Genomic DNA, 69973 nt, shown 5'->3' on the forward strand with positions numbered 1-69973 from the left:
TTGTAAATAAAAAGTTTTAATAAAAAATGAAACATTGAAGAAATGCATGGGATAAAATCAATTACATGTGTAAAATTGGGAATTTAAAGAAATTCTCTGCTTTGAGTGGATTTCCATTCCAGTTTGGTTATTTGCCCAAATCCAATGGCAGCACCAATAATTCCAAATAACAAATAGTTTGAGAGTGAGGCATCCAAGAACATTAAATAAGATTTATTTTTCCACTCCAATAACCAGAACCTAATAAATTCAGGCCCTCTTCTCATCTAGACTAGGGCAACAACCTTCCCTCTGGTCTCCCTGCCTCCAACCTCACACCATTCCCATCTATCGTCCACATATTTGATAAAGTGATTTCCCAAAAGCATGGCCTACTCATGTCAAACTCTACCCCCTCAATAAACTCCAGTGGTTCCCTATTGTTTCAAGAATCAAATAAAAATTCTTTTGCTCGACAATATAGAACTGTACAATTCAGCCTCAGCTCCTTACTACCTTATTCCCATTTCTTTGCTCTTCAATAATCAAGACTAACCTACTTGCTCCATTTCCTATCTCCATACCTTTATACTCTCTCTCACTCCCAGAATTCACTTCTTTCTCATCTCCATATACTTCCTGATTTCCTTTAAGGCTCAGTCCAAACACCATCTTCATGAGGTCTTTCCTGATCCCTCCAGCAGTTTATCACAGCCTCTCTAAAACTGCCTTGTATTCATTATGTATTTCGTGTGTGTGTATGTAGGTATGTGTATATGCATACATCCCTTGAGGGTTAAGGATTTGTTTCAATTTTTGTCTTTGTATTTCCATTAAGTTTAGTAGTGAATGCTTAATAAATGCATACTGATTAACTGTTCCAAAGAATAAAGAGTACCAATACTCTTCATCCTGTATGCTGTACCCCAACACTCCTTATTCCAAACTGGCCCTTTATCCACTTGCCACATTGCTTCTCAACACATTTCTAAAAATTAAAAAAAAAAAATCTTTTTTTTTTTTTTGGCTGAGGCAATTGGGGACTTACCCAGGGTCACATAGTTATAAGTGTTAAGTGTCTGAGGTCACATTTGAACTCAGATTCTCCTGACTTCAGGGCTGGTGCTCTACCCACTGCACCATCTAGAGTGCTTACAACAAAAAATAAATGGGAATGTAAAGCTACACTAAGAAATGGACTAATCCAGGACTAGCAACACGATAGTCCCACCATCTAGAGCATTGCATTCATGTACAGGTACCACATTTTAGAAAGCAGGAGAGCATTCAGAAATGGGCAAGTCAAATAATGAAGAGCCTCAAAATTATACCATATAAGAAACAACATATATTTAGCCTGTAAAAGCCTTAAGGGGATTAAGATAGCCTTCCTATGGAAGAATAAAACCAGTTGCTGTTTTTTGACCACGGAGGACAAAGCTAGAAGCAAGAGGTGAAAATTTTCAGCTAGACTTAGGAACAACATTATCAGGAAAAACTTCCTAACAAATAGATCCAAAAGTGAAAGGGTGTATGGGGCGTTAAGGGAGGGAAAATATGATCTGGGGTCATCTTCAGTAGTGCAGACCCATGTATAGCCACTAGACTCAAATGACCCTGGAAAAAAGAATAAAGCTGATGACTTTGCACAACCCTGCTTCATTTAAATCCTATTCACTTCCATCGTGGGTTCTCTTTGAGAACAATGGCCAGTCTTTCTGATTATATTTGCTTAAAGATATATTAAAACAATTTGGACTTCCTGAGGACACTATAAATTAAAGAGTCCTTCTAATTGTATACTTCTGGCTGCAAATCAAAGTTTAACTGGAGTAGAGGTAGGAAATAGCAATCATTTTTAAAGTTCTCATTTAAATTTCCCTTAACAATTTAAACAAGTAATAAAGCCACAAAGCTTTTTCCAATCCCTCATATACCCTGCATCTTCAAAAGAAAATTAAGATAAATCTTAAATATTCTTCAGTGGGGGCATTAGAGGCCAAATGCTTTCCCTATTTAGAATACTTAGGAATCTGTGGAATTCCAGGGATTGCTTTCTCTCAAATCTTACCTAAAGTAAACACTTAAGCCCGTCCGCAAGATTAAAAAAAAAAAAAATTTGGTTTCCTTTCCCATCCATGATACAAATACCGCAAATTAAATAGATCTGAGCAGAAAAGCAACAGGTTGGAGAGAAAGTGCTAACTTTCCCTCCATAACAATATATATACTGATCTCTAACACAGAATGACAAAGCTAAAGTCAAATAAAAGTCCCTTCTTTCCACCCACACCTATTTCCTCTCGCTCTCTTCTTTGAACTCTACATAAGCCCTCCTTTCCCTTTTCTGGAGGAAAGCCGGACAGGTGCGGCGAGAAGAAAAGATTGGGGGCAGGGAGGAGGGGATAGAAGAGCTAGAAGGTAAGGAGAAAGGGAGTAAAACAAGACAACAGAGAAGTGGAGGGCGAATAGGAGAAAATATGGGAAAGAATAGGAAAAAAAAGAAAAAAATGGGGGAAAGAGGTGAAATGGGGAAAAGGCGGGAAATGGAGAAAAGAAAGGGAGAAACAGGAAGAGGAGTAAAAGAGAAGGAGGTTAAAAGGAATGAAAAAAGGAGTGAGGCACGGGGGCGCCCAGCTATCCGCTCACTCCCCATTCCCCCCTTTTCCCCAGCCGAGATCTAACGGCGAGCCTGATCAGGCACCACGGCATTAGTAGCCCCGAGCGTCCTCCGGTTCCTCAGGGGGTTCGGATACAAGTGTCTGTAGGGAGGCTGAGGAGTCTAGCTGAGAAACCTCGGGGATCCGACGCCGCCGCCTCCTTCACCTTCACGAAAAGCAGTCCTCGAACCAAAACGGCCCCGTTGCCCAGCCATCCCACCGCGGCAGTGCCCCGAGCGTTCGGCATCAGCGTTGGGACTGTAAGGCCTCCGGTCCTCCTCTCCTCCGCCCGCGGCAAGCCCGGTGGGTCTGCCATCAGAAAAGGTGGGCGGGTAGGAGAGAGAGAAAGGGTCTCCCTTTTCTGGGAGGCCCCGCTTCGCTTTCCTTTATGATTGCCTGGGGAAATTGCCCCATACCTGCCTGAAAACCTTTTAAATGTTAATGTTGCAAGGTGGGCAGCCCCCGGGGCTGTTGAGAGTTGTAGGAGACAGTGTGCATGGAAGCGATACCTTCTCTTCAGTTTCTCAACGGCTCTAAAAGTACAACGGCGTCTACTGGGAAATGTGGTGCAGCCTCCCTGGAGATTATTCCTCTTTCCGTTCCAAAGGGGAAAAGCTCCAATAAAACTTTCCTTCTAGAGTGTTTGCGGCAAAGGACATTCCAAACCGTTTAAGCTGGGAAGAAGAGGGTAAAAGATGTTGAAGCAGATATAAAGAAAATAAGATGTTAACTGCTAAATCAGTGTTATCATTGCATTACCCACCTGGTTCCATGTTGAGGTTCTTTATGGTTAACTCTTTTGAGAATTAGAGGGTAGAAATACGTCAAGCCCACGTCACCTTTAATTTTGTTTCCGTTGTAAGCAAATGTCCATTCTAGACGATTATCAAACTATAGGTATTAAGTGAAATCGAATAGTTTTAAAATTGCAATCAAATAAAACAGAATCAATTCAATTCACATTTAATGATATACATTGTTACCTTTACATAGATACATAATGTCTCCCTCTTATCTTAGTTCCTCTATATCGTTTCATATCATAGACTGTCTGAACTGAAAGAGATCTTAGTCCACCTAAGGAGCAAAAAAGAGGAAGTAGTTTGCTTAAAGTCATGTTGTTATTTAGTCATTGAAGTCGTTGTATCCTTCAGCCTTGCCCCTATCCCCGGCCATAGTTCTTTCCTCTGCACAGCACTAAAATCCCAAGATGATAATGTGACTTTTCCTAATAGGGAAGGGCTGGCCAGATTTGAAGTCAGGAAAACTTGGATTCAAGTCCTACCACTGGCACATACTAGCTGGGTAATCCTGAGGGAAGCACTTTAACCTCTGAAGTTTTGTTTTTCTGAGGTGGGAGAAAGTTGAAAAAGCAATGAAATAGACAAAAAGGGGAAATGTCATTCCTTCCACTTCCACACCACCCTGCAAATATAACTGCCATCAACAGCTAGTCAGACATGAAGCTCGTAAAACTGAGGTCAGTGGAAGAAGACTGATGCTGAGCAAAATGTCTCCCATTTTAAATTTAGTCCGTTTCTTCAGGAGTGAGACCAAACCAGTGGGTAGTCACAAATGGATAATAATCCCCAATCCTGGAAACCTGTTATGATTATTACAAAATCAACAGCAACAGGACAGAATTATGAAAGAAAAGCTTAGTGGAGAGGGCAATATATCCATCTACCTATCAAGAAACCATTAACTGCCTATACTCACCAGATTCCATGCTAAGCACCAAAGGTATTAAGACAGTCTGGGACTTTAGGTAGTTTACATTCCAATTGGAGGAAAAATGTGATTTTATAGGTATATAAAAGGTACAGACAAATCAAAGGTAAAGTACTTTGGAGAAGAAACTGAGGAGACCAGGAAAGTATAATCTAAGTGGTCAGGCAAGACCCAGGAAAATCATCAAAGCAACACACTGGAATATGACTACTTATGCTAGAACTGGGACTGGTTGTCTTCTGCCCTGTTAGTAACAGGATCTTAAAGAGTGCCTGTGGCTAGCAGAGACAAAGTCTTCAAGTGAACAGCTGCTCAGTTGAAACATCATTGTCCTTATATTATCAAAGGATGAAAAAGAGAGACTCTTTTCTTTTCAATGTGTAGAAGGTATGTTGAAGTTATTCTCTTGGATTCATTGTGGAGAATCAAGTTATGTAAAAAAAATAGTTCCTATTTGGAGGATACTAAATAAATCTTAAACAGCATATCAAATGTAATCATGAAGATAACTTTGTTCAGGTAGGGCATTTATATAATACATATTATATGCCATGCACTGTGCTAATATTACAAATATTCATTAAATACTTACAACATATAGTTGAAGAAACTGAGGTAAAATAGTAAGTAGGTGATTTGTCCAGGGTCACACAGTTTGAGATCAAATTGGAATTCAAATGTTGCTGACTCTAGACTTAATTCTCTTATCTACTGAACTGCCTTACTCTCCTCCAAACATTGTTATAGTCCTATAAGGACCTCAAGATTAAGCTTCCCATAAGCAATAAACTGGGAAAACATTTTTACAATCAAAGGTTCTGATAAAGGCCTCATTTCTAAAATATATAGAGAATTAACTCAAATTTATAAGAATTCAAGTCATTCTCCAATTGATAAATGGTCAAAGGATATGAACAATTTTCAGATGAAGAAATTGAAACTATTTCTAGTCATATGAAAAGGTGCTCTAAATCACTATTGATCAGAGATTGATCAGAGATCACAGAATTCTGAGAGGTCATTAAGACAACTGAGAGATAACACACCTCTCAGATTGGCTAAGATGAGAGGAAAAGATGACAAATGGTGGAGGGGATGTGGGAAAACTGAGACACTGATACATTGTTGATGGAGTTATGAACGGATCCAGCCATTCTGGAGGGCAATTTGGAACTATGCTCAAAGGGCTATCAAACTGTGCATACCCTTTGATCCAGCAGTGTTTCTACTAGGCCTATATCCCAGAGAGATCTTAAAGGAGGGAAAGGGACCCACATGTGCAAAAATGTTTGTGGCAGTTCTTTTTATAGTGTCAAGGAACTGGAAGCTGAGTAGATGCCCATCAGTTGGAGAATGGCTGAATAAATTGTGTATAAGAATGTTATAGAATATTATTGTTCTGTAGAAATGACCAATAGGATGATTTCAGAGACACCTGGAGAGACTTACATGAACTGATGCTAAGTGAAATGAGCAGAACCAGTAGATCATTGTACATGGCAATAGCAATATTATACAATGATCAATTCTGATGGACATGGCTCTCTTCAATAGTGAGATGATTCAAACCAGTTCCAATAGTTCAGTGATGAAGAGAGCCATCTACACCCAGAGAGCGGACTGTGGGAACTGAATGTGGACCACAACATAGCATTATCACGCTTTCTGTTATTGTTTGCTTGCCTTTTGTTTTCCTTCTCAGGTTTTTTTTTTTTCTCTAGATCCTATTTTTCTTGTGCAGCAAGATAACTATGCAAATATGTATACATATATTGGATTTAACATATATTTTAAAGATATTTAACATGTATTGGACTACCTGCCATCTAGGGGAAGGAATGGGGAAAGAGGGAAAAATTTGGAACAGAAAGTTTTGCAAGGCTCAGTGTTGAAAAATTAACCATGCATATGTTTTGTAAATAAAAAGCTTAATAAAAAAATTAATATAAAAAAGAATAATATTCAAGGTACTCTCTGGGTGCCAATCCATTCAAAATCATTACTCACAAGCACTCACTGATGCATTTATTTACTTCTCAAGTGAGCCAGAAAACACAATGAGGATGCAAATATATTTAATGAAATAGCATAGTAGAAAGTTTTCAAGAGAAATTCCTCCCACAAACCTATGGCACATTCTCCCCAAACTACATATGACAGAATCTGGCAACTTCTGCTGGGAGCAATATCTGGCAATACTTGCTGGAAGCAAGTGGAAACTGAGAGGAAGAACCTGACTGTCTTTTGCCTTGAATATAGGGAGACCTTTCAGGGATGTATTACACATCCATTTATCTAGATTTCCTGGGTGAGACTTGTGAAGCTGAGACAGTGAGACCTCAAATTTTACTGGGTCTTTCATGTTACGGCAATTTCTGAAGATAAGGGTAAAAGATGGTAGGTCAAATATATGTAATGACACTTTCCTGTTCCCATTCATGTTTTATTTATTTATGTTTTTGACTTGCTCAGGACCACATAGCTAGGAAGTATTAAGTATCTGAAGCTGGATTTGAACTCAGGTTCTTCTGATTCCAGAGCCAGTACTCTATCCACTGCACTATCTAGCCGTCCCTTGGTATTTCTTTTGTGGGAAAAAGTAATAAAGTTAACATATATTTTTTGATAATTTCATCATAAGATTTCCATATCTGTGACTGATTTCATATATATATAAAACATATACACATATATGTATACATATATATGTATTGACACACACACATTACAGAATTGTTGTCCTAGAGACTCCATTATTACTTCCAAAATCAGATACTAGCACATTATTTGACATTTTTCAATTTTGTCATGTCTGACTGAAGAGAATCAGTTCTCAAAAGGCACAATAACATCAATGACAATGGCAGTTTTTACCATCTAGAACTGGTAGGAGTAGGCGCAGCTAGATGGTACGAGGGTTAGAACATTGGCTTGGCCTTAGGAGGACCTGAGTTCAAATCTGGCCTCAGACATTCAATACTTCCTAGCTGTGTGACCCTGGGCAAGTCACTTAACCCCAATTGCCTCTAAATAAAAAGGCAAAAAATAAAAAAAATTATTAGGTCTAGTTCTTGTGTCTCTCAATATGGAAGTCAAATTCATGCAAATCTTGGTGGTTTCTAGCATTTTGTCCTTTATTAATCTATTTAGAATCTTGGTGGTTTCTGGCATTTTGTTGTCTTTTATTAATCTATTTAGGATAGGACTGTGCCGCCAGGTAAAGGTCCAGCTCAAATAAAAATTGTAGTGGAAGGAAGAGTATTTAATTCAGTTTTAGTAATGACAGTGCTAGTCTCTAGAGTCAAATCTCCCAGTCCATCATTTATCCCTCACTGTTAGCTATGAATGAATTTATTGGTATACCACTCACCACAAAATATTTTGCAGATCTTTTCATCCCTCTTCAAATTTTCCATGGCTTCCCTTCCTTCACTCTCTTATCTGAAGATTTTGCCTCATATTTCAATGAAAAAATTAAGGTCACTTGCTGAAAACTTCCTCTTCTATACTTATCTCACATCATTAATATGCCTTCAACCACTACCTCCTCCTTCACCTGTTTGCACGAAGATGTGGCACCCATGATACCATTACATCCTGCTTTTTCTAAACAGATTGTCCTTAATTTTTTTAATCATCCAAAACTGTCACTCATCTTAAAATTCTCTTTGTCAACTGACTGCTTTCCTGTTGTCTACAAATATACCTTCAATGTTCACAAAAATCCTTACTTTATCCCTCCATTTCCAGTAAATATCTTTATCTCTACTCTCTTTCATTAATTTTGAGAAGGGTATCTAAAAGTCACTGGGTCCATTTCTAGTCCTCTTACTCTTCTTAATGATTTGCATTCTTCAATTAAGTAAAACTTTCTCCAAAAAGTTACCATAGATGTAATGACAAAATCTAATGACCTTATCTCAAGTTGCATCTTTATGAAGTTATCTGAACCTTTTGACATTGACATTGTTGATTACTCTTCTTTTTTAGGCTTTTGTGACTTCTCTTTCTGGTTCTCCTATCTGACTGGTTGCTCCTCAGTTTCCTTTGCTGTGTCTTCAAGATTGTGCTAACTCTTATTTCCTAAGGTTCTGTCCCAAGCCTCTTCTCTTTTTCCTCTGTATTATTTTGTTTGGTGAGCTCATTACCTCTATGCAGATATCCAGCCCTACCCTTTTTCCTGTTCTCCAGTCTTATATCAGTGACTACCAGACTATCAGTTGGATATCTGACAGACATCTTCAACAACGGAACTTATTCTTTTCCCCAAACCTCAATTTCTTCCAGAGCTTTGTCCAATGAAAGGTCCCATATCCTATGGATGGTTTTACCCTTTTCTAGAGATATTATTCCAAAGCAACATGGGCCAAGAATCTTGTAAATAAATCCATACCATGGGCCAGAGATTGATAAACTATAGCCTGAAGGCCAAATTTTGCTAGGCTTAAAAGTTAAGAATATTTTTTTACATTTTTAACTTCAATAAAAATACTTTAAAATATAAAAACTCACAAAAACTAGGCCACAGACTAGATTTAACATTGCCTTAGGTTACAAAGGTAACCAATTAAAAAAGCATATTTCTACCCATTCAAGTTGACAAATCTCCATCAATATAAGAAAAATAAAATCAGACAATTGAACTAATGATGATTAATACAGTTAGATGGTACATAGATATAAGAGTCCTGAGCTTAAGGTAAAGAAAACTTGATTAAAATCCTGCCACAGATACTTGCTATGTAAACTAAGCTAGTTAACCCTCCTTCAGAATCACTTTCTTCATTTATAAAATGAAAGTTTTGGATTCAATAATCTCTCAGTCTGTGCTTCTCTGATCTTAATATGTGTGCCATCCTTCTATAATATCCATCACCCTCTCTTCACTCAGTGGTCCCAGGTATTTCCCTCAGGTTCTAATACTTCATGATTCAGAATCCTCTTCAAACTACTGCTCACACCAATGCATTTAATTTTTTTTTCCCACTCAACAAACATTTATTAAAAGTTCTAAGAGCATTTACATAGTATAAATCAAGAATACTGAGAAAATGGTATACAATTTCAAATTTTCTCTAATATTACTTCACACATTTTAATAGCACCATCAGTAACATGACTTAATCACAATATAATCATTTGCTTACAGGACTCTGGATAGCTTGTTAGTGACAACAAAAGCAGAAGCTAGGTCCACATTAGCTTTATTCTAGATCCTACTTTTGCCAACAATAATAACTATAAAGATTTAACTCTTCACACTTTAGATATGGATGCACAAAGACAAGGGTATAAGTCCTTTAAAAATTATAAAAAGAACAATTTCCTACAATTTAAATAAAAAGTGAATATAATTAGATTGAGAAGAGTAAGTTTACAAATAAAGATGAGGTTGATGATTGCTTACGTTTCTATAGTTACAAAGCACTTTATTTATTTATAGCTACAAAGCACTTAAGTTCACCATTTCATTTTATTCTCACAATATTATGAGGTAGCTAATGTAAGTATTATTGGTCTCATTTATAAAGGAGGAAACAGAGAGTTTTAGACTGCTTTACCGCAAAACATGTCAAAAAATAAATGGAAAAATCAGGACATAAATTCAAATACCAGAGTTGGTGAACAAAAAGCAGTTTCATCAAGTTATAAAAATCATTAATGCCTAAAAGAATCAAAAGCAGTAATAAATCTTAAACTAAATTATAAGGTTGTAATTATCAAAATTATCTGGTACTAAGAAATAGAAAAGTAGATCAGTGGAATGAAGTAAAAATACATGTTGGACAAGCAAATTAATATAATAACTGAAATAGAAAAGTAGATCAGTGGAATGAAGTAAAAAAACATGTTGCACAAGCAAATTAATATAGTAACCTTATATTTAATAAGTGTAAAGGCAGTTCTGGGGATAAAAATTCACTATTTGGTAAAAATTGTTGGGAAAATTGGAAAACAGTCTGGCAGAAATTGGGCATAGACCAAAATCTTACACTATTTACTGAGACAAGATCAAAGTGGATACATGACCTAAATATAAAGAGATATTACAAGAAAATTTGAAGAACATGGAATGTATTACCTATCAGACTTATGGATAGGCAAAAAATTTATGAATAAACAAGAGAGAGAATAATGTAAAGTACAAAATGAATAATTTTGATTACATAAAATTAAAAAGATTTTGCACAAAAAAATTTTATGGACAGATTCTCAGATGGAAGTTTCATATCTCAAATGTATAAAGAACTTTGTCAAATCTATAATACAAGTCATTCCCCAATTTAGAAATGATCAAAGGATATGAACAGGAAATTTTGTGATGAAGAAATCAAAACAATTTTTATTCATATGAAAAAATGCTCCAAATCATTATTGGTTAGAAAAACGCAAATGAAAACAACCTTAAGATATCATTTTACACTTATCTGATTGTCTAAAATGATTGAAGGGGAAAACAACAAATGTTTGAGGAAATGTGGAAAAATTAGAAGACTAATTCACTGTTGGTAGAACAATTTGGAATTATGTCCAAGGAGCTATTAAACTACCTACATCCTATGACTTGTTTCCCAAAATGATTAGGGAAAAAGGGAAAGAACCTATACGTTCTAAAATATTTATAGTAGATATCTTTGTGGTGTCAAAGAACTGGAAATTTTAGGGATGCTCATCAATTGGGGAATGGCTGTACAAGTTTTACTAATGATTGTGATGGAATACTACTGTATTCTAAGAAATGATGAGTTCAGTTAACTTGGAAAAAACATGGATAGACTTGCACAAAATAATGAATTGTAAAAGGAGCAGATCCAAGAGAACATTGTATACAGTAACAGCAATATTATTTTAAGAACAACTTTGAGTGACCAAGTCATTTTGACTATTATAAATATCCAAATTAACTACAAAGGACACATATCTGCATCTATATAAAGAATTGATAAATAGATATACAGAATGGTTTTACATACATATATATATAGCCATATTTGTATCTAACGGTAGCCACTTGGGAAGGAAAAGAGAAAAAAAAGAATAATAAGTTACATGTTAACCTTATTACATGTTTAAAAAGAATGGCAAGTTACATATAATAGATTTGCAGTTTCATGTACAATTACCTCCCCCCCCTCCCCCATTCTACTATGTTATGGAATTCTTGTTTTTTTAAGTTCAAAATAAAAGAAAAGAACTAACCAATAATGAGTTACCCAATCACTTTTGCAAGGTCCATTAAACTAGGACTATCTCAGTTAATTTCACAGTATCTGGTTTGTGATTTCCATGATCATTGGCACTATGTATATAAAGACAAGTTTGTTTCTTAGAATTTTGTAACTGAGAATTCCATCCTTTCTCTGGACATGTAAGTAAATTTATAATACATAATACATGTCTATATAGAATTATACATAGCTATATTAATTACTGGGGACTTTTCCATGTGTTAGGATCTTTATATATTAAAAGTATATTTCCTACCCCTTAATAGAATCTGAAGTAGCATTTACATATAGACAGACTCCTAAGAGAACATGCTTTAAACACCTCTCTCTCCATTAGGTAACATTTGATCTTCCCTTGAGAGAAGAATCCTAATCACCTATACCACAAGGATTGGCAATTTATAAGAACTCTTAAGACTCATGTCCTTATTAATTGGCTATTGCCCTGTATACTTGAGTAATTTTAATAGTTTCTTGACTTTTGCTTTTAGTCACCCCCAGATCCAAGGCTATGTTTCACATTCTATCTGACTGCTGGAAAACGTCCTTGCCATCAGCTTTGCCAAAGTACATAGCCTTTCTCCCCTCTGTCTCTTACTCTGGAAAGAGTAATCAAAGTAATACTACCATTGCTTCTTGAGTTGTTGATTTCCCTCCACTCATCTTCCCTGTGGATTCCCAAATGAAAATGTTCTTCCCTTCATTTCTCTACCGTTTACTGACACTGTGCACTTACAGTTCTTTTCCTCAGAAATATCCTCCCTTTGAAACTCATTCTGCACCTGGACTACTCATTCTCCACTTTTGTAGGGGTTTCTTCTGATTGAATGGTTCCTCCTAGAAACTCCATTTTGGGGAAAATGCTCAGACCACCATCCCACTTCCTTTCTTTCCAGAATGCATACCTAACCATACTTTCTTTACCATTCCTCTGTATGGTATTCTTTAAAATACAAGTTTTTTTTTTTTTAAAGGACAAACTTTTTCTGATTGAGCTTGTATTCAGATTTCCAACATATACTCTTCAGTCTGTGATACACACCTCCTTGATGTTTCATGACTAAGTCATCCCATCTCTGGAATGCTCTTTCTCCCTCCTTCCTTCTTGACTGTTTTTAAATCAAAGTCAGGAAGGCTCCTCTTCCTGATTTCAAATTGGGCCTCTGACATTTACATTTATGATCCTGGACAAGTCACTTAACCCTGTCTGCTTCAGTTTTCTCATCTATTAAATGAGCCAGAGAAGGAAATGGCAAACCACTCCAGCATCTTTACTCCATCCAAATGGTCACAAATAGTTGGATGTGACTGAAATGACTGAACAAGGGCTTAATAATGGCACTTCATTCAGTTTTTCATGGGAAAGTGTCCATCTGGGACCAAATCTCATAGACATAGCACCATAGAACCTTATGGAGGTTCTTAAGAACCAACCTCAAATAAATTGGGAAACACTCCATTCCCTTATTCTTATCCCCCTTAACAAATTATTATCATTGAAAGTTATGTTGATTCAGTGACTCAATGTTCCCAGATCTACCTGTTAATCAGTATTGGAGTAGAGACTCTGTTTGGAGAAGATGACATCAAGTCTGCAGCTTTTTGCTGCATCTACCTGAAAACTGTCAGGTACTTACTCCCCTGCATCTCGCAGGGGTCCATCATTTCTGACATTTGACCTAACCAATAAAAGTTTGAAACCATAGATGATCTCCAATGATCAGCCTGTCATCAACATGTTGCTTAAATTCTCTTTGTTCTGAGTTTTGCCTCATTAATCATTATAAAGTCCAAAAAAAAATTTTTCCCTCTCCATGTTTCCAGTTATCAGGGACAATAAAATATTTCTTGGAAAATAGAAATGGAGCTTCAATGGGGAAAAAAGTTGTAAAAGGAAAAATTAACCCTTGTTAAGAAGTTGTAAAGTAGAGGAACAAGAACAACCATATATATGAAAGGAGTTTTAAAAAACACACGCACATACAACTGAGACTCTTCATGTTGATGAGGGATTTAGATGTCCTGATGAATGAGAAGTTGCTTATCCTCTAGGAAAAGATAATGTAGAGTCACAGAAGCTACCCAGTGAGAGAAAAAACAATAAAGATCACAGAGAGAAAAGTAATGATGTTTGATAATTCTCTGCTCAAAGATAGCAAGGCAGTGATGAGTATAATAAAGAAGAGCCAGCTTCTGCTGCCCAAAGTAATATATCATGACTTGAGAATAAATAAAATATTCTTTTAATTGAAAAAAAAATTCAGAATGTTTTTGAAATTCTTTTAAAATAATTTTCATTTAATCAATTTACATTATGAGAAAGCATGGAATCCATATGACATTTATTTATAAATTTTATGTTAATGCCAAAAGTGAAACCACTCACAAGTACTTTTTATTATTAACAAAGTGTCTTATTGAGAAATTTTACAGAAGTATGAATTTTTAAGAGCCATTACAACAAACAGGTTCAAATGCAATGTTTCAAAAATGAAAGAATAATGATGAAATGTAGAAAATAAACAATAAACACTGAAAAGCTTTAATTTTGTGACCAAATTTTGGTCCCCAAATAGACTAATCAAATCAGTTTTGTGAAGGTAAGCAAAAAAGTAGTCAATTTTTAACATTTCAATTGTATACATGTAAGAAGACAGCAAATCTATGTTTATGATTTTGTTCTTATATAGGTAGATTAACAACCAATCCTTGAATCCTAAACTTTGGAAAGTAGACCAGATTCTGGTGCACTTGCTTTAATTAGGTTCTGTATTTCCTTGAATTTTGGGTGGTCTTTGTCAGCTACCAACTGTAACAGCACCGCCTCACTTGTAGTAACTATTATTCCAGTACGAGCAAGACGCTAAAAAAGGAAACAAATAAAATCAGTACAAGTAATAAAATTGTTTCCAAATAGCAAAGACATATCAGGTTATAATAATTTAGTACGTTGTATATCGAAGCCAAAGCTTCTAAATACTATACTTAAAATCAATGATGAGAACTGACCTCATCTTTGCTTTAATCCTAAAACAGACCTGAAATTTAGTAACAGATGCTTTGTAGCAGACTTGCTGTAGACATTGGGAAGAGAGTTAGATAGTGTGAAATACAGTATACAAGAAGAGAGTTAGATAGTGTGAAATACAGTATACAAGTGAGACATGAATTAAATCTCTACTGAAACATAATAAACCAAAATTAAAGAGCATGAAATAGAGAACACTCTCTTTAGACCTCGGAGCAGGCTAGGATCAGGACTATACACATTAAAAAGGATTCTTTAAGAAGCAGGCCGGAGGAAGAAGTCAGGACTTTAAATGGGAAGTTTCCCAGCTATGGTATAGATTTAATTTTCTTTCTTTCTTTCTTTTTTTTTTAATTATAGCTTTTTATTTACGAGTTATATACTTGAGTAATTTTACAGCATTGACAATTGCCAAACCTTTTGTTCCAATTTTTCCCCTCCCCCCCATCCTCTCCCCCGGATGACATGTTGACCAATACATGCTAAGTATGTTAAAATATAAATTAAATACAATATAAGCATACATATCCTAACAGTTATTTTGCTGTACAAAAAGACAGATTTAATTTTCTAGAGGACCCTAGCATATAGAACAGATAGGATTGTCAATAACTAGATGGTAGACAGTAATCGTCTTTCCCTACATAGGAAGATCAAACATAAATATTTGTTTTATATTTAACTTAAGGCTTTTTCTTGAATATCTGATGCCTGCTGGTAGTGATGGGGTTCAGTAGCTTTAGTCATGTCTATGTTTTGGGGACCCCCTATGGGGTTTTCTTGGAAAATATATCGGAGGACTTTGCCATTTCCTCCTCCAACTCACTTTGGGGATGGGGGAAATGAATCTAATAAGATTGTCCAGGGTCACACAGCTAAGTAGTCGAGGCCAGATTTAGACTCAGACAGATGAGGCAGACCTGGCCCTCTATAACTGAGGCAAGTCATAGCTGGTATCCTCCTCTTAACTCCCAATCCAAGACATAAAACCACGCAAACAAAAGGCCAAGGGCCTTCAGCCATTATTTCCATGGAGGAAAAGAAGATAGGGGGAGTTTTGCTAATAAACTCTAAAGAACCAAAACTAATAAGAAATGTCCTTCTCTATTCAGTACTTGTATCTTTATAAGGTAGATAAAACAATTCTTTTATGTTCACTTACTTGTGCTAGACCCCTCATTTATGCCATGTGGTTATCTAAATTTAGCACAGCTTGTTGAGCTGTCTTGCAAATTAGGAAGTCAAAATGGCAGATATTTCTCATTTGAAGGACAAAGCAGAGTTTCAACATCCTGCATGATACTAGCCCATAACAGCTGGTAGCAAAGAGCTCTGGGATGATATTGAAAAAATGACAATACTGGGATGGGATAAGCCTAGATATGCTTCTAAATCTGAGAAAAGTATTACATGAAAGAAAAAAAAAAAGAGGTAGAGTAAAGGAAGCTGAAGTAATGGGAAAACTTCCTAATCCTCTAAAACTTGAGATCAATGTCTTCATCCTTAGGAGAAACTCAAGCTACTGCTCTAAATCTTTAAGTAAAGTTTTTCTATTCCAATTTTTCTTTATTTAAAATAATTTTTATTAATCTGCTTTTTTAAAATATCATTTCTTTTTTCCTCTTCCCATTCTAATAAAAGTTATATATATATATATATATTTAAAGCATCACTTTGGAAAACAATGAAATAAGAAAATAGATTTTCCAACTCTACTAAGTGGGAACATCTGCTCATAACTCTTCTTTCAAGTCATTCTTGTTCTTTACAATTTGATTTTGTGCATGTTTTCTTTCTGTTTATAGATTTGAAGTCAGCGAGTACACTATTTTCTTGTATCTGATGAACTATGTATGTTTTCTATGTTTCTATATCATGTTATCTATGATGCATATCACATGCATCACTTCCTAAAGCACAGTAATATTCTATTACAGTCATATATCTCAATTTGTTCAGTCATTCCCCAACTGACAATCCCTTAATTCCCAATTCTTTGCCACCACACACACATAAAAGAAAACAACACAACTACTATTATAATATTTTTGTATATCTGGCCCTTTTCCCTTTTCTTTGATCTCTCTAAGATATAGATATAGTAGTGGTATTCTTAGTTCAAAGAGCAGACACATTTTTAATGGTGAATTTTATTATATAAAAATGCTATTAATTTTTGAGGGCTTATTTTATAGTCTATAACTTTACTAAAGATATTATCTTCATTAGTATCTTTGCTGATTTTCCAAGATTTTCTAAGTAAACCATCATATTACCAGCAAATAAAGTTTATCTTTTCTTTACCTATCTTTACACATTTAATTTTGAGCCTCTTGTATTATTGTTACTGATAGAACTCTATCAAATAAAAGTAGGGAGAGTAGGCATCTTTGCTTTACACCTATTTTTATTAGGAAGGGTTCTGTTTATACCTCCTTGAATAAATCATTTGCTTTTATTTAAATATTTTCCTTGATATTAAAATTTTTTTCTCAGTTCCTATATAGGCATATCTCATTTCATTGCACTTTACTTTATTAAGTGAATATTGTGGGGGGTTTTTTCTTCACAAATTTAAGGTTTGTGGAAACACTGCATCAAACAAGTCTGTTGGAGCCATTTTTCCAACAGCATGTATTCAAATCATGTCTCTTAGATCACATTTTAATAATTCTTATAATATCTCAAACTTATTCATTGTTGTTATATTGATCTTTTATGTTACTACTGTAACTGTTTTAGGGCACCACAAGCACCACATATAAGATAACAAACTTAATCAATAAGTGATTTATGTGTTCTGACTCCCTGAAGTTTGATACCAAAGTAAAAGTTTTCCACAATGACTATCAATTAAATAAGAATTCTGTTCTCAATATATTCATACAAAATTATCATCACTTCCCGAAAGGTTTGTAGGGTTGTCTTGAGAAGCTAGGACTATTTGACTTTGTCCCATCGTTAACAATTAAAGTAGTCTTTAACTAATTCCCTAGTTACTAGTAAGTTTTCCTTTATCAGTAACCTCAAGATTCAGCCAGGACCAAAAAATTCAAAAAAGCATTTCTTAGACATAGAGGGTGGTTGTCATCCCCCCGGGAGGAATGCCTCCTTTCTTTGATGTAACTAATTATAGCCTCTCACCTATGTAATGCTGAACCAATTATATATTGTTCTTTTTATGTTGTTCTTGTTGTTCTATGCTTATAAAAATGTATTACACTCTCAATCCAAGGTCTTTTGGCCAGAGGCAGGGCCATTTAATCAGCTTTTATTATTAGGGGGCACCTCTCTTAATAGATGGTATCTTGCCTGGAGAAATGACTCAGTGTATCCTATTAAATTTCATTCACGAAAGATAAACTCATCTCAAATTCCATTATTAACTCTCTATTTGAGTCTATGTCCTTTGTTTTTTGTTTTGAATTTATTTAGTATTTTGTTTCCCCCCAGTTACACATATAATGAATTTTAACATTCATTTTGAAAACTTTTGAGTGTCAAATTCTCTACCTTCCTCTCTTTCTACTTCTCCAATGAGAAGGCAGACAATTTGATATAGGTTATACATATGTACTCATGAAAAACATTTCTCTACTAGTTATGTTGTGAAAGAAAGCATAGATCCAAAAAAACCCAAAACCCTCAATAAAATTAAAATTTAAAAAAGTATGCTTCAGTTTGTATTCAGATATCATTAGTTCTTTCTCTGGGGATGGGCAGCATTTCTCATCATAATTCCTCCAGAGCTGTCTTGGATCATTGTACTGCTAAGAATAACCAAGTCATTCACAGCTGATCATCTTACAACATTGTTACTTTATACACAGTACATTTCACTTTGAATCAGCTAATGTAAGTCTTTACAGGTTTGTCTGAGAGCATCCTTCTCATCATTTCTTTTATGACAAGAGTATTCTATCATAATTACATATCACAATATATTCAGTCATTCCCCAATTGATGAGCGTCCCCTCAATTTCCAATTCTTTGCCACCAGAAAAAACCCACTATAAATATTTTTGAACAAATAGGTTTGATGTTTTTTCTTTACTCTTTGGTAATATTTCTACTGGTAATATTTCTAGGTCAAAGGATATACTCTACTGAATAGTCGAATTAGTCCACAACTATACCAACAATGCATTAATATCTCTTTTTCTCACATATCCTTCAATATTTGTTATTTTTTTCTGTCCTATTAGCCAATGTAATAGGTATGACATAGTACCTCAGAATTGTTTTAATATGTATTTCTCCAATTAATATAATTAGAGCATTTTAAAAAATATGCTCTAATATTTTAGAGCATAAAATATTATATATATAATATGTATATATTATATAATCAAAGTTATAAATACATAACTTTGAATACATCATCGGAAAACTGTTCAAATCTTTTGATCATTTATCAATTAGGGAATGACTCTTATTTTTATCAATTTGACTCAATTCTCTATATTTGAGAAATGAGGACTTTATCAGAGAAACTTGCTTCAATTTTTTTTTAAATTATTCTTGCTAATTGTATCTCTCCACTATTTATTCTATTCTTTCTCCTTTTACCTTGTCCCTCCTTGAAAGTGTTTTGCTTTTAACTATACCTTTCCCCAATTTTCTCTCTCTTCCATCTCCTTCCCCTTCTACTATCCTATAGGGTAAGACAGATTTCTATACCCAAATGAGTATGTATGTCATGTCCTATCTGAGCCAATTCCTATGACAGTAAGATTCACTCCCTCTTATCTTCCACTCTTTTCCTCTGCTGTAAAAAATTTTACTGCCTCTTTTATGTGAGAGAATTATTTCATTCTACCTCTCCCTTTCCCTTTCTCTCAGTATATTCCTTTCTCAGATAAACACTCCTTCTCCCTACCCTAATAAAGGCAAAGTGCATATGAGTTACCATTATCATCTTTCCATATAGGAATGCAAACAGTTTAATTTTATCATTTTCCCTTTCCTCATTATTTTGTGCTGCTCTTAAGTTTTATATTTGAAAGTAAATTATTTATTTAGCTCTGTTCTTTTCATCAAAAATGCTTAAATGTTCTCTGTTTCACTGAATGTTCTTTCTCCCATCCCCTTTCTGGAGGATTATACTCAGTTTTGCTGGATAGGTGATTTTGGGTTGCAATTTTAGTTCCTTTGCTTTCTTGAATATCATATCATAAACCCTTCGGATCATTTAATATAGAAGCTGCTAAATCTTGTGTTATCCTGATTATGAATGCATAACACTTGAATTGTTTCTTTCTGGCCATTTGCAGTATTTTCTACTTGAAATGGGAGCTTTGGAATTTGGCTATATTTGGAAGTTTTTATTTGGGGATTTCTTTCAGGTGGTAATTGGTGGATTCTTTCAATTTCTATTTTACCTTCTGGTTTTCAAATATCTGGATGATTTTCCTTAATCATTTTTTGAAAGATGATGTCTAGGCTCTTTTTTTAAAATCACTGCTTTCAAGTAGTCTAATAAATTTTAAATCATCTCTCCTAGATCTATTTTCCAGATCAATTTTTTTAACTGAGATATTTCATAGTCTTCTATTTCTTCATTTCTCTGGTTTTGTTTTATTGTTTATTTCTCATAAAGCCATTAGAGCTTTCTGTTGTTCAATTCTAATTTTTAAGGAATTATTTTCTTGAGTGAGCTTTTGTACCTCCTCCCTTTTCCATTTGGCCAATTATACTTTTTAAGGAATTTTTTTCTTCAGTAAATGTTTGTGGCTCTTTTCTTCTTTGATAAATTCTGCTTTTTAAGGCATTCTTTTCCTTATTGGCTTTTTGTACCTCTTTTTATCATTTGGCCTATTCTGCTTTTTAGAGATTTATCTTCTTAAGTAATTTTTTTGGTTCCTTCTTCACCAAGCTGTTGATTCATTTTTCATGATTTTCGTGTATCACTCTCATTTCTCTTCTCATTTTTTCCTCTATTTCTCTTAGTTGGTTTTCAAAACCTTTTTTGAGCTTTTCCATGGCCGGAGACCAATTCATATTTTTCTTAGCCTTGGATGTTGGAGTTTTGATTTTACTATTTTCTTCTGAGTGTGTATTTTGATCTTCCTTGTCACCTTACACTTTATGGACATAGTTTTTTTTTTTTTTTTTTTTGCTGCACATTTTTCCAGTCTATTTCTTGACTTTTAATTCTTTCTTAAAGTAGGACTGTTTCCACAGTAGAGGGCACACTATTCTATGCCTCAGAGGTTTTCTGCAGCTATCTTCAGAGATACTTTTAAGGACCTATAAATTTAAATTCTGTGTATGTCTTTTAAAATGTGTTCCTTGTAAGCAACTGATTATGAGGTTTTGTTTTCTTAACCCGTCACTTTTTTGCTTTTATTAGATTAATCTATTCATATTTTTAAAAAATTTTAAGAATTAGATTTATATTTTTCTCAAGTTCTAATATTCTTTTTTGTTCCAAATTAAATTCTCTTTTTGTCCTACTACCTTTTCTCCTGTACTCTTATCTTTTTCCAGAGACTCTACAAGATTTTTCTTCCTTTTTATTTTTAGCCTTCAATGTGATTAAGGAACATTACATATTCCCCTCAATCTTCTTCCTCTACTTCCCTTCTCAAATCTCTTATTCCATAATTTAGTTTACAAAAATCCCTTGATTTAATTATAGGCAGAGTATTGTAACAATTTAGCACTTAATGTTCAGCCTTGTTTTTCCACCATCATTTCCAATTGACTTCTGTTTTCTAACATTGTCTCCACTGTCTTATTCAGAAAGAAATCTCTTTGTGTTATCTCTCTTGTTATTTTGTTATTGTTGTATGGGGTTGATGTATTTTGTTTACTCTTATATTTCAATTCTTAGGTATTTGAAAAGGAACTATTATATTCAGAACTTGTTTTCTTTCTAGGAATGTTTTAAATATATCTTTTGTTGAACAGCCATCTTTTTTCAATCTTAAATCCAGATGATTATTGTATAATATGACTGGTATTATGAACACTATTGCCTGTTTCTATTCACTGTATTTTGTATCAATTCATCTAAGTCTTTCCAGATATTCCTGAAATCATCCCTTTTCTCATTTGTTTTAGCATAATAATACTCTATCAAAATCATAAGCCACAACTTGAAAAAAGTATGCTTTGACCTATATTCAGACTCCATCAGTTCTTTAACTAGATGTGGATAGCATTTTCCTTATTGAATCCTTTACATTTGTCTTGGATCACTGTTGCTGAGAAGACCTAGGTCATTCATAATTGATCATCACACACTGTTGCTAATACTGTGTACAATATTTTCCTGTTTCTGTTCATTTCACTTTATATTATTTTTTACAACTCTTTTCAGGTTTTTCTGAGTTTGTTTATCATTTCTTATTGAGCAATCATATTCCATTATCTTCATATACCATGGTTGTTCATCCATACCTAAATTGATGTATATTCCCTCAATTTTCAATATTTTGCCATCATCAAAAGAGCTGCTGTAAATATTTTTGTACACACAGGTCCTTTTCCTCTTTTGATCTCTTTGGGATATAGTCCGAAGAATGTTATTGCTGCATCAAAGAGTATGCATAGTTTTATACCCTTTGGACATAGTTCCATATTGTTCTCCAAAAGGGTTGGATTAGTCTACAACTACAATAATGCGATACTATCCAAATTTTTCTACAATCCCTCCAACATTTGTCATCTTCCTTCTTTTTAGAGTGCTTGAATATAATTTTCTGAAAAGCAAAGGAGTTAAGACTACAACTATGAACAATCTATGTAGCAAAACTGAGTATAAGATTTTAGTGGGGATATAATGGACATTTAATGAAACAGAGGACTTCCAAGCTTTTCTGATGAAAAGACCAGAACTGAATAGAAAGACTCAAGAGAAAAATAATAAAATAAACAGGGAAGAGAAATCATAAGGGTTTTAGTAAGGCTATATGGGAAGATCATAGCTGTTAATTCTAATATTCTAAGAATTTAAGAATTTTATCATTATTAGGGCAGTTAGAAGAACAGTATATAGAGGATATGAGTGTATGCTGAGTTTATGATAGGGTGATTTCAAAAATATAATATTAAAAGGTGAGAAAGAGGAATGTACTGGGAGAGGGGAGAATTAGAAAGGGGAAATTATTTCTCATAAAGGAAACATGAAACAGAGCAAAAGAGAAGTAAAAGAGAAAATAAGAGGTGGTGGTGATAGACAATGCTTGAATCTTACTCCCATCAGATTTGTTTTAAAGCGGATATAATATACACACTCAACTGAGTAAAGAAAATTATCTTATCCTGTAGGGAAGGAGGAAGAGAGAGGGTTAAGAAAAGAGGTAGGGGGTCTGATAGAAGGAAGGACAAATTAAGGGAGGCAGTGGTCAGAAGCAAAACAGATTCCTGAGGAGGGACAGGGTTAATAAAGAGGGGGAAAGTTAGAGAGACAGAAAGACAGAGACAGAGAAAGAGTTGGGCAAACAGGAAAAATAGGATGCAGGGAAATACATAATTAGTATTCATAACTATGAATATGATGACTCACCTATAAAATAGAAGCGGATAGCAGAATGGATTGAAAACCAGAATCCAACAATAAGTTGCTTATAAAAAGCACACTTGAAACAGCGAGACACACTAAGTAAAAATGAAGGGTTGGAAAAAAATTTATTATGCTTCAGCCAAGGTTAAAAAAAAGAAAAGCAAGAGTAGCAATCATGATCTCTGACAAAGCAAAAATAAAAAAATTTCTACTTAAAAGAGATAATCAGGGAAAATAAATTTTGCTAAAAGGTACTATAGGTGATGGTATAACATCAATATTAAACATATATCTACCAAGCAGCATAGCATCCAAAATCTTAAAGCAAAAGGAATGAGGTATAGGAGGGAATTAGGCTGTTAAATTATGCAATTGAGGAAATATAACTTTCTCCTCTTGGAACTAAAAACAATTTAACAATAATATAAAAAGTTGAGATGAACAGAATTTTATAAAAGTTAGTTACAACAACTAAAGACATAAAAAGCAGATAAGTGAATTGGGCATGCAATAAAAAAAATAATAAAATAGATAAATCACTGCTTAATTTAACTTCTAAAAAAACCCAAAGAATAGAAAATTACAGTATCAAAGATGAAAAGGGTAAATTCACCACCAATGAAGAGGAAATTAAAGCAATTGTTAGGAGCTATTTTGTCCAATTATATGCCAATATATCTAACATTCTTAGTGAAATGGATGAATATTTACCAAGATACATATTATCCATGTTACCAGAAGAAGAAATAGAATACTTTAAAAACTCTATCTTAGGAAAAGAAATTGAATAAAACATCAATAAACTTAAGAAAAAATTCTTAGGATCAGATGAATTCACAAGTGAATTCTATCAAACATTTAAAGAACAATTAATTCCATGATTATATAAACTTTTTGGGAAAATAGGCAAAGAAAGAATCCTACCAAATTCCTTTCATAATACAAATATTATGCTGATACCTAAACTAGGAAGAGCAAAAACAGAAAGAAAACTATAGACCTTAGTGGAATTTCTTAGTGAATACTGATGAAAAAATTTTAAATAAAAATATTAGCAATGAGATTACAGAAATATATCACAAAAATTACAAGCTATGAGAAGGTGGGATTTATACCAGAAAAGCAGAGTTGATTCAACATTAGGGAAAATGTCATCATAATTGATCATAGCAATAATAAAAACGGCAAAAAAATCATGATAATATCAATAGATGCTTTTGACAAACCACAATACTCATTTCTATTAAACAAAACAAAGCAACAAAAACTAGAAAGCACAGCAATAAGTGGAACTTTCCTTAAAATAAGTAATATCTATCTAAAACCAATAGCAAGTATTGTCTGTAACTGAGGGTAAGTTAGAAGTCTTCCCAGTGAGATCAGGAGTGAAATATGGATGACCATTATCACTATTATTTAATATTGCACTAGAAATGCTAGCAATGTCAATAAGAGGAGGGAAAAAAAGAAATTTAAGGAGTTAGAATATAATTGAAGAAGCAAAACTATCATTCTTTGCAGATGATATGATTGTATACATAGAGAATTACAGAAAAAAACTAGTTGAAATAATTAGCAACTTTAGCAAAGTTGGCACGATATAAAATAAACCCACAAAAATTATCATCATTTCTACATATTACTAAAAAGTTCAGCAACAAAAAATATAAAGAGAAATTCCATTTAAAATATGTGCAGATAATATAAAATACTTGGAATCCTACATGCCAAGGGAAATCTAGGCACTATATGAACACAATTACAAAACACTTTTCCCACAAAATCAGATATAAACAAGTGGAAAAATATTAACTGCTCAAAGAGAAGCAATATTAAAAAAAGAAAATTCTACCTAATTTAACACCCTGAATTAAGTGCCATCAATCAAAGCACCAAAAAATTATTTTGTAGAGCTATAACAAATAATAATATAAAATTCATCTAGGAAAAAGAAAAAGTCAAGAATACTTCTAAAATGTGAGGAAAGGTGGCTTAGTCATACCAGATCTCAAAGTGTATTACAAAGCAGTAACCACCAAAACAATCTGGTATTGGCAGAGTGGTGGACTAGTGAAATAGATTAGGTCTGATAAACTCCAAGATCCAAGCCTTTGGGACAAGAACACACTATTTGACAAAAACTAGTGGGGAAATTGGATATCAATTTGGCAGAAACTTGGTATTTAAACCAACTTCTCAAACCCTATACCAAGAGAAGATCAAAATGAGTATGTGATTTAGACATAAATAAGCAAATTAGGAGAGCATGTAAACTTTGTGACCAAAGAAAAGACAGAGAATACAGAATGTAAATGGATAATTTTGATTACATTAAACTAAAAAGCATTTACACAAACAAAAGCAATGTAACTAAGATTAGAAGGAAAGCAGAAAACTGGTAGGGGGAGGGGTGGAGGGAGGAATTTAAATCAAGTTTTTCTGATAAAAGTTTCACTTCTCAGATATATAGAGAACTGAGTCAAATTTATAAGAATACTAATCATTCACTAATTGACAAATGATGAAAGGATATAAACAGGCAGTTTTCAGAAACAGAAATTAAAGCAATCTCTAATTATATTAAAAAAATGTCCTATATCACTACTGATTAGAGAAATGAAAGTTAAAACAATTGTGTGGTACCACTTCATATCTATTAGATTGGTCAATAAGACAGAAAAGGAAAATAATAAATACTGGAGGAGATATGGGAATATTGGGATACTAATGCATTCTCTGCAGAGTTCACTATTATTGAACTGATGCAACTATTCTGGAAAGCAATTTGGAACTATGCCCAAAGGGAAATCATATTGTATATACCTTTGATCCAGTAACAGCAGAACTAGTTCTGTAACCCAAAGAAATTTTAGAAGGGGGGAGGGAAGAACTTACTTATATAAAAATACTTGTAGTAGCTGTTTTTGTGGTGATAAAGATCTGGAAACTGAGGGGTGCCTATCAATTGGGAAATGGCTGAACAAGTTGATATACATGAATTTAATAAAATGCTATTATTCAATAAGAAATTATGAATTAGAAAAGTTCAGAAAATCCTTGAAAGACAAGGCAAAAAAAAATTAAGAATTAAATTGATTTCTGATGAACATATAAGAACTGATGGGCCTGGGGAGTATGAACTAGTTATCATATTAGGTGACATCTAGTGACCAAACTGAGAATAGCGACAATTTTAGATGATACAGGTATATAGAGGTATATGAGAGAGAGAACAAAGGAAGGGAAAATCTAAACCATCATCTCCACCCCACTTCCCAGGGGTAATATCCTTCTGAAATCCTCCTACCTAGCCACCTATTCTCTGTATCAACTATACCTCTACAAATCCCAACTATAATCCAACTTCCCCCAGTTATTCTCCAATAGAGATTTTTAAACTTTTTCCTTTAGCAATCCCTTTTTGCCCAAGAAATTTTTACATGATCTCTGATATGATAGGTAATAAGAAGTAAGTATTCAAATCAAACATTTACTGAAAATAAATCATAATTTTGCAACCCCCACATTTAGTTATAAGACCCTACATGGAGTTGCAATCTACAGTTTAAGAAGCTTTGTTTTACATAATCACAGGTTAAAAGAAGGTTTTTATTATCACAAGAAGGGACACAAAGCTTGAAACTATACAACTGAAAATAAAATATTAAAAGTACCTACTTTGCAAGGTTGTGTGAGAATCAAAAACATGATATACTAATTATGAAGTGTTCAACAAAAGATCTGGCATATAGTAAACACTATATGCTTATTATTTCTTTGATTGTAATTATTACATGATTTTATAGTGGGTTTTAAATGCGATTGGTGCAAAATGTTAAAGGTAATAAACTATATGATTTTCTATATAAGATGACTTGGAAATGTATTTGACTGAATTGATGTCGCAGTAAGTCATGTTTCATACTTCCCATTCATTAAACTATAAATGTTATAACTATTTCTAAATTTTCTTGTTTTTTTGAATCCTGAGAAACCAGTGTTTAATACTGTTAAAAGGATATATTTCCTTTTGATTCTGATACTGTGAAATTTTGTTATTATTGTCATAATGTTAGGATCTGTGAATCATTTAATTGGGTATATTTCAAAAGGGGAAAATAAAAATTTCTTATATTATAGAAAAGAATAAAAAAGAGGAAAAAAATCTTATAGAAATCTCCTTTTTGGGGATCATTTGCTTGAACAAGGTCCTACAAACTTAGCCCTATGATAGCATTTATGAATTTTACTTTACATAGAAGAATGAGCTCTTCTATACTCCTTGGCAAATGGAGAAGAATTTAAAAGTCTTGTTTATACGATAGAAGTGTCTTCTGTGATGATTTTTGATTATGAAAATTATGAAGTTATATCTGAGCAAGAATATTTCTAAGTTACATTTTGGAATTAACAGGGTCTTAATAAACTCCAATCATAGGTAATTATTTTTGTTTTCAGGGTTAATATACAATATCTTAGGAGATAAATGTTAGAAGACTGTTTTCTGAAAGATTCTTTTTAAGTAAACATTCACTATGTGAGATTATAACATGCAATTATTTTATTAATTTCTAATGACTGATTTTATTATAAGATAAGTTCAAACTGGAGATGTAGCTGGGAAAAAGAAAACTTAGTGATTTCTGGAAGGCCTGGTAACGTTTTATTGCTATAATTAATTCATCACTATAACAGAGTAATTATGTAAGCATGTCTAATTATGTCTAATCCTAAATCTGATAAGTCAAACTTGCTATTTGAGATAAAATCTGTGGTACTGTAATCTGCTATTACCCTAAATTTTGATTTCAAGTATGATTGTCTGATTAATCATTAAAGACAGTAATCCACCATTTAAGGGAAATGCCACATGCTGATCAAAGAGAGGGCAATATGAGAATACCTACAGATAGATTTGTCTCCAGATTGAGGGGAATGATCTTAGCATAGCTGAAAGTAGGATCTTCTCAACTCAGTCTCCCCATTGTGTACTTACTTTAAAAAAAAAAAGTTTCCCACCTGGTTGATTCTGAGCTTGAATTATACCCTGTAAATGAGGTTGAACGTTACTATTAATCAGCTACCTGATTAATCAAACAGAAATCAAACAGAACTAACGATACTTTATCTTATATATATATTTTGAGTCATTCTGTGCCTTTGGCTTAGACCTGGAGGATCAGAATTGATGCTATTCTAATAATTTCCCTGCTTCTTCCTTTTGGAACAAATATCTCTAATAAGGACAAGTAATTTTTTTTAACATAATGAATTTTGTTGTTGTAGTACTTTAGTACCTATGCACAGCTATGTGAAGGAAGTATATGTGATTTTACTGTTTTCAGTCTGAAATTATACTGGTTTACATATCCTAAACAACTTAGTAAATAGGTATTTGAGTCTGTCATCTGCCTGTTAATGGTTAAATATTCCTATATAAGTTAAGATCCCTAATTCAAGGGTAATATTAAATTATCAATCAGATAATACATCTCAGACTCTTTTGAGGATGATAGACAATAAAGAAGTTTGGAAACATGATATAAATCTACTATTAAGTATGGTTTAAATCAGAATCATTGTTAAATTTGTTTTAAGGATATGGATTTTATTTTAATCAATTATCTTTAAGGAGTGAAACTTAAGAACTATCTTGTGTTAACCCAAATGGAAATCCAAATTTACTTAGGTTTATTATTTGATTTGGGATTGACACCTTTATATAGAACAAGTAATTTAAATGTACACTGCTTTCTGGGAATATACATTGTTCTCTGTGCATCTGAACTGATTACTTAGCATATTTACATATCCCATGCTTGGATTTTTATTACAATCGAGGCAGATTACAACATTTAAGTAAATTTATTTATGTAATGAAGGTTATCATCTTACAAAGAGTATTGTTACCTATGTTTTTATGTGAAGATTAGATCCTTATTAGTTTTTAATCATTAATTGAAGTTCTAAATAATTAAAGTGGAAAATTAGTTGGAACGATTGAAGGAAAAACTTTTTTTTGAGATAGCAACAAGGTCAGATTATTATATATGACAAATATTATTGATTCTAATGGTTATGCATACCTTGAGAATGTTTTTAATAACAGGTTGTAGGAGAATTCTTGGATGATGGTGGAGTAGGTTAGAAAATTTCAAGCTCTATTGAGAGCAAGAACTATAATTTTGTCTTTCTTTGTAATCTCAGAATTTGATAAAGTAATTGACATAATAGGAGCTCAATATATAAGAAAAAGATACCCAGAACAGGGGACAATAACAGAAAAGTCCTATTGTAGAAAGTAGGATCTACATGGAATCTTGACAAGTCAGGAAAACTAAGAGTCAAAGGTGAGGGAGCAAAGTACTTCAGATTTGGGGCATTTACTGCTAAGGCATAGAATTGAGTGATGCAATGTCATGTGTAAAGGACAAGTGGATAGGTTTGATTGGAATATACAGTGTGTAAAGGGGAATAAAGTGATATAATGGGTGGAACTAAATGATTTCTAAGGTCTCATTCTATTCCCACTCCAATGATTCTGAAGCACTGAATTTTCTCCTTTTTTAGATCCAATTAGAACTGGGACATAATGGGTTGTTGCAAGAACTATTTCCCAAGATTATTTTTAAGTAAATACAATCCACTTGATCACATCTATTCAAACTGATGATTGACATGATCAGATTCTCCTCTATTAGGCAAGTTTGGATTTTTGGAAACTACCTACTATGAAACAAAAACAAAATAAAACAAAGCAAAGCAAGCAAAAAAAAGAAAAAGAAAATTTCAAGCTCTCTAGATTTCTTCCACAAAGACAACAAATTTGAGTCAGGGTGAACATATTCCGGTGAAAAACAAAGAAAATGTGAGGCAAAATAGGATTCTCTGGGAACAACATGAGAAGGACTGAAGAAAGAACCCAGAATTGGGTTTAACCAGTGTGAAGTATAAACACCTCCAGGCTACTTCCACAGAAACAACCAGCAAGAGCCCAGAGGTTAGCTGCATTTGTCTGGAACTTAAGCCCAAACTATAGAAACTTTAACCTCCAGGATAGCATGGGAAGTTAGTCAGAGATCTAAAGTCTGGGAAGACTGAGGGAATCTTTGCTGATTAAGAACATCAGGCTCAGCTGTGTTACTGAGACACTGCCCTGGGCAAGAAGGAATCAGCATACCTTATGAGTGCAGAAGCAGTGGGGCAGGAAAGTTTCTGGCTGTGAGCACTTGAAAGAGGTTGGAGATTTTGGTTTGGGATTCCAGGTTTGAGAGAAGAGCTAATCTGAAACTAGAGGCACAATCCCCCTTCACCCCAAGATTAAAAAAATATTTTCTTACAAGAAAGACAACAGATCTGGAGAACAAATCAAGAAAAAGAAAATATAAGAATAATTGGACTACCTGAAAGAACCTTAATACAATAATACAAGAAATAATCCAAGAAAATTATCCAGGAGTGACAGAACATGAAGGGAAAATAAATAATAAATTAATAAATAAAATCCACCAATCACCATCTCAAAGAGATCCTTTGTAGAAAACAAATAGAAATATTATTGCTAAATTTCAAAGAGAAAATTTTTCAAGAAGCAAGAAAAACAATTCAAATATGCTGGAGTTACAATTAGAATTGTGCAGTATTTATCAGCAGTTACAATAAAAGACCACACATCCTATAATAATATATACTGGCAATAAAAAGAACTAGGCCTGTGGTCAAAAATATCATGTCCAGCAAAATTATCCATAATATTGAATGAAAAAGAAAAAGAACATTCAATGAACTTTCAGATTTTCTGGACTTTGTCTCAACCAAACTCAAATGTAATAGAAAATTTAACATATAAGACAGCCAATAACAATTTTAAAGAAATTTATTTCAAATTTAATTTGAATTAAATTAATTTCAAAGAACTTAACACGGACAAATCATTTATGTTTTTTACATGGAAATATATACCATATGTTTAAAATTGACATTAGTAATTAGGTAGTTTAAGTAGCAGAAGAACAACAGACACAGAGGCATTGGTGGGGAAGGAGGGCTCATAGTTCTGAAACCTACTCACATTGGGAATGGATCAAATAGGTAATTATACACACAGACACACACACACACACAGACACACACACACACACACACACATACACACACCATGGAGGGTATGATACCCATTTATAAAGATATAAGGGGGGGAAGGAATAAAATAAGATGGGGTATAGAAAGGTGTATAGATTTATGGGAGTGGGACAAGGTGCATAGATTAATGGACAAAGGGTGAGGAGGAAAGGGTGGTATGGGGTAAGGTGAAAAATATATAAAATAATAGCAATAGAGGATCAGTGATGAAACATGCTACTCAGCACATGGATGGATTCAACATCCAAAATGAAATATATATAGATATATAGATATGATCAGTGGGATAATATTTTGTTGGATTATGAATATTTGTTTACAGAGGTTTTGGTTCTCTCTGTTTTTCTTTTCCCAACTGGGGTATGGCAGATGAAAGGGAGAGGAAATGATTGCCTATTAACTGAAAAAAAATTAATTAAAATGGAATACTATTATTTGATAATAAATTACAAAAAAGACAGATTCAAAGAGATTTTTGGAAGTTTTCTGTGAACTGATACTGAGTCAAACTAGTAAGGTTAAAAAACCTATTATGTAACATATAACATTACATATTATAATGCACAAGAAAATAACATTGAAAGGACAAAAAACTATAAGCTATACAAAGACAAAATAGGATTCTAAAAGACTACAATTATATATATATATATATATTCAAGGAGTAATAGGAATACCAAAGCAGTACCTCAGAGGGACTGCATGTTATATGCCATGTTGTAATGGCCTGGAAAGGAGGTGGAGTGACAAACAGAAAAAGGGCTGCTGGATATTGGCAGTAAAGCTACTGTTATATGAAGGAATACTAATGGATACATCAATTCCCTGATCCAAAAGAAATTTCCCTAGGCAAACTATGAGGAAAGAAGCATTCTTGTTCAGACAGAAGTTTTGGGGGATCGTAGTTGTGGCAGCTAATCAGAGGGAATTATATATGTCCACCATATGGGTGAAGAAAATTAAATGACCATTTCATTTCTAAAGACAAAAGGCTTCCTGAAGCTGTCACTTACTGTACCACTTAAAACAAGCAGGTATCGTTATTCAGTCTTTTCAGTCATGTCCAACTCTTCATGACCTCATTTGGGTTTTTGGGGGGAAACGACACTATAATTTCCACTTGCATCTCCAGCTCATTTTAGAAATGAGGAAACGAAGGCAAAAAGGCTTAATTGACTTGCCCAGAGTCACACAGGTAGTGCCTAAGGCCAGATTTAAACTCAGGTCTTCCTGACTCTAAACTCAATACTCTTTTCACTATCATCTAGTTTCACCAAAAATGTAGTTACTTTCCCTCTATTGGATGCTAGTTGTTACTAAGCAGATGATGTTTATTGTCATTACAGAGTGACCTACTGTGGGTTTAATGATCAAAGGTGATCCCTCTTTTAGAGATCAATAGAGCAGAAAAGGCCTACTATTGATAAATGGAAAGTGGAAAATGGAAAATTGACATTTAAGATTGAGCCTCACCTTTCTTCTAATTTTATTTATAGCAAGACTATTAAGATTGATATGATTTTTAAAAATACAAAAAAAAAGATTGATATGATTCAGTTCTTCTAATACTATGTCAACTCATCAGTCTTTGGATAAAGATCTCACATTTAGAGTATGAATAGTAAAATTAAAGTTTGTTGATGGGTTAAAAACTGCACCCTCTGCCACTTTTTGCACTACTCTGCCACTGTCACAGGAAAAGGTGAAAGAAGCCAGGTAGATAAAAAGACCATTTAAAATTTTTTCTTTGTTTTACTGGCTGCCATGGTAAAAAAAAGAAATATTAATTACCATCCTACTTGTGATATATTTTTCTATGATTAGTTAAGTTAATCATCAGAAAACAGAGCTGTATTGTTTCTGGGGTCAAACATAAAAATTTTTTAAGCATGTAAAAGCTCTCAGATAGACTTCATTATCTTAGCCTTCAAAAATCCAGGCTTACTCCTCACCTGACAATGAACGTCCTAACTCTGTCTTAAAGATAAGAGTAAGAGAATCAAAAGTTTCTGTGAGAGGAGCTATTGAAATTAATATTATGTTAGCAATAAGTAAAATGCAAAAAATAGCTAATCAGCGGGCAAATAGGTTTTATCCTATTTTGATAGCTTAGGTATTAAAGTTATTATTTTAGGCAAAAACTAAAATTTCCTCTACCAATTAGATGACTAACGGGGAAAGAAAGGAAGCGAAATATTAAATTGAGTAGATAACATAAAGGAACATTCAATTTCTTCATGTTCAGAGGGAGAGGAAGTGTATGTCCTCTTTCGCTCTTTCCCAGCTTAATCATCCATGGAGATAATGCTCACTTTATAGTCAAACCCATTACTTCATTAACACTGATAAGATCCTTCCAGCAATTCCTAATGTTCCTTTCTGGTGTCTGACCTATTTGTGATGACTGGCATTCTCTTCACATAATTCCTCTTGATTCCAAAGTCAAGATCAAAGGGAAACCTAGCAGTCAAGGTGACCTTCTGTAATCCAGGGAGGAGAGGCTTGTGTTTAGATCACAGGATCACCAAGAGAATAAGAACCACTGTGTTAGCAAAAAAATAAATAAATAAATAAAAAGCACTTTTATTGAATATGGATAAGCTTGCATTTCCAGCAGCATAGACACAATATGGACCCTGCAAGCAGTATAGACAGCTTGTAAGGGAAAGTCCTTTTATAGAGACCAGCAACATGAAAAGTCACATTTTGTCCAAAAAAGCTTTTTTTTTTTTTTTTAAATCAAAGAATGGAAATCTGGAGACATCCTTTCAGTGATAAGACTAACTGCCAAATGTGGTCCTTCCCTAAACTTTCCTCTCTCTTTCTATTGATGAGACCACCAGTTACAAAACTTGAATCCTCAGAATTGTCAATAGAACACTGAGGGGGATTAGCAATGAATAAATATAAGATAAGAAAGTGAAGGAACATTGCAAGAGAGAATATTGGCAAATCTTTCAAATTGTCAAAGCAAGTTATGTTCCTTTGCAAACTAATTTTCAGTCGTCTTTTTAAAAATAACTAGCTAGTAGACTTATATGAACTGATACAAAGTGAAGTGAGCATAACCAGAACATTGTAGATAGTTACAGCAATACTATAGGATGATCAACTGTGAGTGATTTAGCTATTCTCAGCAATATAAAGACCCCAGACAATTCTGAAGGACTTATAATGAAAAAATATCATTCACTTCCAGAGAAAGAAATGATGGAGTCTGAATGCAAATCAAAGCATACTATTTTTTCCTTTTTTTGGGTGGTTTTTTTTTTTTTTTAGTCCATGTTTTCTTCCATAATATGACTAATATGGAAATATGTTTTGTATGACTGCACATGTATAGCCTATATAAAGTTGCTTGCCTTCGGAACAGAGAGAATTTGGAACTCAAAATTTTTTTGAATAATTGTTAAAAATTGTTTTTACATGTAATTGGAAAAAATAAAATATATATATATTTTAAAAGTTACTTAAATGTCTCAGCTACTGAATCTCATTTGTATTCAAATCATTTCCAATAAGATATATGTGTAAAAAATGTTCACTCTTTTGGATTACTACATTACTAGTTAATAGTTTTAATAGCAACTTTAAACACAAATGGGATAGGAACTTTATTTCATAAATAGGCATTCTATTCTCTTTCTCTTAATAGTAGTCTAGAGTTCGAGGGAAAAAAAAGACCATGCTACTTATTTTTATTTTGGTCCATCAATAATTGTTTCTCTCTATAGTGACATAGCTTAAACCTCATAATTCTTCTCTACTCCTTCAGTATTTCCTATTCTATATTATCATGGTTTAATAAAACATTAAATGAATAATCCTATTGCCTCTACTTTTTAAAAAAAACTTATTTTATAATTTCTCAAAGACCAAAGATTATATCAGTGTTTATTTTTGTTATGTGCAGCCCTGCATTAAAACTGAAATTATTATTTATCTTTGAAGCCTTCAATCCCAGCATATCATATGAAGGTCAGTTATCTGTTATATATTATACATTATGTATTATTTTGGAGAACTATAAGGAGTACAGTGAATATCTCTACCCTGGAGTTTTCCATCACTGACCTATATATCTCTACTTTTCCCGTTAGTTTCTTTGCCTCTAACCTTCTTCCCTTAAGATGAAATGAAAATACAATGAAAAGAATCAACTTCTTTAAAAGTTACTTCATCATAATTTTTCCCTTTATTTACTCATTTATTTTTAATTATATGGTCACATTTAGACTGGTCAAAGATTGAAGAACTATATTTAATTTCCAGATATCAAAAAAGTATAGTCTTTGTTTAGAGATGAAGGCTCTTTTTCATATTCCTAATGCCCTCTAAAAAGAGTACATACTTGCATGCAATTATCTCAGCTTCTGGTTTCAGACTTGAAGAATATGGCATAGAATATTCAAGAATATTCAATATGGTGGTAAAATCATAAGGTCAGCCAATTTTTTCAGATATCAGCAAACAGTTACTTAATACGATTACATTGAGAATAGTGATGAAGTCCTAAATGAATTAATATGAATTTTTAGTTTCTCCATAATTCTGAATTCAAATACAATAAACATAGAGTTGTTATTTATTAGGTTATTAAACATTGTTTTAAAAGTAGAATTATGTGGAAAATTTTATAGGATCTACTACAAGAGATACATCAATTAAATACAGATATTAAAGAGGTCATGTTACCTCAAGAGCAAACATCCTGTCCATCATGCTTCTTGATGAAGTAGCATCAGCTACAATATGAACTTCAACACCTCGGCCAACCAATTCCAGAGCTGTTTGCTGAATGCAGACGTGAGTCTAATAGAAAAGTGTCGAGATGATTACAGAACAATAAAACACATCATATTAAATTCAGAAAGTTGTTCTGATTCCCCTCTATTCTCAAAAATTATGAAAAACTGAATATAAATAGGCTTAAAAACACAAACTAAAATTTCTGTTTGTCAAGATGACATTTTAAAGGGATAAATACAAATCAATACAATAACATTTAATATGAAAAATACCTACTTCTACTCCAAACAAGACAACACTACGGACTCCAGGAATTTCTGCTAATGCTGCTTCTACTTCTGGTATTACCATTGAAAATTTAGTCTTCGGAAGTACAAGTTTAACACCTGTTAAATCAAGTTCTTGTACAGTACTACCAAGACCTTTGGGGTATTGTTCTGTTACAATAACTGGAATTCCTAAAATCCGTGCTCCTTGCAACTGAAAAAAAAAGAGAGAAAAAGAACAATTGTTTTTCCCCAAGAAAGGTATACAAAAACAACAAAAAGAACAACAAAAAGAGAATAGAAATTTAATTAAAAAAATTTTTTTGACCTACCAATCTTTGTCCTACACTAATGATATCACCAAAATACTTGATAGCTGGTCTGAATCTTTCTTGCATATCACAGCAAAAAAATACAGTGCTTGAAGGTGTAAGATTTCCCAGTGTGGTGAGCTGAAAAAAGAGAAACAAGTTTCGCAATTGATTTTAGAATTCTAATTCTTGAATATATTCATTAACAAATTTTTAATGTTTAAGACTTAAAGCACATAATAAGGTAACTTAAAAATGGAAGACAAAAACAGAAAACTGGCAATTTGAAATAAAATGTGACAGATCAAGAAGTGCTTAGAAAAGCGAGGGGAAAAAAAGCAGAAAAACATTGCTTTGTCAATGAACACAAGTAGAATTATAAAAACCAGAAACTTTTTAATATTGAAATTTGTGCCCTAAGTGACTCCATTGTTTTCAGTCTGGCTTGTCTTCAGGTACTAACCTGCTACTCAGTATCTAATGTTAATCAATCTATTTGGATAGGCTAGACTGCAGACATAAACTTTGATCCAACTGCTTACCAGAGAATCAGCATATATAGCAACATGAGCTTTCATCCCATCCCCCTTGCCTCTAGTCTCATTTCCCTACGATGTAGCAATGCAGGAGGTCATTTAATAGTGATTAAATGTTTCTTTCAAAAGTGAAGGTCATTGATTAAAAACCTCCTTTTCTCCCATTTTTGCAGTGTTCCTAAAAGTTGCATTTTTTTAATGTTAAAGAAAATCTTTGTTCACCCTGATTATAGAAGCAAAACTCACCTAGAAAAAAAAAAAAAAAGGCGTTTATTTAAAAATATCAAGGTCAAAACACCTTGGTGGGATGGCCACAAGGGCCAGCATAGACCTCAAACTGTCATCTGCTTTTTAAAAATAACTTTTAAGTTATTTAAAAATAACTTTCCTGATACTGGCAAGACAAGTCCTGATAGATACAAGTTTTTAAATGGGGGATGGGTTAGTTAGTGTTCTCTCACAGACAAATATACTATCCAGGAAGATGCATGTTCATGAGTTAAAGAGTATACAAACATGGAGGAAGGTGTGGGAGGTCTAGGCATTCCATGATGAACCTCGTTTCCATTTGAAGCAGAAAAAGGGAAGGCTGAAAACCGTGAATTGTCATAAGCAAAACAAACTCATGGCATATAGCTGTGAAAGGAGGGTGTAAAGAAAATAAACAGTGAAAACCTGAGAGGAGATGGCAAAGTGAAAAGAAAAGAGACAGTAAGGAAAAACAAGTAGCTTTAATTAGAACTCACTAATGTTAAACAAAGTTTTCTCTTTCAACACTTTGGGAATAGGAGTTAGGGTAGAAGCAAAGAAGAAAAAGTAGAAGAGAACTAGATGGAGAGAAATACTTAATTAACTATCATTACTATGAATATGAATGGGAAGAATTTATTATAAAATGGAAAGGAAATGAAATGGATTAAAAGACAGAATCAAAAAAAATGTTACATACAGGAAACACAGGTTCGTGTAGAATTTGAAAAGGAACTAGAGTAAAATGAAATATCTTTAAAATTAACTTTAAAAAAAGAGACAGAAATCAAGATTTCAGATGATACAAAGCAAAAAAGAATAGATAAAGAAGCAATAAATATATTATTGGCACGATAAAAAATATCAATACTTAATAAATATCCACACCTAATCTCTTAACATGCAAATACTTAAAGGAAAAATGAATCAAAAGCTAACCAAATTGCAGTGAGAAACAGCAAACTATGATAGGAGGGAAACTTTAAAATTTAACAAAAAGATAAAAAAGAAAAAAGTTAAGAACCCAAATAGATTAAGTTAGATGTTAGATCTCTGATTATTACTAAATAATATTAGAATTTAATCTCCTTACAAGTATTATTTCATTCTTTGTACTCCAGTGCATACCATAATTCATAACAGATTTGAACACATAACATATAGTTCCTAACACAGGGGCTTAAAAGATTGTTAGTTTACTCACGGAGACAAAAGGAGTTTACGTTTCTTTTTTTTTAGTTGGGTGTACTAATTTACATTTTACAATTTATGTTAGAAATAAGTTAATTTTTTTTACTTAGTGCTTCATTTTGTCTCAACATTAAACTTAAAATAAAAAAAGTACTGCTGATAAGACTACCACTAAAATTTAGTGTATTTGGTAACTGGAATGAGATGAGATATCACTGTCATACAAATCATGATTGAATTGGAAGAAGGGACTGAATCTGGAGGGTGAGAATATCAGAAGAATGGCAAGAACCCTTCTAAGATATTTATGGAGAATTCTCTTATATCATTGAGAGATCCTGCTAATATCAAGCTATTAGCTCAGAAGGTGTTGGGAGAAGTTGCTTGAGAGGATAAAACATGAAGTTCAGAATAACCTTCTTGTTAACCATCCTACAGGACGGACTGCTAGGATAATAAGACTGAAAGTGAACTCAATCACCACATTGAGAAACTAGAGCCAGAGTTTTCTGATCAATGAAAGTTGAAGGGCATCTAATACAAGTTAGCAGCTGTAAAAAGTCTTTCTTGATGAGGGTAAGAACTAGCAAGCCACAGATAAAAGACTACATAGAATACATTCTTCACCCCAGGAGTTTCAGTTTTGATGCATCATGCTAAGAGCAAAGAAGTCAGAAGAAATGAGAATGAAAATGAGTAAGAAATTTAAGAACTTCAAATAACAGGGTTTTTTTTTTGTTTTTTTTTTTAAAGGCATTACTTTTCCTAGGAGGAGGACAATTTCCTCCACTGAGGAAATACGAGGTCAATAGGCCTTTACCAATAAGGAGCTAAGTAAATTGCAAGACAACAAACCTGATAAATCACTGGAGCCAATAGTGAGACTTTCTCTGAAGCTGAATTCCAGAGATTTAGTGAGCTCTCTGAGGAGTTATTATTATGACCAAAAAAATCAGATAGATTCTCTAAATGAGCCATCTTCCCCCCCCCCTTTCTCATTTTTAAATGAAGAATTATTCACATCTGCTACCATAAAGGTGAATATCTATTGGAGTTATAGGACCTCCTGATGAAGATCTTTAAGAGAGGGTATGGAGTACCTAAAGGGAACGAGATTGATAGATTAGATCTATACACACATTCATACCTTCACAAATTGTATGACTGGGCTGCCTTAGGTATTTAGAACCAATCTTCTGGGTGCAGCCTCCTGAAGAATGCCTTCAAATCCCATTTACCAATTGGGAAATGACTTGTATTCTTATAAGTTTATTTCAGTTCTCTATATATTTGAGAAATGAGGCCTTTAACAGAAACACTTGGCTCTAGGTGTACCCTAGCATATATACAGGTAACTAGTGAAACAGTAAACTGAAGCAGCTGTTGACGTGCAAATATTGCTATCAGTATTAACAGGCATTGTAGGAATGAGGGGAAGAATCATTAAGCCTATTCCTCTGCTGGAAAAATGAACAGAGAATAATAAATCCCCTCCTGGAGGAAGCTTTAGGAATGACTGAAAATATAAGGCAAACAAGAAAGCAACAAATGGCCAGCTTTTGAGGGTACTAATAAAAACCGTTCACGGTAATTAAATTCCAGGACAGCAGAAACCATTCAGTTCAGCCCAAGCCTAAGGTCTTCTCTAAAGCCCTCATCCCTTTTGATTCATTTGAGGGAGGCTATAAAAGAGAGGCAATAGAGGAATTATGAGTTCTCAGGAGGCAACATTTGTGCAAACCCTTTCAATAACATTTATATATATTATATGAGTAAAGTTAAATGAAAATCCTGAGTGTTACCCAAACTATACTATGTAATTAAGATCCAAGAAGATCAAGTAGGAGATGGGGAGGAGAGGATGAAAGATATTTCCTCTCTAGTGAGGGAGATGAAGGAAAGTGTTCAAAACAGATCTGTTTAAACGTTGTTAAAACAATTCCCTTTGCAACAACTTTGTGTAGTAGCCTGTGAAGCAGGCAGATGACACTGGAGTAGGCCTGCAAGGAGCTGAGCAAAGTCACTATAGCTGGTCTGGATCTCATCATTGTTATACTCCAGATAACCCAGGCCCAGGATGAAAGGTATGATGTTATTGGCTCAGTATGCTATCCTTTATTTAGGAAGAAGTCCAATAAAATATTTTTCAACAGTATGTTATTTTTTCAGTTACATGTAAAAATAGTTTTCAACGTTCATTTTTCATAAAATTTTTATTTTCAAAATTTTTTTCCTCGCTCTTTCCTCTCCCCAAGATGGCAAGCCATATGATATAGTTTATGCATGTGTAATCATGTAAACATATTTCCGCATTAGTCATTTTGTGAAAGAAGAAACAGAAAAAAGGGAAAGCCATGAAAAACAACAACCATCACCAAACCACAGTGAAAAAACTATGCTTTGATCTGCATTCTTTCTCTGGAGATGGATAAAATTTTTCATCACTAGTCTTTTGGAATTCAGAAGAGCTAAATCAATCATAGGTGATCAGTGCACAATGTTGCTATTATTATCTTGATTCTGCTCTCTTCACTCAGTAAGAGGTCATATAAGTATTGAAATCTACCTGCTCATCATTTCTTATAGCACACTAATATATAGCTATAGCACAACTTGTTCAACCATTTCTCAGTTGATGGACATAGCCTCGGTTTCTAATTCTTTGCCACCACTAAAGAACTGATATATTTTTGTATATGTAGGTCCTTTCCTCTTTTTTAGGATATTTTTGGGATACAGACCTAGTAATGATATTGCTGGATTGAAGGAAATGCATAATTTGATTGCCCTCTAAGAATAGTTCCAAATTCCTTTTCAAAATGGTTGGATTAGTTCACAAATCCACCAATAACGCACTAGCATTCCAATTTTCCCACATCTTCTCCAATATTTATCATTTTTGTCTTATTAATCAATCTGATGGATATGAAGAGGTACTTGGGAATTGTTTTAATTTGCATTTCTCCAATCAATAGTGATGTAGTGCATTTTTTCACATAACTAAAGGTAACTGATTTCTTCACCTAAAAACTGCCTGTTCTTATCTTTTGTTCATTTATTAATTGGGAAATGACGCGTATGCTTATAAATTTAACTCAGTTCTCTATATTAATTTTTTAAACGAGGCCTTTATCAGAAACACTTGCTGTAAAAATTGTTTCCCAGTTTTCTGCTTTCCTTCCAATCTTGATTGTATTGGTTTTGTTTGTGCAAACCTTTTTTATTTTAATATAATCAAATTTATCATTTTGCATTCCATAACATTCTTTATCTATTTGGTTATAAATTCTTCTCTTTTGCACAGAACTGACAGGTAAACTATTCCTTGATCTCCTAATTTGCTTATGCTATCACTCTTTATATCTAAATCGTATACTTATTTTGACATTATTTTGGTATATGGTGTGAGATCTTGGTCTATGCCTAATTCCTTCCAGAATATTTTTCAGTTTTCCAGAAATTTTTCTCACATAGTGAGTTCTTATCTCAGAAGCTAGAGTCCTTGGGTTTATCAAATAGTCATTTACTACTGCATCTTGTGTACCTAATTTATTCCACTGCTCCATAACTCTGTTTCTTATCCAGTACCAACTAGTTTTAATGAATGCTACTTTATAATATAGTTTTATATCTGGTATGTCAAGGTCACATTTCTTTTCACTTTTTTTCATTAGTTTATTCATATTTCCTAGAAAGAGTGACAGTTTTGTTTCCTCAGTGTCTATTCTAATTCCTTCTATTTATTTTTCTTCTCTTATTGCAAGAGCTAGTAATTCCAGTACAATATTGAATAATAGTGGTGATAAGGAGCATCCTTGTTTCACCCCAATCTTATTGGGAAAGCTCATTATCCCTATTACATATAGTGCTTGCTTATGTTATTTTTTTCTTTTTCTTATGGGTCAGAAAAGTATCCTCCCCCCCCCCCAATAGCATTTAATTTTTTTCAATTATATATAGATAGTTTTCAATTTTATTTTTATAAGAGTTTGATTTTCATTTTTTTCTCCCTTCTTCTAGTTCCTCCTCCCTCCCCAAAACAGCAAGCAATTTGCTACAGGTTGTGGATGTACAATCATATTAAAATCTTATTTCCACATTAGCCATGCTCTGAAAGAAGAATCAGAACAAAAGGAAAAAACTATAAGAAAAAACTGAAAATAGTATGCTTTGAGCTATATTCATACTCTATGATACTTTTTTCTCTAGAAGTGCATAGTATTTTCTATGAGTCTTTTGGAATTGTCTTAGATTACTGTATTTCTGAGAAGAGCTAAGTTTATCAAAGTTGATTGTTGTTGATGGTTTTAGATAGATAGTATTTATCATTTTAATGAAAACTCCATTTATTTCTAATCTTTCTAGTGTTTTTTTTTAATAGGAACAGGTACTTATTTTGTCAAAAATCTTATCTTCATCTATGAAACAATCATATGATTTCTGTTGATTTGTTATTAATATGGTCAATTAAGCTGATACCTTTGCTAATATTGAACCAACCCTGCATTCCTAGTATAAACCCCACCCACCTGGGTCACCGTGTATCATAATTGGTGACAAATTGTTGTGATCTCGTTGTTAATATTTTATTTAAAATTTTTGCATCAATAATCATTAGGGAAATTCATCTATAATTTCCTTTCTCTGTTTTGGCTCTTTCTGGTTTAGGTATCAACATCATATTTGTGTCATAAAAGTCATTTTCCCAAATTTTCTATATAATATTTGAATTGTCCTTTAATGTTCAGTAGAATTTACTTGGAAATTCATCTAACCTTGGAGACTTTTTCTTAAGGAATTCATTGATAGCTTGTTCAATTTCTTTTTCTAAAATGGGGTTAATCTTTTATTAATCTGGGTTATTTATGTTTTTGTAAATTCTCATCCATTTCACTTAAATTGTCAGATTTATTGGCATACAGTTGGGCAAAGTAGTATTGCTTTGATTTCCTTTTCATTAATGGTGAATTTACCCTTAACATTTTTGATACTGGTAATTTAGTTTTCTTCTTTCTTTCCTTTGATTGTCATGATTTCCAATTTGTTGTTTTCTTGATTTTAAAATTTTTTTTTTCCAGCTTTTTAAATCACATGCCAAATTCATTGATCTCCTATTTCTCTATTTTAATTATGTAAGCATTTAGATATATAAAATTTTCCCCAAGTACTACTTTGACTGCATCCTATAAATTTGGGTATATTCATTTCATCATTCTTTTTGTTGAAATTATTGTTTCTATGATTCGTTTGACCTCATTCTTTAGGGTTAGATTATTTAGCTTCCAATTAATTTTTAATCTATCTTTCAATGGTCTAATTCCATGTATTTTTTTTCTTTTTTATTGCATCATGATCTGAAAAAGATACATTTCCCAATTCTGCCTTTTTGCATTATAATGTGAGGTTTTTATGTATTAATACATGGTCAGTTTTTGTTTAGGTGACATGTTCCACTGGGAAAAATTATACTCATTTCTATCCCTATTTATCTTTCTCCAGAGGTTTAACATATCTAATTTTTCTAAAATTTGATTCTATTCATCTTTTAACTTTTTTTTTTAAATTTTGTGGTTAGATTTAACTAGTTCTGGGAGGGGAAGGTTGAGGTTCCTCATAGCTTTGCCGCCTCCAACTTCTCTAATGGATGCTATGCCACTTGGTAACATATATGATATGTTTACTATTAATATAACTTCATTATTTATGGTACCTTTAAGCAAGATATAGTTTCCTTTCTTAACTCTTTTAATTAGATTTATTTTTGCTTTTGCTTTATTTGAGATCAGAAATGCTACACGTTTTTTTTTCTTTTTACTTCAATTAAATCATTATATATTCTGGTCCAACTTTTTAGCTTTACTTATTCTGTGTGTCTTTCTGTTTCAAACATATTTGTTTTAAACAATGTTATACAGAATTTCAGTTTTTAATCCACTTTGCTATCCCCTTCTGTTTATGGGAGAATTCATACCATTCACATTCACAGTTATGACTGCTAACTGTATTTCCCTCCATCATAGTTTTATACTCTTTTTATATCCCACCTCACTCCCCCCCCCCACTTTTTTTGTTTTTTTGTCTCTCTCTCTCTCTCTCTCTCTCTCTCTCTCTGTTTCTCTATTTCTGTCCTTTCACCCTGTCTCTTTTCATCAGGGTTTTGCTTCTGAACACCCCCCTCCTTCAATCTGCCTTCCCTGCTATCATTCCTGTCTCTCCCCACCTTTTATCCCTTCCCCTCCTACTTTCCTATATGAGAAGAGAGATTTCTTTACCGAAATGTGTATATGTTATTCCATCTTTGATTGAAATCTAATGTGTATAAGGTTCAAAAATTGCTTACTCCCTATCTTCTTTCTCTCTACTGTAACAGGTCTTTCATGCCTCTTTATGAGGTATAATTTACCCCATTCTGCCTTTCTTTTTCTTTCCTCCCAGTACAATTCTGTTTTTACCCTTTAAGAAATTATTTTTAGATTATCACATCAACTAATACCCACACCCTCTGCCCAAGGTATATTCTTTCTAACTGCTCAATAGGGATACAGCTTTTATGAGTTACAAGTATCATCTTCCTAATATGTTTGTAAACTGTTCAATCTTATTAAAGACCATGTGTTTTTTCCCTCCTGTTTAACTTTGTTTTAAATTAAATATACTATTAAATTGATATGACCCAAGAGTAAATTTGGAAGAATGTCTGTTTTGCTAACATTTTTTATTGTATATAACTATTATATAGAAAAGTTGAGACTTTGCATATACCAACTCATCTTTTAAGCTGACAATCTTTTTTTTTTATTATAGCTTTTTATTTACAAGATATATGCATAGGTAATTTTTCAGCATTGACAGTTGCAAATCCTTTTGTTCCAACTTTTTCCCTCCTTCCCCTCACCCCTTCCCCCAGATGGCAGGTTGACCAATACATGTTAAATATGTTAAAGTATAAGTTAAATACAATATATGTATACCTGTCCAAACAGTATTTTGTTGTACAAAAAGAGTCACACTTTTAAATAGTGTACAATTAACCTGTGAAGGAAATCAAAAATGCAGGCGGACAAAAATAGACAGTTTGGAATTTTATGTAGTGGTTCATAGTCATCTCCCAGAGTTCTTTCCCTGGGTGTAGCTGGTTCAGTTCATTACTGCTCTATTGGAACTGATTTGGTTCATCTCCTTGTTGAACTTGGCCACGTCCATCAGAATTGATCATCATATAGTATTGTTGTTGAAGTATATAATGATCTCCTGGTCCTGCTCATTTCACTCAGCATCAGTTCATGTAAGTGTCTCCAGGCCTTTCTGAAGTCATCTTGCTGGTCATTTCTTACAGAACAATAATATTCCATAACATTCACATACCATAACATTCATTATTCACCCATTCTCCAATTGATGGGCATCCACTCAGTTTCCAATTTTTGGCCATTACAAAGAGGGCTGCCACAAACATTTTTCCACGTACAGGACCCTTTCCCTTATTTAAAATCTCTTTGGGATATAAGCTCAGTAGTAACACTGCTGAATCAAAGGGTATGCACAGTTTGATAACTTTTTGAGCATAGTTCCAAATCGCTCTCCAGAATGGCTGGATGTATTCACAATTCCACCAACAATGTATCAGTGTCCCAGTTTTCCCACATAACCTCCAACATTCTGCATTATTTTTCCCTGCTGACAGTCTTTTTTGTTTTTAATATTTATAAATATTTTGAGTATTTAAGATATACAAAACAAAGATTTTTTTGAATATAAGAATTGTAACAGGATACTCATTTTGTTTTTGTACACCACAGAAGATTTTTCTTTGATATTATAAATAATAATTCTATTTTGTTTTGATATTTATGCTCCAGGAGAGGAATATATATAGAAAAATAACTTAAATTATTTTGAGATATACCTGTTTGCCTTTTTATACTTCTGTTGAATCTTATATTTGAAGATCAGATTTCCTGTTCAGCTCTGATCTTTTCATAAGAAAAGTTGAAAGTCCCCTATTTCACCAATTGTTCATCTTTTACTCTGGAAGATTATGCTCAGTTTTGCTGCGTAGTTGATTCTTGGTTGTAATTCAAGCTCCTTTGCTTTCCAAAACATCACATTCCAAGTCCTTGGATTCTAACCCTTTGCAATACTGATGATGGCTCTTTGAAAACTGAATTGTTTTTCTTTCTGATTTTTTTTGAAGTATTTTTTCCTTGACCTGATTATTCTGGAATTTGGATACAATATTCCTTGTAGTTTTTATTTTGAGGTCTCTTTCAGCAGGTAATCAGTAGATTCATTCAATGACAATTTTACCCTTTGATTCTAGGATATCAGGACAGTTTTCCTTAATAATTTCTTGAACGATGCTGTCCAGACTTGTCATGGCCTTCAGATAGTCCAATGATTCTTAATTTATCTCTCTTGGATTTATCTTCCAGGTCAGTTGTTTTTCCAATGAGGCATTTTACATTTTCTTCTATTTCTCTATTCTTTTTATTTTGCTGCACTGATTCATTATGGTTAACAGAATCATTAGCATTTATGAGCCCAAATCTAATTGTTAAGGAATTATTTTCTTCAGTTAGCATATATACCTCTTTTTCTATGTGATTAATCCTTTATTTTTTTAAGGAGTTGTTTTCTTTGGTCAATTTTTGTACTTTCTCTTTCAGGCTAACTCTTTTTCCATAATTCTTCTGCATAATTCATTTTTTTTTCTCCAATTTTTCTGACTCTTATAGGATTTTAAAAATCCTTTTTGAGCTCTTCCAAGAGGACACTTTTTCTCCTTTGAGGCTTTGGATATAAATATTTTGACATTATTGTTCTCTTCTGAGTTGGTGTTTGATCTTCCCTGTCACCATAGTAGCTTTTTATGGTCAGGGTTTTTTTGGATTGTTTTTTGTTCATTTTTCAAAGTTTAGCTAGCCTTGCTTTTGGAGTAGAGAGGACACTGTCCCAGCTTCTTGCCCTGGAGCTCTGAGGCCTGATCACTGGCTTTCTGTGCTGTGCTCTGGAAGACTGGAGACCTCTCCCTCCACTAGGGTGGTTCAGCCTACTCATGCCTATTGTGCCCAGGGTTCTGGTGCTACCAGTTTGCCTGCTGTGCTGGGGCTGGAGACTTCCCAACAGGTCTGCTGTACCACTGGCCTGCTGAGCCAGCACTTGCAGGGCCTGCTGTGGCTAAGGGACTCTCACTTCTTGTCTGGACACCACTTTTGCTGAGCTCTGCAAGTGAGACGGACATCTCCTGAAGTCCTTCTAAGTTCTCTTGGGGAGAAAACTGTTTCAGTCTGTCTTTTTTGGATGCTTTCACAATGGGATTTTTTTACAGGCTTGATTTAACATTGTTTCTGAGGGAAAGTGACAGCAGCTCAGGCAACTTCCTAGATTCAGCCATTTTGGCTCTACCCTCCTTAAATTTTTTATATAAAAAATTCTTAAGTATAACAGAAGTATGATTATCCATTCTGTGGCCCTGATGTTCCTTCTCTGAGGAGGGCACATCATGCTGGGTGGTCCTGTGCCAGTGACTCCCCCATCACACAATCAGTTCTAAAGTTCTTGAGATGGTGAGAGTGTCTTTGTATCACTTTTCTAACCACCTTTGAGTGTTTGCCCCATGTGAATTCTCCATAAAACTTTTTTTTGGGAAGCTTTCATTTGGCATTAGAACAATGTGGCCAGCCCAACAGTTTTGCTTTCTGAAGTAGAGTTGGGATGCTTGGCAATTCAGTTTTAGAAAGGACCCAGTGTCTGGTACCTAAATCTGCTGGGTGAGCTTCAGAACCTGCCCTAGACAATCCAAATGGAAGTAATTCCTGGCATGCTGCTTATAGAAGACTGAAACTCTGAATTAGACAAGAGAGTACTTAAGGCTAATTACCTATTCAATGTGAGGCAATGGCTCTATTAGCACATATTTGGATGATGGCTCTTCTCACCATTGGTGCTTGCTGAATGTTTGGTAGTAAGATAATTGTAGGCAAGGATTGGAGGGTGGGGAGAGACAAGTCAAGGTCACTTGGCTGCAGGACGAGGAGGAGAGAGGCTGGAGACTCCGGACTCCAGAATCGAGGATACATCTTTGGCAAGCCACATGGCAGCTTGCCTGCCTCCTTCGCTTCTCCCCTTAAAGACCAAGGACTTTGATTTATCCTGACTTTGGCTGACTCCAAGGTCCTCCAGGGAGCTAGTCCGGACATTACAGGCGCTGGTGCACTATGCAGGTTTCACAGTCATACAACAACCAGGCAGCACAACAGCTTCATGGATCTTCTGTTTGGTGGTCAGTCCAACACCTCTCCTTTCCCTCAGAGACTACCAAAGAGTTAACTCTGGCAACACATGTCACCCTCATTATCAATATGTATATCCCTGGAAACAATACTGCCAAGGTAAGAGAACTCCAAAACTTCTCCATTTACTGTAATAGATGGTTCTACATATGGATAGTGGTACTGGCTGATAGGACACCTGCATTTGCTTGTCACAATCTGCAGAGAAACTATCCATATTTTGTTGGAGGCTGCACTGAGTGCACAATAATCTCAAACCAAAAATCCTGCACCAATACTCCCTCCATTTTAGTTTTGGCTTGTAGCCTTTTCAGGTTCATCATTACCATCATGCATACATAAGACCTACTGTGAAACAAGACCCATTGTGAACTGCGAAGATGTGTTATCACTCACCACATACAGCAGAATATCGAGATCTAAGACTTACTTCTTCCAACAGGAATGAATAAGATTGCTAGTTTTTGTCTTTGTCTACATTTTTCTCTTTCTTCTTTTTCTTTATGGTAATTCTGCTGGGCGCTATATACATATATAGGAAAAATACGCGCGCACACATACATATATACACACACACACACACACACACACACACACAAATTTCTTTTTCTTTTCCCTTTAGTACGACCTGTGTCAGGAGCACTTGTCGAATAAAAGCTCTGACACCATTTAAATAGTAAAAAGTCCCTTAGAAAATCCTTAGGATCTAGACATATGAGGGTATTATGTGATAGAAACACTATCTACTAAGATTTCTCCTTTTTCTCCAATTGGTGGAGGCTGGGGCAAGGCTCAAGCTGTGCCTCTTATTATGCAGCTTCCTGGTGACCTTTATTTTGACATGGCTTTCTGATACAGTCACCTCGGGATAAAAAGGTCTCATCCAAGTGGGATCAAGGATCCTCTGACTTACTTGGTATCTGATGACTATGCCAGTCACTGTGCCTTACAGAAGTTACCCACTATTGTATCCTGTTGCAAGTGCTACCTATGTTAGGTCTAAGTAAAGCTCCCACTGTTAACTGTTCAATGACTTAGAAGTGCCTCATTTTGTCCCAACTTTAAACCTGAACTAACAGAATGTTGAAATTAGATCTAACCTTAACAACTTAGACTAACAAAACAAGAAATGTATTACTTAAATTACTTTATATAAGAAAAAATAATTGAACATTTAGTAAAAAATGTTAAGTGCTTACAGTGTGCCAGGTACTATGCTAAGCAATGTAGATTTTTAAAAGGGGAGGGTAGGGGAAGCAATCTCTTGCTCAGAAAAAAAATTCAAATGCAGGGAACAAAATGTAAATAAATAGTTTGGTACATCAAAGATAAACACAGAAAAGGCAAAAGTTACTAAAAAGAAAATAACATTCTAATTAAATTAGAAAGAGGCATGCATTAGGTGCTAGAGGGTAAGGAGGTTGGGGAAAATCTTCTAAAGATAGGAAGGAAGTGAGCTAGGTTTGTAAGGAAGGCAAGGAAACTAAGAGGCAAAGGACAAGGGACAAAGCATTCCAGGTATGAGGGACAGTAACATTAAAGGAACAGCATCAGAAAATAAAGTATCAGAAAATTAAAAATCTGAAAGTAAGTATAATTTAGAGAGGGGAGTAAAGTATAAAAAGACCAGAAAGTCAGAAAGGAGACATGTTACAAAGCATTTTAAAAATCAAAAATTTTATCCTGGGGTTAATAAGCATCTATGGTGCTCACCAAGCAGAAAGAAAACAAGTTATACCTACTCTTTGGGGTTAGAGGAAGAAAATTACCTTTTCATTTTACAAAAGGATGAATTTAATTATCAAGAAATTTGAGGCAGAGTAGAGCCAAAATGGCAAAATAAGGGCAAGAACTCCACTGAGCAAATTTCTCTCCAAATGATGTCAAAATAATGCCTCAAAACAGGACATATACCTCTGGAAAACTCTGAATGAAAACAGAAAAGAATATGCTTTTTCTCAACTACAGAAAAACTAACAATGTTAGGGCATTAAATTCTCATAATTAAATGCCCAAAGCAGAAATATTAAATGCATCTTTTTCAGATTATAATGCAACAAAAATTATTTTCAAAAAAGGGCTACAAGATAGATTAATTGGAAACTAAATAATCTAATCCTAAAGAATGAATGCATCAAAGAACAAGTAATAGAAATAATAAAAAATTCCATTAAAGACAATAACAACAATTAGATGACAACCAAAACTTACAGGACACAGCCAAAGCAGTAACTAGGGGAAAATTTATATTACTAAATGCTTACATCAATAAAATAGAGAAAGAGCAAGGCCATTTGGCCCACTTTTTATTATCATAGACTTATCTTTGTTAATAAATGATACCTTGTTTAAAGAATTGCCTCCATTTACATTTTTGATTAATTTCATTCATAACACAGCAAAGTTCAGTGAGAAAAGATAGAGAAATCCCCCTTAAAATAACTATAAATAACATAAAGCACTTAAAAGCCTATTGGGCCAAGACAAACTCAGAAACTATATGAACACAATTATAAAATATTTTTCACCAAAATAAAGTCAGATCTAAACTAGAAAAATGTCAATTGTTCATGGGTAAGCCAAGCTAATATAATAAAAATGATAATTCTACCTAAATTAATTTACATAAGCAATCAGTGCCATACCAATCAAACTACCAAAAATTATTTTATAGATCTACAAAAAAAAAATAGAAATCATATGTTAGAATAAAAGATGGAAAATATCAAGGAAATCAACTCGGGGGGGGGGGGGGGGGAAACTCATGAAAGTAGATGGCTTAACGAATGTTTGTGGCAGCCCTCTTTGTAGTGGCTAGAAACTGGAAACTGAGTGGATGCCCATCAGTTGGAGAATGGCTGAATAAATTGTGGTATATGAATATTATGGAATATTATTGTTCTGTAAGAAATGACCAACAGGATGATTTCAGAAAGGCCTGGAGAGACTTACACGAACTGATGCTGAGTGAAATGAGCAGGACCAGGAGATCATTATATACTTCAACAATACTATATGATGACCAGTTCTGATGGACCTGGCCATCCTCAGCAACGAGATCAACCAAATCATTTCCAATGGAGCAGTAATGAACTGAACCAGCTACGCCCAGAGAAAGAACTCTGGGTGATGACTAAAGACCATTATGTTGAGTTCCCAATCCCTATATTTATGCCCACCTGCATTTTTGATTTCCTTCACAAGCTAATTGTACAATATTTCAGAGTCTGATTCTTTTTGTACAGCAAAATAACAGTTTGGTCATGTATATTTATTGTGTATCTAATTTATATTTTAATATATTTAACATCTACTGGTCATCCTGCTATCTGGGGGAGAGGGTGGGGGGTAAGAGGTGAAAAATTGGAACAAGAGGTTTGGCAATTGTTAATATGCTGTAAAGTTACTCATACATATAACCTGTAAATAAAAGGCTATTAAATAAAAAAAAAAATTTAAAAAAAAAAAAAAAGAAAGTAGATGGCTTAGCTAGCTATACCAGATCTTAAACTGTATTACAAAGAAGTAATCATCAAAACAATCTTATACAGGGGCAGCTAGATGATGCAGTGGACAGATCAACAGTCCTGAAGTCAGGAGGAACTGAATTCAAATGTAACCTCAGACATTTAATATTTCCTAGCTGTGTGACCCTGGGCAAATCACTTAACATCAATTGCCTTAGCAAAAAAAAAAAAAAAAAAAAAATCTTGTACAAGCATATAACATACAGTAGTAAATTACTACAGTAATCTAATATTTGAGAAACCTAAAGATCCAAGTTCTGGGGACACAAACTCATAATTTGACAAAAACTTCTGGGGAAACTGGAAAGCAGTTTGACAGACACTATATACTTACCACATACTAAGATGAGATCAAAATAAATACGTGATTTAGACATCAAGAGTGATACCATAAGCAAAATAGGGGAGCATGGACAAATTACCTATAAGCTGTATGAAGAAAGGAAGAATTTATGACCATCAAGGGAGAGAAATCATTACAAGATATAAAATGATAGTTTTGATTACATTAAATTTAAAAGGATTTGCGCAAACAAAATTAATGTAGCCAAAATTAGAAGGAAAGCAGAAAATTGGGGGGAAATTCATTTCTCAAATATGTAGAGAACTAAGTAAAATTTATAAGAATGTGAGTCATTTCCCAATTGATAAATGGTCAAAGGTTAAGAACAGGCAGTTTTCATTTTCAGATGAAGAAATCAAAGCCATCTACAATCATATTTTAAAAAGCTCTAAATCACTATTAATTAAAGAAATGCACATTAAAACTGCTTTGAGATACTACCTCACACCTATCAGATTGAAATATGAAAAAAAGGGAAACCATAAATGCCAAAGGGGATGTGGGAAATTGGGACACAATGCACTATTGATAGAACTGTGAACTGATCCAACCATTCTGGAGAGCAATTTGGAATTGTATTCAAAGGGCAATAAAACTGTATTATCCTTTGACACAAAAATAGCACTGTTAAGTCTACTCCAAAGATCTATTTGTAAAAAAAAAAAAAAAAAAAAAATTGTAGCAGTTCTTTTTTTGGTGGCAAAAAATTGGAAATTAAGAGGATGCCCACTGGAGAATGCTGAACAAATTGTGGTTTATGATTTTGATGGAATACTATGATGTCATAAGAAATCATGAGCAGGATGCTCCCTAAAAAGAAAAAAAACCCTGGAAAACTTACATGAAATGATACAAAATGAAGTGAGCAGAACCAAAAGAACATTATACATAGTAATAATGTAGGATGATCAATTGTAAATGAGTTAGGCAATTCTTAGCAATACCATAAACTAATTCCAAAAGCTCATAATAAAAAATACTATCCACCTCCAAAGAAAGAAGTGATAGAATTTGAAAGCATATGAAAACATACTTTGAAAAAATTTTATTTGTTTTTCTTGTTTTTTTTCTTTCACAACATGACTAATATGAAAATTTTTTCATGACTGCACATGTATAATCTATACCAAACTGCTTGCTTTCTCAAGTGGGGTGAAGGGAAGGAGAGGGAGAGAGAATTTGTAACTAATTTTTTTAAAAAGAATATTAACATTTTTTAATAAAATATTTATTTTTTAAAAAGAGAGTCTAAGTAAGTAGACTACACTGGCAGCTATTGCAGTGATCTAAAAGGGAGCTGAGGAGGCTATGAATTATTACCTAGTTGCTATGTGAGTGAGGAGAATATGAGATGTTGTGAAAGTAGAAACATCAAGACTGAAAATAAGAAACAATAAGGCCAGACATGTCAGTACTTTATTTTAGTTCAGGTACAATGTCAGAAAATGACATTATGAAATGAAAAATTCATGGTCATTGAAAAGTTTAAAAATATATTTATTTAGCTCTAACATGGAAAGAGTATTCAAAGATATAGGAACAGTAGCTTTGTCTCCTATTAGAGAAAAACTATCCCACCCAATATTGTGAGAGGGAAGAGAAAGAAGAGAAAATTGGTAGATATTTATCTTATCACAGTGTGAGAGGAAGAAGTCAGGAATGATACCCAGATTATGGGCCTGGATAATTGGGCAGACAGTGGCACTCTAGAGAATAGTATGGAAGTTCAGAAGAATTTGTGGAGAAAAATAATGAGTTCTATTTTGGAAATGTTGAATTTAAGATTGCCTATGTGACAACTAATTTTAAAATGTCAAAGGAAGCAGCCAGAGATGTAAATGTAGCTCAGTGGAAAGAGCAGGGATGGATATACAGATCTAAGTATTATCTGTATAGAGATTTTAATCTATCGGAACTAAGACAACTCGATGAGTTAGTAAAGAGGGATAAAGAAGGAGAAGAGAATGGGGGCCAGTACAAAAGCTTGGGATATTTCCATAGTTAGAGGATATGATATATATGAAGAAATAGCAAAGGAAACTGAGAAAGAAACTGAGATAGAAGGGGCATCAAATGAACTTAAGTGTCAATAAAGCCAAGAGAAAAGAATATTCAGTAAGAAAAGGTGATGTATGATGATATTAAATGATGAAGACATGTCAAAAACGTAGCAATGAGTGGGAAGATCTAGAACCAAATAGATTTGCAAATAGGTTCTATCAACATTCAAAGAAGAATTAGTTTCAATATTAAACATGTTATTTGCAAAAATAAGGAAAGGGATGTTCCTTGTCATAGACCTAAAGTCAGCCCTATTAGTTCAGGTTCAACATTGAAATGAAATAGGACCCTTTTGAGTCACTGAATATTTAATTTAAGAAAAGAGAAACTATCAAAATTGTGTGTTTTGCCATAAATAAAAGCCAATGACTCTCTAGTATGATATAAGGCATACTTATTATATCTAAGTATAGTATTATACTATTATATTAGACTAAGCATTAGGAGAATTTGTTTTCAAATCTAAACTTTACCACTAAGTACATGAGATCTTGATCAAATTATTTCACCTCCCGTAACCTTGTTTTCCTGATCTGTTAAAATAAGCAACTATCCAAAGTTCTTTCTAGAACAATAACTTCTGTGATTCTATTTTAGGAAAAAAAAAAGAATAGGAAAACATGGTCTTTGTAATATAAATACTTCTTTTCTAGGAAAGCTAAAGAATATTGGTGGAGGAGTGTTCAAATTCATGAAATTCAATTACCTTCATTTTATATTTGAAGAAATTAATGTCCATCTGGCTTTATCAAGGTCACACAAGTCAACACAGTAGAGATTATAACATAGGCCTTCTGATTCCTAGTTTTGTTGTGTTATTCTTGGTTAATGTTGCACTGCAAGGCCTCAAAACAAGGGTTCTCAGAAGCTCAACTAGAGATCCCTGGCTAATATAGCTGCCAGAATAAAAAAGCAGATTGTTCATCTGCCACATATTTACTCATATATAGCCCTTTAGTTGGCAACAAACCAAAAAAGGTCAAAAAATTAATTTAGAAATTACAGACTAAAAATCCAGAACTAAATAAGAAGTTATCTAGAAGCCTGAGGGCAAAAAAAGGAAAGGGAGTTGCTAGTTGTCAGCTAGCAATTACAAGATAATCTCAAAGTAGAACCAGAGATTGGCTAGAAATATAGACTTACAAAACTCTGTATCTGAAAGAAGCAAGAACTAACTATTCAGAAAAAATCCAAAGATGGTCAGGAAGTCCTATGTTAGGGACTTGGAACTACCAGAGAATAGCAAATGGGGTAATCAATCAATACAATACAATGTATTCAATACAATATATTCAGAGTCCAGCCCAGGCAAGTAGTTCCAAAGTCCTGAGATGCTACAGAGAGATAGAAGATCCAGTACTCTAATCTTCAAAGTTCTGGCTGAAGGTGGAGCTGGATTTAACATAAGAATACTGGTGACTCAGGGCAAAACCAAGCAAGACTGACCGCCCTTCCTAAAAGCACACCCAAAATACCAATTCAGGAAGCTGGGAAGATGAATAAATCTGAAAAACTGCCACCAGCATAAAAAAAAAAAAAAAATTTACTGCAAATTTAGAGATTTCCCCCCCAAAAGGAGAGAATAGTTCTTTTATAAAAATGCAAGCAGAGATTCTAAGGGGGGAAAAATGGACTTTCCAAAAAAACCGATAAAAATACCTAGCAGAAAAGAAACAAAGAATTTGTAAAAATAAAAGGTCTAGAAAAAAGAATTGAAAGGAAAATTAACAATTTTTAAGATAAAGTGGTAAACCTTATCCTACAAATAGACTTTCTGGAAAACAGAATAAACCAAATAAAAATCAATGACTCCATCAGACAATAAGAAAACTGATAAAAATAAAATCTGTCCCTTCTATTTCAAAAAATGCCAAATAGTGCTCATACCTATCAGAACCTAAGAGCAAAGTAAAGACAAAAAGAATCTATCAATAGTCTCCTGAAAGAAGCTCCAAAAGGAAAAACCCTAGGATATCATGATATGGTATATAATATCCATGATATCATGGTCAAAATCCAAAGCTCATAAAAAAAAAAAAATACTGGTGGGTAGAGCTGTGAATTAGCACAACTATCTGGAAAGCAATTTAAAATAACTAAAACGCTGGTAAATTTTCACCCAGAAGAAAGTTTCCAAATACATCAAAATATTTATAAAAAATCTATGTGTGTTTGTGTATGTGAGAAAGACGTCCATAGAAAAAGAGAGAAAGAGGGAGGGAGGTGGAAAGAGGGAGAGAGAGAGAGAGAGAGAGAGAGAGAGAGAGAGAGAGAGAGAGAGAGAGAGAGAGAGAGAGAGAGAGAGAGAGAGAGAGAGAGAGAGAGAGAGAGAGAGAGAGAGAGAGAGAGAGAGTGTGCAAAGAACTGAAAACAAAACAGATATCCATCAAGTGGGTGATGGCTACACAAAATGTGGTGCATGAATGAAATAGAAATAGGTTGTCCTTTGTGCTAGAAAAGGATCAAAATGACATCACTATGTTCAGGTCAAGGTACAGTCTGTCCAACTGTGGCTGATCAGGCCAATAAGAGCTCAGAAGGCTCTACTGAAGATCTGGGACAAATAGTCCATTTGGATTGGAGCTATCTCTAAATTTGCTCATCTCATTTCTGTAAAAAAAATATTTCTGTGCTATAAAGAATAATGAATATTTATGAATACAATGAAGCATGGAAAGATTTACAGGAACTAATGAAGGGTGAAGTAAACAAAGTGAAGAAATACATAAAATATATAATTCAAAAAAAGTGAAAAGAACAACCACAAAACAATCAAAAGAAAATGTTGCAAAATAACAAAGAATAAGTTTGCCTACAAAGAAAACATGTAAGACATCCCCTTCTCTGCAGAGGTTAAAGGTCCGTTGGGTGTGGTACATTGAATGTATTTTCAAATATTTTTGTGCATTGATTAGTTTTGTAGATTTTTTCTCTTTTTTCTCTTTAAAATAGTATTTGTAATATGGATTGACTTTCTAGACATGAGAGTGAGAAAAGAAACTGGGGGAAATTGGTGATATTTAAAAATAAAACAAGACACAAATGAAAATTTGTTTTAGAAGGGAAGAAAAGAGCAAAAACCTAGAATATGGGGTAATATCTTAGATAACCTCTTAAACAATTGGAAAATGCTGAATAAATGTGGTATGTGAATATAATGGAATATTCCTGGTTCTAACCAAAGAGATGATCTTACAGTATCATGAATAATATATAGTTAAAAACAAACTATCAGGATTAACAAATGCATAAAGTACTTAACAAAAAGAAAACCTATAAACACAAAATATTTCTAGTGGAATATAAGTTTCTTGAGGTAGGAAACTATTCCTTTTTTTATCTTTGCACTCTAGCCCTACCCCAGAATTGTGCTTTTAAAAAATTGTTATTGAAAAAGAAAGGAATTTTGTGTATCTCAGCAATTTTTAATTGCTAAGAACACTTAGCTGAACTGAACTGGGGGAAACTGAAGGGAGAAAAAAAGTACGTTTTAATAGTGTTCAATTGATGTTAGCCCAAGAAAAAAATGTAACTTTTAAAAAAATGTCTGTGAAATTTATTTTAAAGCAAAATAAGTTTCTAGTGACTGTTTCCTATATGTAGAACATAATCCAAAAATCACAGCTGATTCTATAATGGATCTTCCCAATGAGGTTTAATTAAAATTTAAAGGAAATATCAAGGGGCCATGTATATTATATCAAAAATTTCAGCTGAAAATATTTCTTGACTGTTGATACTTATAAAATGACACTGGTGGTCAATTTCATAATCAAAAGTTAATAAATTGATAACATGAATAAATACAAATTTATTTGTGCTCTTTATTTCCCATTCCCCAACCCCCATCCAACCCTGAATGGCTATTTTGGTTTTTTTTTTTTCAAGAGTATTGAGTACTATTTGAATGACCACTTATTAGCTGTACATTTTCCAGCATTCACTTTCTCAGAAATAACCTCTCAAGCAGAGTTGCATTAACTATAAAGCTGTTTTGACATAAAGATGGGGATATTTGTTTCAGGGCATCATTCCAAGGTTGCCTAAGAGACTTTCATATGTCTAATCTTAAAGATCCTGAGAAAAACTTGATAAGCCCTGAAGCTCTCAAATTAAGGGAACATTATTTGATTTAGGAAACCACATATGAACTTTTTGGTGAGGATCCTCAAGTGATTACAAGACAGGAAGAAGTAATGACAGGTAAGAAAGGCCATAGAAAGCAGTTAAAGGATTGCTACTTATTGTAATCGGCAGAGGGTAGGGAGCTCTAACAGACTCCAAGATCTGAATTCCATATTTGGTTCATTTTTAACCTGAATGGCTAATTTCTATTAATTACATAAAAAAGAAAATAAAAGGCAAAAATATAAATAAAGCTTAAGATTGATATAGTTTTTGGATATTATAAGATCTGTAGGTTATCCCAAGCTTTCCATTTCCTCCCATCTTCCACTCCCACCAATAAGCAGGGCTTCAAAACAAAGTAATGACTAATGAATAATACCAAGAAGCAAATTATACCTAATAACCCTTTTCCAAAAGTCTTAAGCCTTTCCTTCCCAATTAAAAAAAAAAATCTATCTCACAGTGCTTTTGGACAATATGTGAAAAACTATATAGAATAACCAAAAGAGGGGGCAATAGTTAATTTTCACATAAAAACTTGGAGTATTAAGTTTAGAGATTTACAGGAAAATTAAAAAAAAAAAAAAACAGAGAACTGTACGTCCCTTCGGAAAGCATTGCCGTACCACCTCTAACCTACATGGGTGGCAGTGTTTACATGCCTCCTCGGAAGCATTACGAAACGACTGTACAGTTGCAACACAAACATGTGCACGCACGCTCACACCCATTCTGAAGTGGAGAAGCGGCAGAACTGAAGCAGCCGAAGCTCCAAAGTCCTGGCACGCGTTCTGCGGGCCCGGGTCTCCCTCTGCTGTGGCCGCAGCAAGGACACCTGAGAAGCAGGCACATTTCAGAGAGAGCGAGAGCGGCGCGTTTTCCCACCCCCTCCTCGGCGCCACGCTCCCGCCCTCGGCGTGGCTCTTACCTGGATCTGCAAGGGAACCAGGCGGACTTTGCAGCGCTCGCTCACCAGGAAGCCTTTGGGCAGGTCCACATACTGACCCCACTCCTCCGCAAACAGCTGCACCACGAATTTGCGGTGCATGTCTATCTGGTCTCCGTAGAGGCTGAGGAACTTCTGGATGAGCAGTTCGTGGCCCGCGCCGTGCGGCACGGTGGAGGGCCGGGCAAAGACCGAGAAGCAGAAAAGCACCGGCACGGCGCCCCCCGCAGACAGCGGCCCCGCGGCCCCGCCGCCGCCGCCGCCGGCGTGCGAGTGCGCCAGAGAAGCGGCCTCCGCCGCCGCCATGTTCCCGGGCAGCGCCAGGGCACAGCGGAGCACGCTCTCGCTAGCTTCCTCTGGCGGAGGGAGTTCCACCGACCTGCGGCTCCTCCTTTTCCTTTCGCTTTCTCGCCACCAGGAGGGGGCCCCAGTCCCCAGCCGCCAGAAGGAGCAAAAAGGCGTCCCTGGGCTTTCCTCCGCCTTCTCCTTCTGATCCTCCCCCGCCGCCCCCGCCCTTCCGCTTGAGTGGGCCGGGGAGAAGGCCCGGGGGCCAGACTGCCCCGCAGCTAGCTGCACAATCTCCCCAGCGCTGGAGCTGAGCCCTCTCCTTAAGGCTTCAGACTAGATTTCTCCACCTGGGCTTACGGCGCTCATCGTCATTGTTCTGTTCTCTTGCACAAAGGACCTTGTTTGGGACTGTGGCTCTCGAACTATGTCTCACCTCCGTTCCTTTCCAAACCTCAAATACAAAGGATCTTCCCTATTGCTAATGCAGAATTAGAATCCAAAAAGCTTTTTAGACATGGACCTGCAAACGTGTGTGGCCCTTGTTAATACTCCTGAGAAATGGAAATTGTTTGCGGTGACAGCTATGGACCCCTGCAGATAAATAATACTAGCAACAGTTACAAGTTGAGTTTTCTACTGTAGCAGGATATTTTTAATATGCATGCAGGGGAAAGAACTCTATTCGAAAACAAAACCCGAGTTCAAATCCCTGCCATGCTATTTTCCGCCTCTATTTTCTCCACTATAAAATTGGGGCAGAGGGGAAAAAGAAGAGCTAATAGAAAAGGAGGTTCTTAAAAATACTATGACAAATATATATTTTTAGAACAGTTATGAACATGACTTACTAGGTTATTACAAAATTACTACTTTTCACTGTTACTCAAGTAACAGAGGATATTTTTCCCGGAATAACCAGAGCCAAGGTCTCAGGCTGATTTAACCTCACTACTTAATTATAATGTTCAGTTGGGAAGGAGCATATGCTCCATGTAGCACCACCTGAGGATGGATACATAGATCGTGACAGATAGATAGATAGATAGATAGATGATAGGTAATTTATTAAACACTTAACTATGTATCAGATATTTTACTAAGAGCTAGAAACACAAATACAAACAAAAAACAGGACATTTCCTTGACCTTGAGGAATATATAACAGGAGAAAACGCATTAAAAGGAGATGAGAACAATTAGGAGTGGGAACAGAAGAACTGGAGGCAGTTCCGCTGCTGGGTATAAGAAAGTTTTTGGAATAAATATGGAAAAATAGATGAAAGAGCTGGGTTAAAACTGAAAATGGCTAGCTTAAGTATCCTCTGCAAGTTGTTTTCCCATGTCCCACTGGAATATTTGTTTTTCATGGTACTAGAGGAATTCAGGTACTACATTTCTAGCACTTGAATTCACTAGCCTTGTTTAGTGTATTCTCCATTGACTATCAGCTAGAGTTAATACCTTAGAAAATAAATACTTAAAAAAAAAACTTTTGAAGGAAATATAACAAGGAAAGTTAATACAATATTCTCCCAGAAAAATCTGGGGCACACTTTCACAAATGAACAAAAATACCTTAGAGTGAGTAGGAATAAATATCACAGTAATAGTGAGACACCTGTGGAGAGAATATATGGCCAAAAAATATATTCACATCTCCTAGTTTAATGGAAGTCCTTTCCTGAGTCCATAGCAAACTAGTATTCTTATTTAGTATGAAGCCAGTCATGCTCCTTGAAACTACCATGTTTGTTTTCTGTTGAGTCTCTTTCTAGCTGGATTATTAGTACTGATTTTCATACTATGATGGGGGGGGGGGGGATGTAAGGGAGAGACATAGGAATGGGAGGTGGGAGCACTCTGAATTCATTTGACATTACTACCTCTTTGTTGCTCTATTTTTGTTTTTGTTCAGTCCTTTTTGACTCTTCCCATTTGGGATTTTCTTAGCAAAGATATCGAAGTGGTTTGCCATTTCCTTGTCCAGATAAGAAAATTGAGGGATAGGTTAAGTGACTTGCCCAGAGTTACAAAGCTAGTATGTGTCTGAGATCAGATTTGAACAGCTTGTCTTTGGTATATGTTCTTAAAAGAAATATTGATTCAAGTCTCCTCCTGGTCAATGAGACAAACTCAGGAAAAGAAAAATAAAAACTATTTTAGCATCCCAAGGAAACAAGCAATTGAGTTGATCCCCAATTCAAACTGGGCATTTTTATAGACAGGAGTAAACAATTTTCATATAAGAACAAAAGTGTGTTGACTAGTATACATAGTCACAAGGAGATGGGGTTAGTGCTATGTCAGTTCCTCCCTCATTATAGTATCATAGTGAGAGGGGATTGATGTGTATAGGCAAGGATATTTCCAGACTCCCATCTTCTGTACATTGGCTGAACATGTGTCAAAGTCAAAACAAGATTTAAAAACGAAGTCACTCTGACTACACAAATAGCTGACTTTGCATAATCACTCCTTTGGTGCTAACCATACTTATGGTACAGCACCACAATTGAATTTATATCATTTTGTCCTCCAACAGCATTATCTTAATTTCTTCTGCTTGCAGGTTGGAATCAGTCATTTGGCAAACAGCAATTTGCACCAAAGGAAGTACTGTAAATACAAAATCCCTTTGGACACACAAGAGAAGACCCACAAACAGATATTTTAACCATGAGAGATTTAGGAGCCAAGAGGTTAGCCAAAGTCAAAGGGTTCCTTCCCATCATCCTGAAACTTGTTCCAGGCATTCTAAATCCAGTCTATATGGGTGTGAATATCATGAAAGTTACTGGGTACCCACATGCATCACTCCTGACCTAGGAAAGTACATACTGCTTTCCTCTTTGCCAGGAGGAAGTCTAGAGCCAACCTATTTTGTAAGACCCAAACTGTGTGGACTTGGTATTAAGGGCTTTCACTGCACCTCTGGTTTTATTAACAAATACTTCAAAAATTGTTCATTTTCTTCAGGAGCACCGGACCGCATTTGTATTGGACATACATGGGTAATAAATTGGAAAAGGCATATTCAGTATCACTTACTAAAAGAGGGAAGAATGAAAAAAATTTGGAAGGCTACATATTTGCTTTCCAAGTGTGAGCTAGGAATCAGAGTATATGTGGCCCAGAGGCAAAAAAGCACCCACCCCAATTCACTTGCAGGTGCAATTTGAGGGGATCCAGTAACATGCATTTTTGCTTCACAAGAAGTAGAATCCCTGTGGAGCTTTAAGGATACTTAAAAAAAATCCACTCAGGTGTTTCAGGCCTCCTGACTTAAAAACACACACACACACACACACAAAAAAAAAAAAAAAACAACTCTCAATTTTTGTCCTGAATGTCACATTTCATTTCAGGGATGGATATAATTACATCTTATTTGCCATCCCATTACCTGACCACCTGTCCAGTTTTGCTCTAATACAAAACTGAAGATTAGACAATGTCACAAGCTCAAGTTGGAGATGAGATCATGAAAAATTAGTGATCTTTTTCTAATTAAAGGTGAATGAGTGGAAGGATTCATTCTTCTCGCAGAAGAACAATTTGATATTACATGTTTGCCATATTGGTTGCAAAATAATGATCATATTAAGTCCAGACTGTCTGATCCTCCATGCAATAGGGGCACCCTTTCTCCCAAGGACAAAGAAACACGTGCACATTTCCAGCAATTGGTCTAATTAAAAAGGGTGGCACATAAGCACTGGGATCGTCTATTTGCCCATACCAAGGGTTCAAGGCAGGGCAAAAGCCACAAACAGAAAATGCACAATAGAGAGCAGGTAAGGATTTAGGTCCTAATTATCAGGTCAAATCACTAAACCTCTGCTTGTCTTAATCCACTGGAGAAGAAAGAAGCCAATTACTCTAGTGGGCAATTAGGTGATACAGTATCTAGAGTGCTGGCCTCAAACACTTAGCTGTATGATCATGGGAAAGTCACTAAACCCTACAAAATGAGCAGGAGAAAGAAATAGAAAACCACTCCATTATCTCTTTGTTCAGCCTTCTATAGCTGTATTCCCTCATCTCTGTTGAAAGGAAAGATGTTTGCTTTATCTTCTGTTCCTTAAAACCACAGATGATACAATTATTCAGAATTTGACTTCTGCTTAATATTATTTTCATTTGTATTATTGTAGCCATCATTCTACTTGCTTCACTGAATATCAGTTTGTAAAAAAATTTTCCATTGTTTTTCTGAATTGGTCATATTTGTCATTTTATGGTGAATTAATATTCTATTATGTAGACATACTGTAGTTTAATCAGCCATTCTCCAAGTGGTAGATACCCATTTTCTTCCTAATTTTTTTCTATACTAAGGCTGTTCTCACCAGATAATAGTTCCAAACATAACAAATAGTGGAGAAACTTTATTCAAGTCAATAGCAACTCAGAAAGCAGAGTGTGAAGACCGCGTATTTTAAAATCAGCTGGAGTCAGGAATTCAGGTTAGAGGAGAATCATCAGTCTTTATTCTCAGTGAAGAAAGATCGGAGGTGGAAGAGAATCGGCGATAGCAATGTGTGTAGTTGAGTCAAGAAGCTAGCTAGACCAACAGCCACATGACCAGCAGCTACAAGCATGGAACCCAGGCTCAATCTCCCCCAGCTTCTCTTCCTGTCTCTCTCTGCCTCCACCCACCAAAATCGTCATTTCCTATACAACACATCAGGACTTGCACAGAGAGTGGGCAGGGGCCATTCATTATCCTAGCATGTATATTAATATACTTTACTCTTTACAATTACTATTTAGCCTCACGTGCTTGGGACCTCAGTGCATCAACTCAAGCCTCAGCCCATTACATCAGAGAAAGTAAACATAGCATATATGCCAACCAATACAAAAAGAAAAAATGTTCCCATTCAGAGTGAGGTAACTCATCTTAACCAAATCACTCCATATTTCACTCAAAGTGAAATTCCCCAAGATCTGAATATAGCAAGTGCTTGGAGATAGGCATGATGAACATTGCTAGCTCTTCTCATGATAGTTTCTTTCTAGGGCCTTATTTTCCTTTCAGTAATTTGAAGTGGGGTTGGTATCTTCCACCTTCTCTCTCAAAGCTTAAAGCCAAAAGTGTTCTAAATGCCTGTAGAGTTTAAAGATACTAAAGTTCTCTTCTCTTCCATTCTTATCAACTTTGCCCTGATCTACAAAGCATTGATTTCCATAATAAGAAAAGATACATACAAACGGTCTTTGGGATGAAAATTTTATTTATACAAGAACAATGTTGTTATAAACCTTTTGATAGATTTGGGACAGTTTCCCCTTGTCATTGAATTCTTTGAAGTGGTGGAATATGAATGAGTGTTAGTGACTTTTCTTGCATAATGACACATTGTCATCTATAATGGTTAGTCCAATTTATATTTCCACCCAAAGTGCCTATTTTCCTGTAGCTATTCCAGCATGGATTATTTCCATCTTTTGTTATCTTTGTAGTTTATTCAGTATGAAATGAAACCTCAGATTTGTTTTAATTTGTGGTTTTGTCATTATTAATGATCTGTAATGACTTTTTTCCATGGTTGAGAGCTTGCAATTCTTTGGAAACTTCATTGAGGAATAGTTCTTGAACTTATATATTTGTATCAAATCCTTACATGTCTTGAATCTGAGATATTGGTGTGGAGATTTAATTTTTCAAATTGTAGTTTATATAATGGATTTCTGTAGTTCAGGAATTGTCAGCCAATGGGCAATGAGCCCATAAACAAAGGCCCATCTTTTAAGTAAAAATTTGATGACTGCAAGCAGTCTATTACATATAATAATTTTTTTTAAAACTTCAAATTATAGAAGGTAAAGGATGTCATAAATGAGGGTTGGCATGTAGTAAGGGAAAGGAATATCTGGAGATTAATCTGAATATTCCACCAATGTCTGTAATAGCCAGGGAAATCTACATATGTCTTCAGAATATTTAGTGGATCTGTTAAAATTAATTATCTGAAATAAAAGGAAACTGAGGACAAATTTACAAAGCATCTATAATTTAATTTGCAAAGCTAGCATTTGCATATCAAATCAGGTCATTTGACTCCTCAGATGTCAGAGATAAGGAATGATTTACAGAGCTGTTTTTTTATAACAGAAAAGAAGAAATAAAAAATGCAGAAACTTGTTTTGAACATAATTCAATTGGCCAATTCAGGTTACCTGACTAGTTAGCGTCTCCCAGACTTTCTTTATCCTACCCTAGAAGCCTTCTTTTGTGGTGCCTTTCATAACCAGAAGAACTCCCTGAGAAAAAAGAACTTGTGGTTTAGAGTTAGTAGTCACCTCCTATTTTCCAGGTGCCAAGTTTAAAACATTCCATTATTCAACTTAGAAAAAAGAGTTCTATAATCTTTTTAAAAAATTTATTTTCCCCAGTTACATGTGAAAAAATTTAATATTTGTTTTGAAAATTTTGAGTTCCAGATTCTCCCCCTTCCTCCCTACAGCTCCCCTCATTGAGAAGGCCCCGGTGAAGTTGTATAAAACATTTCTAAAAAAGTCATGTTGCAAAAAAGCAAAAACAAAAACACACAGATCTCCACCCCCTACAGGAAAAAACCTCAAGAAAAAAAAAAAAGCAAAAATTTTAAAAAGTATGTTTCCGTTTGTATTTAGATACAATCAGTTCTTTCTTTGGATATAGATGGTATTTTTCATCATAAGCCCTTCAGAATAGTCTTGGATCATTGTATTGCTGAGAATAGCAAAGTCATTCACAGCTGCTCATCCCACAACTTATTATTATGTACACAGTACATTTTACTTTGCTTGAGATCCTGGAGAACTTTTCCAGATTTTTCTAATAGCATCCTACTCATCATTTCTTATGGAACGATAATATTCTTTCATATTCCCTTACCACAATTTACTTAGCCATTCCCAATTAATAGGCAACTCCTCAATTTCCAGTTCTTTGCCTAATGAAAAAAAATGCTTTAAATTTTTTTTTTTAATACATATAGGTTCTTTTCCTTTTTTTTTCTTTTTTGGTAAAAATCTTTTTTTGGGATTCATGCCTAGTAGTAGTATTGTTAGATCAAAAAATATACATGATTTTATAACCCTCTGATCATATTTTTGATCATTTATCAATTGGGGAATGGCTTTTTTTTTCTTATTATAAATTTGAATTAGTTCCCTAATATGTTTGAGAAACGAGATCTTCATCAGAGAGACTTGCTTCAAAACTTTTTTCATAATTAACTCTTGCTAATCATATTCTATTCTTCCCTCACATTTATTCTATTCTCTCTTTCCTTTCACCCTGTCCTTCCTCAAAAGTGTTTTCCTTCTGATTACACCTTCACCCAATGTGCCCTTTCTTCTATGATCTTACCTCCTTCTCCTAACCCCTTTCTCTCCTACTTTCCTGCAAGGTTAAGATAGATTTCTATATCCATATTGAATGTGCATGTTATTTCCTCTTTTGAGTCAGTTCTGATGACTTTAAGGTTCAGTAACTCCCCCTCCTCTTTCCCTCTTCCCCTCCATTGTAAAAGCTTTTTCATGCCTCTTTAATGACAGGTAATTTATATCATATTCCATCTCTCCCTTTCTCAATACATTCCTCTCTCCCCCTTTGATTTTTTAAAGATATTATCCCTTCATATTTTACTCACATCTGTGCCTTATATATCTATCTATTTATATACTCTTTTAAACTGCTCTAATAATAAGAAAATTCTTATGAGTTACCACAAGTATCATCTTCCCATTTAGGAATATAAACAGATGAATCTTATTAAGTGCTTTATGATATTCATTTCATGATCACCTCCTTATGCTTCTTCTGAGTATTTGAAAATCACATTTTCTATTCACCTCTGTCTTCATCATGAATACTTGAAAGCCTTCTATTAAATGTCCACTTTTCCTCCTGAAGAATTATGCTCAGCGTTGTTGGGTAAATGATTCTTGGTTGTAATCCTAGCTCTTTTGCTGTCCAGAATATTATATTCCAAGCCTTTTGATCCTTTAGCATAGAAGTTTCTAAATCTTGTATTATTCTGACTGTAGCTCAACTATACTTGAATTGTTTCTTTCTGGACGCTTGCAATATTTTCTCCTTGCTCTAAGAGTTCTGGAATTTGGCTACAATATTCCTGGGAGTTTTCATATAGGGATCTCCTTAAGAGATGATCAGTGGATTCTTTCAATTTCTATTTTTACCCTCTAGCTCTAGAATATCAAGATCATTTTTCTTGATAATTTCTTGAAAGAGGATGTCTAACATGAATTTTTGATCATGACTTTCAAGTAGACCAATAATTTTAAAATTATCTCTTCTGGATCTATTTTCCATGTCAGTTTTTTTTTTTTTTTTTTTTTTTTTGATCATGACTTTCAGGTAGACCAATAATTTTAAAATTATCTCTTCTGAATCTATTTTCCATATCAGTTGTTTTCCAATGAGGTATTTCATATCTTTTTTCTATTTTTTCATTCTTTGGGATTTCTTTTATTGTATCTTGATTTCTCACAGAGTCATTAGCTTCCATTTGCTCATTTTCCTCTGACTTTTTGTACCTCTTTTCCCGTTTGGTCAATTTTACTTTTTAAGACATTATTTTCTTCATTATCTTTTTTTATTTCCTTTTACATCATTCTCATTTCTTTTCCCGATTTTACTTCTACCTCTCTTACTTCATTTTCAAAATTACTTTTGAGCTCTTCCATGATCTGAAACCAATTCTTGTTTTTCTTAGAAGCTTTGACTCTGTTATCATCTTCTGAATGTGTATTTTGACCTTTTTTTTGTCACCATACTAGCTATAGTTAGAATCTTTTTTTATTGTTTACTCATTTCCCCAGTCTATTACTTGGCTTTTAACTCTTTGTTAAAAGTAGGACTCTGTTTCCAGGGTGGAAGGTATATAATGTCCCAAATTTCAGAGGTTTTGTGTCACTTTTTTTCAGAGAGTCTTCTGAGGACTTAATACTGTGAGCCAGTACTACCATACAGATCTGAGTAGGGGTAAAGCAACAAAGTCCTGCCACAGTGCCATCAAAGACAACCTGCAATCTCTCTGACCAGATGTTTGGCCTCCCAACCTATGTGCTGAGATCTTTAGAAGTCACTTCGATTGCTGCCACATGTTGCTGCTATTGCTGGTGCTACCACTGCTGATTCAGTGGCTCCTAAAGCCTGTTCCTGGGTTGGAGCTTCCCTCACACCCTAATGAACCAAACCTTTCCTGCTGAGTTGTCTTTGGCCTCTGTGGGCTGAGAGGTCCAAAGATCACTGCCACTGTCACAGATTCAGAGGCTCCCACCTCCTGTTCCTGATTTTTTGAGGCCTGAGCTGTTGCTGGTGCATGCTCCAGACCCACCCCAAGGCAATAGACCCCTCCTGCCAACCTTCCAAGCCACCTTTGTTTGGAAAATTGTTCTATTCCATCTTTGTGTAGGCTCTGACACTCTAAAATTTGTTTTGCATCATTATTTAAAGGTATTTGGAGGTGTTTGGGGGAGAATTTCACTTCTCCATTTTGGCTCCTAATCTTTAGAGATCAGGAATCTTAAAGAAGAAAACAACTCCTGGAAAACTAGAATTGGACAAGAGGAAGCAAATGATGGTATAAGACACCAAGAAATAATAAAGTATCACAAAAAAGAAAGAAAAATAGAAGAGCATGTTAAACATCTCATTAGAAAAACAATTGATCTGGAGAACAGGTTGAAAAGAGTCAATATAAGAATTATTGGATTACCTGAAAGTTACAATAAAAAATCTTGATACAATATTATAAGAAATAATTAAAGAAAACTGCCCTGAAATTCTAGA

At 34.3% G+C, this 69973-nt stretch overlaps 1 protein-coding gene across 3 annotated transcripts; it reads right to left on the reverse strand.

The window, feature by feature from the left end:
• Nucleotides 1-2546: 2546 nt before the first annotated feature.
• Nucleotides 2547-60324, reverse strand: ISOC1 (isochorismatase domain containing 1). 3 transcript variants are annotated; one of them, XM_031968341.1, is made up of 6 exons: nucleotides 59860-60324; nucleotides 36626-36745; nucleotides 36304-36507; nucleotides 35974-36090; nucleotides 3403-3530; nucleotides 2547-3313 (listed from the first exon to the last, which is right to left on the reverse strand). In XM_031968341.1, the coding sequence occupies exons 1-6, from the start codon at nucleotides 60181-60183 to the stop codon at nucleotides 3274-3276; spliced, it is 933 nt and encodes a 310-aa protein (XP_031824201.1). In that variant the 5' UTR covers nucleotides 60184-60324; the 3' UTR covers nucleotides 2547-3273. The 3 variants fall into 3 exon arrangements, 2 of the variants coding, with proteins under 2 accessions (XP_031824201.1, XP_003759542.1); XR_004234126.1 differs by lacking the exons at nucleotides 2547-3313; nucleotides 3403-3530 and adding exons at nucleotides 14377-14462; nucleotides 23140-23231 and having other exon boundaries at nucleotides 59860-60316; XM_003759494.4 differs by lacking the exons at nucleotides 2547-3313; nucleotides 3403-3530 and adding an exon at nucleotides 12541-14462 and having other exon boundaries at nucleotides 59860-60311.
• Nucleotides 60325-69973: the final 9649 nt, after the last annotated feature.

Source organism: Sarcophilus harrisii, chromosome 1 (genome assembly GCF_902635505.1).
Source record: "Sarcophilus harrisii chromosome 1, mSarHar1.11, whole genome shotgun sequence".
Taxonomy (NCBI): domain Eukaryota; kingdom Metazoa; phylum Chordata; class Mammalia; order Dasyuromorphia; family Dasyuridae; genus Sarcophilus; species Sarcophilus harrisii.

Coding starts and splice junctions, on each gene's coding strand:
- ISOC1 (XM_031968341.1), bottom strand. CDS start 60,183: ATGGCGGCGGCGGAGGCCGCTTCTCTGGCGCACTCGCACGCCGGCGGC. Junction 36,091..36,303: donor TTGTCTTGTTTGGAGTAGAA/GTAGGTATTTTT, acceptor CTTTTCTATTAG/ACTCACGTCTGCATTCAGCA. Junction 3,314..3,402: donor GAACCTCAACATGGAACCAG/GTGGGTAATGCA, acceptor TCTTCTTCCCAG/CTTAAACGGTTTGGAATGTC.